Source organism: Numenius arquata, chromosome 17 (assembly GCF_964106895.1).
Source record: "Numenius arquata chromosome 17, bNumArq3.hap1.1, whole genome shotgun sequence".
NCBI lineage: Eukaryota > Metazoa > Chordata > Aves > Charadriiformes > Scolopacidae > Numenius > Numenius arquata.
Window position 1 is genome coordinate 1,617,579 of NC_133592.1, and position 71,549 is coordinate 1,689,127.

A 71,549-nucleotide genomic window follows, 5' to 3' on the forward strand; every position below is an offset into this window, starting at 1 on the left:
ACTCTTTACTATAAACGGGAAAGAAAACTGGTGTTATGGATAGGACCTAGAAAAGCTGAATTGGAGAAAATATCACACAAACGTGTCTAGTGGAAGGTTTTTCCTTCTTTTTATTGACAAGGTCAGTGAGAATACTTCCTCTGACTTCAGTGGATGTTAGATCAAATCACGGTGTCTCTCTAACTCTCCCCCTCTGCTGGCAATTCAGTTCTCGCTGTGCTGTCAGAGCTGCGCAGGATCTCTGAGCTCTGCAAAAAAAACCTTTTAAGAAGTCGTGTAGTAGCATTCCTCATTTGAGTCAAAGGATGAAGCACCTCAGAAAACTCTGAGGTGGTGGAAAGCAGGAAAAGTAATAAATGCTGAGGAAGGACGGGGAGATCCTGCAATCTGAACTGTATCTGTTTGCTTTTTATAGCGCTTGGAAGCCAGCACACAGGCTGGGATTGATAACGCCTGGTCAGAAGATAGTGGTTCTGCTTCAAACATGAGGAGCAAGCATTCAGTAAGGGCACCTTAGGCTTGTACCGTGCTTCATTTGATAACCCAAATCAAATTCCACCACTAAGCCAACAAAGCATTATATTATTCTTGTATTTTGAAATACAAAATAAATAACATATGAACCAGGGGCTGCAGATAAGATTATTTCACAGGCTTTGGAAAGTCCCTGCAAATTACAGAACATACAGCACCGGAGCAGTCCATGCTCTGCAGAACCGTACGTTACAGATCCTCACAGTTACTCTTTTTAATGGGCTGGAAGATTGGATGGTTTTATCCAAAACACTTAGTTTGTGTGTGTACCTGATGTGAGAGTGGTTTCTCTGACAAGAATATTTTCCTACTCCTGTTTCCCAGCCCTTCTTGATGCAGATTTTTTTTTAATTCTTAATCTGCTCTGCACAATTCTTTGCTTGTGTTCAGCACAAAGGCATGAAAGTTGCCAAATGTAAATGACAAACTCTATTGGAGGAAGAGAAATCCAGTCCTCTAAGTAAACTTTTCCACCAGTGTTTAGAAATTTCCTCTCTCAATAGCAGCAGAAGCATTTCTTTTCGAAGTGTCTTCTGGCCAGTTAGGAATATGTTTTAAATATATAACACAGAAAACTGGGATACTGTGGAGGTCCTGATTTTGAACAGAAAGTTGCATTTCTCTGTCTTTGATGGAAAAATCCTGCCTGAAAATAAGCGTACCAAATATTTTGGGTGTCATAGGAGGCTATTAAATTCCCAGGTATTTGCTCAGTTCCAGAGACAGCTGTTTCCTCCCTCCATACCCAACGTGAAGCAATGAACAAATGTGCAATGAACTAAGTTTATTTAGTTCGTAGGCAGATTATTTTGCAACACTGGAGTGTGAAACAGCCTCAGCCGAAAATGAAATTACTAATGTTCAAGAGAATGGCAGAGGTGTATGTCTTAGACAAATGAAGTTCTAACCTTCATTAACCCAAATGATAGTTTTATCTAAATGGCTGGATCAGATCCACAGATGGCATGGCTGCTTAGTTTTCTTCTGCCATAATTCTATGTACAGAAACATTTTTTGAGAAGAGGAAAAAGCACAATTGGTATTTTACTGCAAATAGTTCTTAGATAATCTTTTCTGTTAACTCGGGGAAAAAAAACACTTTTTCTTTTAGTGCTCATGAAAGGTCTGAGGAAGACAATGTTCAGGAAAAGGATTTGCTAGTTTTGGACTTTGGCACATTTTCAAAATTCAGACACTTTCACCTAGTCTTTTGTTCCCAGCTCAAATTCAGCAAATCCTCTTAGGTTAATTTGTTTTCCAGTACAAAAGTCATATGAAACCTAAAACGACAGAACGGCATTTTCTTCTTTTCTTTCCCCTCCACCGCGGAAGAAGGAGCTAATCCCGCTCAGGATGAGCGGCGTTCGGCAGCTCCCGGCTTCAGGGAGCGCTCTCCACTGGAAGGTTTGAGATTTTAGGGCCGGTAACTAACACTGTGCAGGAGGCCGGGAGGCTTCCTCAGTGCCCCGCCCGGTAGTTTCCCATCCGACCGGTTCAAGGCTCCGCTCTTCCCGGTTGGAGGGAGACCCCCCCCGCCCCGCCGCGGGGTGCCGGTGCTCGGCCGCCGCCGCCGTGGTGCTGAAGGGATAGCGCCCGCCCCCGGCCCCGGCCCCGGCCCCGCTCCCCTGTCCGGGCTCTCCCTTCCCTCCCGGGACCGCTCCTCACGTTCTCAAGTCATTTTGCAAAAAGGAGCCGGTGTCAAAGTGCTTCTGCAGCACCCTCTGGAAGAAAAGTTGTTCTAAACAGTGTTTCTGCCCCAAAGCTTGCTTTGCTATAGAATCATACGTCATCGAGTCCAACCGTAAAGCTAACTCTGACAGGTCCACCACTAAACCATGTCACTCAGCACCACATCTACATGTCTTTTAAATTCTTCCGGGGATGGTGACTCAACCACTTCCCTGGGAAGCCTGTGCCAATGCTTGGTAACCCTTTCAGTGAAGAAGTTTTTTCTGATATCCAATTTAAATCTCTCCTGGTGCAACTTCAGACTGTTTCCTCTCATCCTGTCACTGAGAGACCAACCCCCACCTTGCTGCAACCTACTTTCGGGTAGTTCTAGAGTGCAGTAAGGTCTCCTGTCAGCTTTCTTTTCTCCAAGCTAAACAACCCCAGTTCCGTCAGCCGCTCCTCATAAGATTTGTGCTCTAGACTCTTTGCCAGCTTCATTGCTCTTCTTTGGCCAGGCTCCAGCACCTCAGTGTCTATGGACAATGTCCACTATGCTCTGTGGAAGTTAATTCCTCCTCCCCAGTAACTATTACTGAGATTTTAAATATTACAGTAGTACTTAATGCCCCCAGTAATGGTCTGTTGTGCTGCTTTACCAACACAGAGCAAAGAATTGGTCTCCAGCCTGAATTGCCTACAGCTTAATTAGGTATGACACACATTACTTCTTGTGCTAAACTGCTGCAGGGGGATGTTGTATGTCGTTAAACAGCTGCTGGATTCTGCCCGAGAGGGAAATCTATTTATGGGTTGTATTTTGGTTTGTAAAGTTTGCAACTATGCTTAGGAAACAGCAAAGCTATAGAACCATGCTGAATTATTAAGAATGTTCAGTCACACAGAACAATAACCATAAAACAAGGGGTCAGACACTGGCTGGCCCCATGTGAGTGGTGTACAGGGACAGAAAGCATAGGTCATCCCGAGTGCAAGGGCTACTGCTGAGTAGCAATACCTAAGTGGTCAGAGACCATTAACAATTACCCTCTGGCCTGTGGAACTGGCTGGATCCAGACAGTTCAAAAGTAATGTAACCCTACTGGAGAGACTGTACTTATGCAATGGGAAGTTCTGGGGGAGATTTCCTGACTCACTAAGGAATCTGGAACCTGGAACTACAAATGTTAGTGAAAATTAAGAATTTTTCTTCTTCAAGTACTTTGGAAAAAAATTACTTCCTGATTCTCAGTAACATCTTAAGACCAAGGGGTTATCTATGTGGTTCGCAAGGGCTGGGCTATTTCTATTTATCAAGTATCCCATTTGAATTTTGCTACCAAGAACTGAATATTTAGGATTTCCATGGCAACATATTTCTGAACCCACATTACAGTCAGACTGACGCGTGTCAACTGATACAGGGATGCAGGAGGTAGTGGCTGAATTTATTCAAGCAATCACATTCTCTTTTCCAAGGCTAATGCACATGAATACAGAGTTAGCAAACTGAATTGACAGGGATTCCATCTCAATGAACATGTATAATGTTCCGGCCCTGGAGAGTAGCATTTAATTGATGAGTGGGATTATATTTACATAGCAATTATAACAAAGTCAAGGTTGGCTTTATGTGAAAGACTGTTTGCTGTAATATCTTGCTGCTTGGTTGTCCAGGAAAGTTGTTCCTTATGGGCAAGAAAAAAAAACATCCAGCCAGAACAGATGCACTCAGCTTTTACATGTGCTTCTTTTCATACTCTGCAAATACTCACTTCATGAAGCCAACTCAGTAGTCACATTGTGGTTGCCTTAGATACGTACATTAATTTACTCCATTATAACTTAGATGCTGATTGTTTAACTGCACAAGTATTAATAGTTATTCACTGTTATCCTCAGATGGCTGTTCGGTGGCTAATGTAAAATGAATAAGGGCTCATTCTAAATCCCATATAAGTCAATGGGCATCTTTCTCCTCATTTCATTCAGAGCTGGAATTAGCTATCCCCATTGCAGTGCCCCCAAATATTAATTTTTTGTCCTCAAGACACCTTTGCAAGGTAAGGTAACGCTGCTGACTCAGTTTCACAGATGGGAAGCTGGGGCCAGAAAGGTTACCTCAGCATCATCCAGCAAATGCACAGAAGTCCTGGCCCTCATCATCCCTTCAGTCTGGATTTGTTTCCATGGATGGTGGGATGTGGAGAGAGGAAAGCTGCATGCCTGAGTTTTACTCCAACATGGAGTTGGATTCAGGGGGGAGGGAAGCAGCTGGACCTCCTCAAAGCTAGGAGGCAGTTTCACATCTTGGAGTTCTGTGTAGTCAGAGAGACCAACGGCTGTGTTCAGACGTCTTCTTACGGGGCCTAGCATGGAGTGAAATTCTACTGATGGCTCTGGAAACCAGAGGGTGGTGAGGAGCTCAAACCATCTATTGTCTGTGGCATAGCAAGGAGAATGATGCATGTGTTGAGTGCCTCTAGACACTGAGAAGGGCGGGCTGTACTCAGAAGCCAAACCACAAATGCCACACTCGTCTGTCTTCATTGACTCATATGGGGAGCCAGGTCCTGTCATCCCTGAATTCCCAAAGGGTCAGAAGTTGCTGTCCTTCTCTTTAACTTTGATAACAGACAGCGTGGTTTAGGTCCGTCTTTGTTCCTGCACTAGAAGGATATCCCTAAGTGGCTTATCTAAGGGTATACTGTGCTAGAGACAGGGAAATAAACTTAGGTCTCTTGAGTCTTTTACCACAAAAAAGGTTTTCTTCTCTTGATCTAAGCTTTCGCTGCTCTCAGTCTTATTGCCATGGAAATTGTCTCTGTAGCTGGTATTAGACTTGCCTTGTTGACATCATTATTAAAGCATATAATAGATAACTGAACTGCTCTGATATTTATCTTTAGGTCAACAGCTATTGAGACTCCAGAGGCAAATTAGAAAAAAAAATAGACTCTTTATTAGTAGAACTTAATTTAACTGTATTTAAACTTCATTAAGGAGTAAAAAAAAATGACCTTTCTTAATGCACTCTTTCTTTATAAAGTATGAAATAAGGATATTAGATTAGTTTGATCCTGGTTCTTATTATGCACACACAGTAGATGAGAATGCAAAAATTCCCTCATTCAGTTAGGTACTCTTGGATGTCAAATCAAAGACCAGGTGCTCCACAAGCCATTTCCTTTCTTCAGTGTTTTATGTTTCCTAGCCCTGTAATTCCCCCCAGGAAACCAGGAGAAATCTTAATTTCTTACCCCATCCCCCCCATTAAAGTAACAGCTCTGGTCATTTAAACAATCAAGCACATGTTCTTACACTGTCTGCACCTCATGCTATCCATAAATGGTGATGTGGTAAGAAAAACCATTGAGGAAAGGAAAGGAAATGACATTAACCTTTTCCATCTGATAAATAAGGGCTCTATTCAGCTGCAATAATCCACATCCTTCCCTAGAGATGCAGTTAATGTAATACCTAAGGGCTCAGTTCATTTAAAATTATTTCCACACTGGCCAGCTGATTTCTTGGTGAATTATTCAGTCCCCAGACTGAAATATTCTCCCTGCACAATAGCACATGTAGAAGGGCTAGAGCCCTTCTGTAGCTGCCAATAGTCTGAATGTCCTCTTAGAGTGGCCAGAGGGTCTGTGACACCCACAGGGTTTATTTGTGCCTTTTAAGTTAACAGGAACTTTTGTGCTGCTTTTCATGGGACCACCAATCTGTAAGCACTGAAGATAGCATACCTTGTCCCATTTGCTGCTCTTCTCTGCAGGGGGCTTCTCCCTTCCCTATCAAACTTTAAGCACCTGCAGTTTATAGGTAGTAAAAAGAGAGTTTGAACTGTAAATGGGTGGAAATTTAGAGCAACAGTCTCAGACAGTTCAAAAAAGTCAGCCTGGATTATGTACGTTGTTGCTGGGGTTTGAGGCAATGGATGTGGATCAGTGACCACTGCCAGGGTGCTGGAGCGATCCACACTCCCAAAAGCTAAAAGCTGGGAATTGAAATGTGGGGTTTTTTCCCCCTTTCCCACTTTGCAATACATGGATGGCTCCAGCATGGGTGGCATCTGCTCAGATATACCTGCCCTTGCAAAGACAAGGGACTGTTTGATGCATTGGGGAGATGTTTTCAAAGCAGGACGGGGAGCAGGAAATACAGAATCCAATTGTACGTCAATGAGAAACACTTGCCTAACATCAGTAGCAATACATGAAAATCCCAGATCATGTTAGTTGTATTGATCCATAGTCGATTGAAAGCCATGGGAATTTTGTCATTGGCATCAAGGCATTTTGGATGAAGTTCCTACATCATGAGACATGTTCCTTCCTCTTTTTTTTTCTTAAAGGGAGTGTTACTAATTGGCTATAATAAACTGAAGTTGTATGCAATTTTGCAACCTTTCTGATGCTGTAATAAGCTGTGCTCTGAGGGTTCGTTATTAGATGATCTTGAAACTTGCTAGTTAAACAGGAAAAACAAGAAATCTGACCTCACTGTAGTGCTTAATTGAAGTGCATTTATTGACTGATTTTAAGCTCTTATGGCAACTCTGTTTGCTAAGAACTTTGGGCCAGCTCTTGGCTTGTATGGACCCTTAGCTCCTGGGGTGGACACAGCCTCACCTCAGAAACATGTCACACTCCAGGCTTGCATCAGACGCTTGGACTGGGACTGAGCAGGAAGCTATAGCTGGAGACTGGCCCATCCTTCCTTGTTGCAAGGTGGCTCAGCTTCTCTCCTCCTCCAGGAGCCCACAGGCTGGCCAGCCCTGCTGAGGCCAAGATGCCAGAGGTAAAGCAGGAGTGTTGTACTGGGCATGGCTTCGTTCCTGACTCTTTGGTGCTGGGCCAGTAGAGAGAATAAACCCCTTTGGATCTACCCTGACTCCTTAAGGATTCTGCAAATTGCAAATTTTGGAAGGATCTGGATCTGCAGCCTCCTAATGCTGAGGAGGGAGGACTGAGAAGACTGTTATATATCAGTGCCAAAGCAAGCTTCAGCTGGATCTCTCTGCTAGTAAATATACCCTTGATACTGTGATACTGAGACTGGCATGCACTTAATGCTAATACATTCTTATCCCCATCCCATCTGTATTAGAAATTAAGGCAGAAACATGAAGACTGTTACCACGCTGTAACCTTAAGAACAGTTTCTCACTTCATAGAGGCACTCAGCAGGCACTGGTGCATCCAGCCATGATTCATTATCGCTGGACTTTGGTGCCGGCCTTGGCCAGTTCTGTCTGGAACTTAGTTCAGTTAACTTCTTCCATTGGCAAGAAAGCTTTCTGAGCATTTGTGTTATCTCGCTGGAAATCTTAAGTAGGGAGCTGAACACGATTGAGAACAGTTGCCTGATAGAAGAGACAGAAAGAAAATGCATTTTGCAGGAGACCAGGGAGGAGTGGAAGTGGGTCCTGGAGCAGACAGACAGGGCCCTCCCCTGGTATAAGAGAAAAAGAGGGAGCAAGAGGTGGAACTGGACGTTATTGTACACGATGTCACACTGACTTTGTGTGATACCCATTGAATTCACCATAATGTTAAATCAAACTGGCTGGGTTTTTTCCAGAAGTTTTGGAACGGTTCTGGCTTTGCAGAGCTGCTGCTTATCAGCATACTGAACGCTGTCACGCCAGCTGTAGTGACGCAGGTAAATGAAGTCTCTGAAACTTCATTGTTATAAACCAGCTGCAAATCTGACCCAGAAGAGATATGGATTCTATTCGAGGAGTCTGCGATGCAAATTTATGCAGATGACTGTCATTAGTCTACTGTATGTTTGCTTGAAACAGCGGGGTAAGGAAGAGACAGCAACTCTGCAGAGAACAGACCATAGAAATTGCAGGTTTGTGCCCAAACTGCCATCTGAGGAAAAGCATTAGAGCACAAAAGAGACTTGCCTCTCAATTCTTATGATAGATTGCAGGAAAGAAGGAGTGTTGAAGCTGTTTAATCACCAGCCACCAACCTGGCTCTTCTTTCTTGACATTTCTTGACAAATATTGTGCCCATGAGTCTCCAGAAGCAAAGCTCTGTGGGCAGAGGCAGGAGCAGCAGCAGTGCACAGAAGCAGGAGCAGGCAGAGTTCATTTGACACAGCCCTAATCTGAAGACCCTTTTGATAGGCTGAGGGTAAGATCACTGTCTGCATCTTGTGTGTAACGCACTCTAATGGGCTGAGCTGGGAAACTTTGTAGTAGCAGGAGTTTCCAGGAATGTACTTCGTCTAGATGATACAGAACACCTGGGAGGGTGTGTGGAAGCACACAACTGATAGCATTGCTCTGTACTGCATACGCCTCTTTTTACACTGACCTTATTTTTGTGGCCGTTGTGGCCTGCTAAGGATTTCTCCCAGCTCTCTGGGATTACTGTCACATTTCAGGTGACAGTGACAAAAGGTGAGTTGGTCTCTATGCAACCAAGTCAGAGGATGGAGCAGAAGAGTAGTTGAAAATAACCTGCTTTCTGCTGCGAGTGCAGGCAGGTTAGCAGCAGCAGAGGGTTCTGGGGGAAAAAATGAGGACTTCAGACATCTACTGGTGACTTTTATTATACATAGTGGTGGTGGGATGCAGGGATAAAATCCAAGGCCCAAAGATATTTGTGCTGCATGCAAAAAGCCCTTTCCACTTCTACAAAGATCCTCTTGCCAAGGCTGCCTTAAAGGGGCTATAATTATCTCTTGGATCAGTTATCAGAGAAATGGGAAAGGTTTGGGGTCAAATTAGTTCCTGGTGTAAATCCTCTGGTTACTTCATACTTACTGCAAAGTAGACCTTGAGGCTGTCTGAGAAAAAAAATCAGAAAACTGCTGGGCTCCCAAATGTAGCATATTTCTCGTCAGTTCTAATGTGCTGAAAGGATGGGATTTTCTGTGAACTTTTCCCAAACGGTCTTGCATTTTTTTCTCTCTTTGAGAGGGGGAGGAGTTGTGCCTAAAAAAACAAACCCAACCTGTCGTTCTCAGCTCTGCCAACCTGTCAGTCCAGCCATGCAAGAGAGAGGGAGAGAGACAGAGAAAAAGAAAGGAGGGAGTGAAGCAGAGATTCTTTCAGATCTCAGCAGACATTAAGGTAAAAGCCCATTTCTCACTTCCTTAATTACGTTTTTGTCTGTGTGTGTACATGTAAACAGAAATCCTGTTACCTTAGAGAGTTTTAAACGAACTAAACAACCTGTGTGGGAATAAACTGTTTATCTTGTTCAACTGAAAGTGTGTTTTGCATGTAACCTGGCAGCTTGTTAGTTGTTGTTTGGAAACACAGTTTCTCTCTCTGAAATTCAGAAGGAGAGTTCGTGTTCATTTGAATATTAAAAGAGGCAGAGCTTTAGTGCTTGTGTGAGTACATGTTTGGGAGGGATATTAAGCTGTGTAATTTCAGGGCTGAAGCCAGCCTCTAATTACTGAAGATCAGGATGAGAACTTGTTAGAGGAGGGAAATTCTTCCGAAGCTGCCTGTTGCAGAGCTCTTACACCTTCTCCTGGAGCATTCGGTATTAGCTACTGGTGGAGACAGGATACGAGGCCAGACAGACTGTGGGTCTGATCCAGTTTGGCAGTTCCTCCACTCCTCTGTTCCTGTCTGTCCATTTCTGGTGGGGTTTATCCAACTTGTCATTACCAGAGGAGGAACAAAGCTAAGGTGTAGCAAAACTGCCCGCATGAATTCTTGAGTTAGGAGGGCAGACCAGCAGAGGCACTTTCAGCTCATACCAGAGGAAACTGAAGGTTACAGACTGTGAGAAAAGTTGGCTGAAATGAGTGTGAGTCAGAAGAATCGTTCTGCCCCAGAGCTTGTCTTATGAGTCTGGGCAACCAGGTTTTGGAATGATTGTAGTAGAGGGGGTCTAGTACTGAAGGCCTGAAATACAAGAATGGAGACAATTTTGTTAGATCTGAGTGTCTGTGCATGAGGACCTGTGTGAATGTGTACTTGTGCACAAATGTATATGTGTAAGGAGTCTGTTTAGAGATTCTGCCCCCTAGTATGCCATGAAAATCCACCAGCAAAGGTAAGAAAGGAAGAATTATGTTCATCCACCTTGGGCGTACCCCTATTTCTATATTTCTAAATCATGAAAAAACATTTTAAACTGTACTGCAAACTCTGTAATATCCCTCTAAGAGGTCGAGGCCCTGGGAAGGTCATCTAGAAGGCAAACTGGTGGACCGGATTTCCTTTCCCTGCTGTGTATTTAGGGTTTTCACTCCTACTGCCAAGGTGTGCCTGTTGAAGATAACCTGTCAAGTAATACTGACCTGGCAGACAGAACAGGTTGAAAGATGGCAGAGAAAGACAATACAGTTGTCATGTTGCTCACTGCATGGGTTCCAATGCCCTGGCCAGGGGTTTGGCTGCATAATACTGGCTGCTGCGTCTTCCTTGTTGTTAAACATCCTCAAATACTTGCTCCTGTGCCGTAGTTTGGGATTGAAGCTCTCTTCCCGTGGCAGTGGCCGCAGCAGAGCTGTTAACCTGGGAAGAAGACAGAGGTGATGTGGATTAGAGAGGGGTGGTGGCTGAGGTGCTCTGTCCGTATGGCCATTCCTATGGAATAGCTTGCAATATCCTTGTGTTACATCACTTTCCTCTCTTCTGGTAGTGTGGTCTCCTGGGAACTTCGCTGGTGTTTCTTATTACCCCTGACTCATTCCCTGTGGGGATGGTGATACAGAGTGAGACTATTAGCTTTTAATACACAAAAGAAATTCTTTTATAGATAGTGTTTTTTGTAGTATTATTATAAGCTTTCCTGCCAGACTTAGAATGGAGAGGGAAGTGCTTTTTCAAGTGACTGAAGGAGATGGAAAGAGGAAACAAATGCTTCAGTTTTGGTGTGGATAAACATTCCTACTGCTAGTTACAGTAACAGAAATTAGTCACTGAAAGAGGGAAAGGAGGAAAATTCTTTAGCTTTCACAATCTGCAAAGACTTCATTAACTAGCCTCACAGCACTTCATCTTCTTTTTGCTCTTCTCTTCTCTTCTCTTCTCTTCTCTTCTCTTCTCTTCTCTTCTCTTCTCTTCTCTTCTCTTCTCTTCTTCTCTCTTCTCGTTTCCTTATGTTTACGTGGTTTAATGCAATACAAAGAAGGCTTGGGACATCTACATAACGCATTCTACAATGCTAACGGGCATTTTGGAAATGGGGACAAACATTCCTACGCATTTCATTACTGCTTTTGAAAGGGTGTGAATGTACTGATGTAACAAGATTGGTGCTACTAAGTCAGCCAAGCTCCCCAGCGATCAGGCAATTAATTAATCTGTGGACTGTCAAACACAAGATTATAGCACATGCTGATAAATGGTTTAGCAGCACTTAGCAAATGTCAGTTGATCAATCAGAGTTAACCAGCTGCAAACTTGCTAAATTCAGGCAAGGTCCAGGCAATCCATATTTTAGGTGGGCTTCATTAGTGTAACTGTAACAACTCAGCACTGCAACAGAAGGAAAGAAATGTCAGAAATACAACTCAAGTCCTTACCAAGACTTCTCTATCTGTCACTCTGGAGGCAGAAAGAGCAGGGACTGATGCATCGGTCATTTGTTCACGAAACTGTTTCTAAAGAAATGAACTTTGGCAAAGGCAGTGTTACCAGACAAAAAGGTTGAAATCCGAGAAACCTTTCTGCCAGAAGAGGTTCTGAATAACTCTTGGAAGGATCAGCTGGAAAACACTTCATGCTGAGAAGGTTTCTGCCTTTCAACAGGACACTGCTCATTGACCTCACTCAGTATTCACCGGCCTGACAAAGATTTTCTAGATTGGCTGATACCTTGCCCTTCTTTTATTAGTTACCTTTCTTGCCCAATAGTCTCACTATGAATTTTTGGTGAGAATTTTTGGTGACAGAACATCTGTTTCCAGTAACTTATTGTGCAATTAAAATACCATATGATAAATACAAACAAACCAACCAAACAAAAACAACCTCAGATTTCTCTTCTGTTTGCTTTTTAAATGGGGATAAGAGCTTGATTTGATTCTTCATCTTTTCATCTTACATAGTAAAAGCAGACTAGTTGTCTGTCCTGTCTGGCAGGAAGCAGTGCTGTAACCCAAGGAGCCATTGTGTTGCTTTTCACAAGGAACTGTTCATTTTTTGTAGTTTGCAGTCATGATAATAGCACTGATTCCTCTTTTTAAAGCAGTTAAATTCGTGTTTTGAGAGTGCAGACAGGGCAGAATATGCTTCAACTACTCCAATGTTATTTGTGGTGACACGCTGGATTGGAGAATTGGAAGAGTGGAGAGCGTTTCAGCCTTTAATTTCCTGTTGAAGGATTCAGCTGAGGAAGCGTTGAATTTTTGGTTTCTCTTTGCTGTCAACATGGTAGGAGATGATAGTCGGGCAATACCAGCCTGAGAAGATCTAAGAATTGACATTTGATAAAAATCAACAGTCTGGGAAACAAACTGAATAGAGGCAATTTCAGTGAACAACCATTTTTCAGACAAGTTTTCCTGCATCCCAAAGAAAAACCAAGACAGGGATTCACTGGGTGGTGTGAAGTGAAAACTCATCTGGATAAAAGAGTAAAACGAGCTGGAAATTTTCCATGTATAACAACTAAAGGCATCTCCATTCCTGAGCCAACTTCAAACACAAAGGATCTCCAGTTCTTTTTAAAATGTTCTCTCTCAAACAGTTTTCAAATTGGCACCTAATTTTGTGGACATCAATGTCAAGGCATTGCTTCTGTGTTGCAAACCGGCATCACCTTGATGTTTCTTTGCACGCCCGCATCCTGGCGGTGGTCAGACCTGAACTAACTTTACCGACCCGATTTCTGACACGGCCAGATGGTCCATTTTGCTCTCCAAGAAAAGCTGATCCTTAGCAGCTATGGGAGAACACGCACATTTTCTAACTGGCATTCTCCCACTAAAAGATAGCTCGAATGAAGACAAATCTGAACAACTGAGATATTCACTTAATACATATAAAAGTAGATGCCGTAAAACACAGCTCACTTTCCACCAGAAATCTCACTGGGGAAATTCAAACATTTCTATTTCCACTCACAAGCCTTAACCAGCTGTTTCACTATTAGTGAAAATCCTTTTAGTTTTCCAAAATTGAGTGAGAACTCTTTCCAGGAGCAGCCTGTGTTGAGATATCTAGTGCATTTTTGCTTTGGATAGACTAAGAATATTAATCTTTTCATGGCATTTTGTCACCACAGCAAGCTATTCCCCGAAGAAATGAGGCAATTGGTGCCTCATGCAAAAAAACCACCAGTAACCCTCAAATAAATTCTGTAAGTTTCTGTTATTCAGGTCTCAAAAAGATTTGATTTCAACTTTTTCAATGGGGATAAGTAATTAGTGCTGTGATTTATCTACAGGATTCTGTTCAAATCGAGTTAAATGATTGGTGCGGCAGAGTTTTGGATTGAGGTGCAGTTTCCCTGGTAACAATCGAGAGTGAAATCAGAACCTTTTGAACAGCCAGTGGAATGTGGTTCTACTTGGATGACAGTAGGTCAAAGCATTTTAATGGGTAAAAACGTAATCCAGTACAATAGGATTTATTGCCACTGTGTCATCAGATTGACACTATTCCTGCAAATTCTTTAGCTTGTGACAGACTTCAACTGAAATCTGTTTAGTGGAAAAACTTGTAAAATGCCATTAATCATTTTGTTTTCCAAATCAACCAAAGAGTCTGTGTGTCTCAGGGGGTTAGAAAGAATATCTTCCAAGTGAGTGAAATTCAACCTTTCTGCACAAAGCCCTAATGAACGGCTGTTCTGGACACAATAAATGGTTCTAGGAACTAAAGGCTCATTTCTGCAGGGTGCTGAGTGCTCTGGTCCAAGTCTCTTGGAGAACTTCCGCACTTGCTTAATTTTACACTAACAGAATAGTTTCCAGTGATTTCTAGGTTGGTTATTCATGCTCTTAAACCTGATTGTATTTGCTGACAGACAGAACCTTGCAGGATTAAATCCTAAACCAACACTGGAAGAAAAGATTCCCTGTTCAGTATGGCAAGGGCATGGGGCAATATTTCATCCCTTCTGCTGACATTTGTCCAACTTCTGCAATAATGATCTTTTTATTCTGAAAGATCTCAGAGTGCTCTCTAAACTAATAAAATGCAGCCACAGCTTGGAGCAACAATGCATGAGCAGGAGAATATGTTGCCTGCAGCTTTAAGGGAATGTCAGGTTAGTGCCAAAGTCTGCCCCTCTGCCCCAAAGCCAAAAGTATAAAAGGCTTGGTTTGTCATCCCTTGGCATGTCAGTAGGGGACCTCTGTCACACATAGAGTCTAGAACCATCTATTTTGGTGATAAGGTAGCAGAAATGTAACATTCATTGTAGGTGGGTACCCCATTGAACCTTCTACCAACTTCCCTTTCAAACAGATGGATGGCATTCTCATTGATTTTCCTTTAATATGAAAAGCAGATTCTCCTCCATCACAGGTCTGGTACTGTGCATATCCTTGCATTGTTGATGTGAGGCCTTTACAACAATAAAACTTCAATCTAGTCAGTATTCCTCTCTTTGGAATTATTATGTAGTTACGAAGAACAATTGAGCCAGACAATGACACAACCTGTTTCTTGTCTTCCTCAATGGGAAATGGGCTTTGAGTTCTGCGAGGATGTTCATAAACAGCCAAGGGTGTGTAAGGCGAAGAATGACCTCAAAGCTGAGTTTTACACAGGAGAACAAAGAGATCTCGAGTCCTGATTTGAAAAACACCCGAAGACCAAATCAATGGCATAATATCATAATTATCAACACGCGTCATAATGTTGCTGGAACCCACTCGCCGCTTCTGCCTTTAAACACAAGTAAACACAAGCTCCTCTCCTAATTGCTAGGCAGCTGTCAGGCTTCCTAAATGATGTTTGTGCTGGCAGTAGCTGGGAGATAACTTCATCTATCTAGCACTCGGATGGACTGGAGATTCCTCCTTGCTTCTTTCCACGGGATGTTTTGTGACATTATTGTTTTCAGATTGCTTTCCCTTTGTTACAGCGCTGCTGGCTTCCTTCCACAACCTTTTAGGTTACTTTTTAGTCTCCTTAATCTGCACTTTCTCTCCCGAGCGTAATCAGCGTTGCAGTTGCTCCCAGACTGAGACACCCAAGTGGTGTGGCTTGCTTTTTTCTGTGGGAAACACCGCTTTATGTTTTTCACAGACCACATTCCCTGAAGACCTTTTCATTATGAAGTGAATACAGCTTAGCGCTATACAAAATGTTCCTGAGGAAGAATGCCACCAATCCACGCTCATGTGATTTGGAGCTTGTCAGGCCTTGATAGCGATTTGAAGTTTAATTAATCACCTACGGATTTGTGTGACTTTTGAGTGCCTCTGGCTTTGTGGCAAGAGAAAGTGATGCTTTTACTCAGTTTTACTCAGTGAAAACATGAATAAATATGACCCAGGGAGAACATAGGATAAAACATCTCCCACTTAGGCTGGGTATATCAGTCCTGAATTTAATTTTAGAATTACCTCACCAATTTATCTAACTCCTAACTAATTTGGAGTGGATTGGGGGACAGTGAAAATGAATTTCAAACCAGAAATTGAAATTCTCTTTAGGCATGCTGCTGCCTCTGATGACAGCACCCCTGTAAAGTTAATGTGCAATAAAGGAGAGAGACATTTGTTTCACAGGTCCATAGCACCTATGAGGAAAACCAGAAAAGTTGTTTCTCAGAACAATCTTTAGGAATTGCTTTGGCAATAAAATTAACTCTGCTGTACTTCAGATATCTTTTTTTCGTGAGTGTTGACATTTGTAATATAACAGATTTTTATTGGATGTATTTTTGTTAACATCGTCTTGATAAGATCTGCTCGCTTGTTCACAGTGTTTGCCTTTGAGAAGTAAAACAGGAAAAACCCACGGCTGACTGAACAGGTTCCTGACAAACATCTTGAAATGAGCCGAACCTCCCAGAAGTAGCTCATTCAGTCACTGGTGCTGCTGCGGGAAAGCCTTCAAGGCAAAGAGCAGCCATAGAGGCCCAGGCCACCGGCACTGAGGAAGGCATAGTCAGCCTCTATGCAAATGATTGGAAAACAAAAATCCTACCAAAAAAGCTCCTAAATTCACTTTTAAAATTATTTTATTTTTTAAATAAGCACTGTCACTTTTGGAAACAATTTTGTATTTTTAACAGAAAATAATGTATTGACTTTCCCTGAGACAGCTGAGGGATTTGCTGATTTGTTATGATGGGACCGAGAAGCCAGTTTGTTGCATTCCTCCAGCGGTTCCTTGTAAAGCCTTCAACAAGTATTTTGTCTCTCTGGCTCCAGTCTCAGGAAGATTTGAAGCAGGTTTACGTTCATTCTTATAGTGAGCTTATAGTTAAGCTTATGCACGAATGTTTTTCTTAGATTTGAAACCAATGCCTTAGCATCAGGGTGTCACAGGTAATATTGGTGCAAATATTGAAAAGGATCTTAAGCACCAACACTGTCTGCTACACATGGTTTTGGACGCAGTGAAGAGGAGAAACTTTGTATATGGAGTCATAAATGATGAATAAACTTTGCCCCATTAAATATTGGGTGTGGACCACCATTAAAGAGTAGGCAGAAGAGACAAGCTTTAAGAGGAGATTCTGCTTTTCTTCTTATTTCTTAAAATACTAATCACTGTGTCCAGAAACTGACTCAGGTGGTCAGGAGTAAGCTGTGGGATAGCTTCAAGAGACCAAAAAGGAAGTTATGCAACCCACACACTGAGGTAAAAATAAAATTCTTAAATGTACGGTCCAAACACACACACACACGTGATTTTCCAGTTCCACATTATTTTAATTATCTGACTTGAAAAACACCAACATACTGTGAATTCGACCGCTGAACTTGGGAAGAGAATGACAGTTGAAAACAAGGGTGGCCAACATCATGCTGAGTATGAGTTTTGAAAAAACAACTACTGAGTTTCAGAGTAACCTGCCTTTCCAGGTCACACGCAGCCCTGCTGCGATGAGCCTCAGGAGGATGGACACACAGAGGTTCAGCCATCTGCTCTACAAGGTGTTGAAAGTCATCTCTGAAAGAAGCATCCCATTCCCAAATTTCCTACAGACCCCAGTGGAGTTAAGTAACAATATGGAAAGTCAACATTCTGCCAAAATCTGTGAACCAAAGAAAATGAAGATTTAAAAAAGCCCTTGTTCCTTAGAAAGTATTGCTGTAGTTCCAGCAAGCTGAGCCAATTCTGAAGAGCAGCGGTGGATACTGCCTGTGGTGATACTAAGAAACCCAACAGCTACAGCTGATCCAAAAGAAGAAATCAAAGACAACCCCTTTGCTGACTTCGGTAGGATTTGGATCAGGCCTCTGATCTCTGAAACCATTTAATATATTTTACAGGCTTTTAAAAAGCAGTGACATATATAGCCTGACAAATAGAAGCGTGTTTTGGTTTGGATGAAGAACCTGAAACTCAGGATGCCATGTAGGACTCTGGGCCTTGGCTGACCAGCTCCAGTCATAGGAGCTACATGATACCCTCTACCAGACTCCAGAGAAAATCATATTTAGGTGTATCAGAGGTGAAGTTCTGCTGTATCTATATTTACAAATGAAAGGAGAGTCCTACAGAGCTGCTCAGAAAAGCAAATAGTCATTCTTGACCCTAGTAATGATTGATAAATTGACTTCTTGAAGCATAGTATGTGATTGCCTGGTTTATCCGACTGCATGTGTCAATGTCGGTCACAGAAACTTCTGGTGCTTTTCCTAAAAAAAAAGAAGCACTGATACATTTTTTTGACTTGATCCTTACCTACTACTTATCTCAGCCTCTTTGATTTGGGAATCAGTCTGGAAAGCTGAGACAACTATAACTTGTTTTTTGGTGGTATTTCCTAAAAAATTAGGTCATAGTGGATGTGATTAATTTTATTTACATGTTTTATTTTGATTTTTTTTCCTTCTCCCTTCCATTTCCTTAAAGAATTAACAGAAAATGATATTTTCACTGTTAGACTCTACTTTAGTTTTGAAAAGGTAAAGGCATTGGCGATTTAATTGGCATTTCAGGTATTAGGTGGGATGAGACAGCTTCTAGTATTACATAGTGGAATTCCTGCTGAGGTCAGTAGCCCAACGTTGAGATCAGTAGAAACTTGCAGTGTTCCTGTCTGCCACCGAGAGCCCTTAGAAGTTAATAACTGGTGTCAAGCTACATCTTAGGGAACTTTCTACTAGGGCTTGGGGAAGAAAAGATATATTCAGAGATTCTTATGCTTCCTACTCATATCTTCTCTCATCTGCTGAACAGAGCTCACCCATGCTGTTAACTTGAGATTCTGTTTTATTCTGTTCTGTTCCTTATATGAAATACAACAGCAAAGCCTCTGATCCAAACTCCAGTGACACCAGCACAAGGCTTTCCATTGTCAAAGCTGCAGCCTTTTGAATAGGTGGGATGGAAACTTGCACAGGCGATATAAGGGGGTCCTCTGATTGTCACACAGCCCTCTGGATAAAGCCACATAACCTTTTTCTCTCTCGGGAAAGGACCAGGGAGCTTGAAGTACATAGGACGGCAGAAGCTGACTCTAGTGCCACCAGAAGTACAGCCCTGTGTCTCCTTACCTTTCTTATTCTACAGACATACACGAATAAAGAGCACAACTGGAAAGACAGTCACTCCGCGTTCTTATGTCACAGTGCCCTTCCCTGGATATTTGGTTTACAGTTTACTCCAGAAAACAGGAAAAAAAGGAGTACGCTCTCTGCCTCAGGAAGCAGAACCGCACAATGTGACGTAAAGGAAACGGCCTCCGAGACTGGAGGAACTCTTTTAGAATATCGGCTCTTGCCCGCCCCCCAAGTCCTACATTATTAATAACCTGTTGTGTTTTGAGAAGAGATATAACAGCATTGAATTGCGGCAAATAACAGAGCCGAGGGTGTTGGCTCCGTTAAACGAAAGTGGTCAGCATTATCTAATCTGATTCTATCACTGTTCATGGCCTGCCACTTACCTATTGTTGAATACATTATTATATTACGTCATGTCTATTAAGAGCTGCAACAAACTGTTCTACTGTTCCCTGCCAACAAGATCTGGTGGAACAGTTCCTCGAAGAATTTTTCTCTGCCTCTAGGCTGAATGTAATCCATAAGGTTCAATGTGTGGAGAAATACCACTGCTCACATCTGCACAACTATTGAAATTAACCTTCGCTGTGCATCGGTGCAGACGTCAGGGTGTCAGGGGAGGAGGGAGGAGGAAATGCTAATCAGCGCTAATGCTTGTGTTCGGTTGCCTCACAGCCAGCTTGCATTAAAGCCCAGGGGATCCTGCCTGCTGAAGTAAGGAATAGGTTGGCTACTGATTGCCAAAGGAGGAAGACTGGATATAAAATATATCTTTGCCGCTGTTCCATTCTGTGTGTCTGGTGGATTTTCAGGTCTAGGATGTGTACCGGCTATTTCATTTCTAAGAACGGAGTCTATAGGGGCTTGACCAGAAGGAGAGACTCTTTGGTCCTCTCAGCTCAATCCCCAAGTGCAAATCACTCATAGCTGGGTGGGAAGAGAACCAGAAGGAGGAATTTTCAGGCAGGGGGAGATGACAGTGGCCCTGCGTGGATCCAGTGGCTCCCTTGCAGGTGTGGGCTGCACTAGATGCACGGCAGGGTCACCTTGGAGCGGTGGCTCGGGTGCTCCCACGCTTTGTCTCCCTGCTGTGGTCAGGGACGTGGCTCATGGGGGCAGCCCTGGGCCATCCCAGCTCAGCCCCAGCACCGCTGCGGGTGCCCTGGGGCTGCCCCCCGGTGCCCACCCGCATCCACGCTCGGGAAGGATGATGTTGGCATCGTGCTGGTGCATGCTCGCTGTGTCTGGTCACCCTGTACAGGAGCTGCTGAGAACTGAGGGTTAAAAAGAGGAAGAGATTCCCGAGAATCAACAGTTGTAGGTTCCCCCCTGCCAAATTGTCTGAGACAAAGAATGGCAGCGAGGCCCGAAATCAAGAGTTTCAAATTGCCAGCACTTTCCATTTCTCATGGTATTTCAGTGTTTCCACTGCTTGTTCCTGGCTAAAACCATGCAGTGCATACAGCGTGAATAAATTAAAATAGACATTTTCAGCTTTCTACGGATTTTGGGAATTGCTGTGAGTGGTAGCCAGGCGGCTGGTTCGCTTCTAACCTGTCCTGTGGCTCTGAAATGGGCAACCAGCCTTCAGCAAGGGGCTACTTGCAGAGTCTGTCTTCTCACACTTAAGAAGCCAAACATCTTTCCTTTTGGTTTTCTTTTTGTTTGTTTTGTTTTGGTTTTGTTTTTTTTTTGTTTTGTTTTGTTTTGTTTAAGGAGATCTGGTTTCACTTAGATGAATTAAATGTCAATATATCTGTTACTGCGAGTTGTTCCAGTGTAGATTACAGCGCTAGTGCAGGACTATAAAATCTGTGCAAAGGTCTGCTGCTCTGGGCTATTTATGTCTATCTTTTAAAATGTTTAATAAACAAACACTTTTATATTGATATTTTAGGCCTTGTCTCTGTATGGAGGTATCAAATAAGAAGTCTAAGATAAATATCCGTTTTCTCCAGCTCTTAGCTCAGCCTATTCAAAGTTTTCTTTTACTTCTGGATTTGCAATCTTCTTTTCTGCTGCTGAAAGACCTGTAGACAGGAGGTGATGGAGAGGAAAGGTGTTACGTGCAAGGTGGTGCTAGAGAAATGGGGGCTACAATGTGAGGGAGTCCCATGGCCAGTTGGTCAACTGCAGCTTCCAACCTCTGCTGCACTCAGGCATTGAAGCTGAAGGCATCTAAAAAATTAAAACTTTTATTTTAGAGGGAAACCTGACCCATTTAAAAGCTTTGCTCCAGTGGCTTCAAAGACATTACTATGGGTATAAGAAAGTTCTGCGACGGAAGCTCCCGGCCGAGGTGTGCTCTGCTCCTGCACAATCATGGACCGGTCTGAAAGTGCTCTGGGTCCCTCTCTGTGGTGGGGACCCCTATCCTACATCCCTGCTCCCTAGAGCTCTGGCTCGGGGTTCCTTTTAGGGGGTTTTGCGTTCCCCCTCCCCTTGTAGAGATGCCCCTTAGTCATTTCTGGGGATCTGAGCCGGGATGAGGAACATTAAATATAGAAAAAACACTTGCAACATAACTTCGTGCTTATCAGGCTCTCAGGCCTGCCCTGTTCAAGACCAAGAGTATCAGACCCTTTCTGAAACTGTGAACATCACTGAGCTTTTTTGTTCTGCCAGAGGAGGCCAGTGACAGCTTTCACGCCATACAGATAAGTCTGTCTTGCGGGCTGAGGGTAGTCAGATTTAGAAGCCAAGCAGGCAGCAGATTTACAAGCCCAGTCTCACATGTCCTGTAGTAAACGTGGTGGAGACCGCTAGCAAACATCTCCGTGGGGCAGCGGTGGGATGGGCATGGTAGGAGACCCACAAATGGGGAACCATGACGTGTGCCAGCCCCGCTCTGGGGATTGCACATCAAAGCAGAGAGACTGGCTGTAAGCGTGAGGAGAAGTTGGGTCCCTTTGCAGAGAAGAAGAGTGGAAGGAAGGAAGGAAGGAAGGAAGGAAGGAAGGAAGGAAGGAAGGAAGGAAGGAAAAAAAGAAAGAAGGAAGGAAGGGTCTCAGTGCTGTCCTGTAATAGATTTATTTAGGTTTTCTGGGTGGTGTATTTCTTTTTTCCAAAGGAACAAGTATTTGAGTCAATTCCAAAGCAGCTCAAAAGGTTCCTACTTGTCACATTTCTGGTCTCTGAGCTGAAAGTCTTCCAAGGTTACACAACGATGACTAAAACTGGAAACCTTTCAGACCATTTCCAAAATGAAGCAGGAAACTGAGGTGATTGCTAAACCGAGGCTCGAGAGAGAGAGATCCACTTCCATCTGTGTGGGGTTAGAGGGAGAGTACCCAGTTTCATTTGCAGGTTTCAAGTTGTTTTCTTTTTGATTTAATCTCAGCACAGATTTATTCTGGAACCAAGATCTTCACATTGTTTTGCTTAATGTTTTACAAACAGGCTGTTGACTGAAGCTGTCACTGAACAAAAATTCACCCCTACTTGTTTACATAATGGGAAAATATAGTCATAAAATGGGTGTAGCAATAACTCATTAGGTATTAAGGTAAGGTGCAATATAGGGATTATCCTCATAAAACACTGAGCCCTCAACTCGAAGTATCAAGATTAAATTGACAGTTAAATTTAGTGGAAGTCCTTAAAAGGCTAAACTCGATGCTTAAGGCTTTTAAGTTACTGTTCTTCTGAGCAAGTTGATGAAAATCAAGAGTTCAGGTTCTTCTGGTGCTGCTGCTCTATTCAAGAGGAACTAGATGAAGATGATAAATACGATAAAAAAGCTTTCTTCTGCTAGTGTTTGCTTTGTGGTAGCTCTTCGCTGGGTATAAGTAGGTGTTGGGTTTGTTCCTATTTCTGCCACTGCACTGCTTTATGACCTTTGAAATACAGGAATTTACTTACCTTTCTCCCATATCTAATTGGGGTGAATTTTTGAAAGATACCAGTTTGGGGGGTCAATCTGCAGACCCCGTGAACACAGGTCGCTAGAGCAGTTCTGTATCTCCCTGAGCATGTTTCAGTACCCAACACAGTAAGATGCTGGCCTTGGCTTAGATAATTAAGCATATATGCTGATTTTATGAACTCAGTCTGATATACACATGCTTTAGAACAACTTCTAAACCCTCTCTGCCATTTCCCCTAATAAAATCTTTGAGATTTTTCTGTTTCTGTCTTCCCGCCTGGCTTCATTGCTCCGTTTTTATCTCTGGTAAGTTTTGATTTTGGGGGGAAACAGGTTTATAAGAATGATTAGCAAAAGCACTACAAATTTCAGCACACTTCCTCCTCTGAACAGCAGAACAGTATGTGAGAGGAGGCTCATGATGTGTACAAACATGCCCAGAAATAAAAGGAGAAAAAACCCAACAAAAGCAGAGAAAGTAAAAGCAAGACAAAAAGGGGTGCGGGTTTGTGTGCTGGTGTTAGAGGAAGGTGAAAATGCTTCCCGGCAACATCTGAGAATCATTTGCAGCAACCGATCCGTGAGCTTTAGTGAGTAGAGAATGCTTTTAAATCCTCCCCCACCCCCTTTGTTAATCTTTACCAGGTAGTAGGACTTTTAATGTAATTCGTATGGCTTTCCTAGGGATGTGTAAAATATTTCCATTTTGAAAAACACAATTTTTGAAACGGCTCTAAGATTGAAATCCGTAAGTCTGGTTGTAAGTCTGGGGTCTTCTCCCCTTTCAAACTGGGTAATAAAAATAGTCTTCAGACCGTTCTGCAAAAGGCAGCGTGTCTCAGCAGAGTGAGCGACGAACATCTGGCTCCACAGCCTCCCTGCCTCTCGCTTGGAACAGGAAAATCACGTGCCTGGTTAAAAGTGTCCCTATGAATGAAGTACAGAGCGTAAGACAGACTTACATAACTCCGAAACACTGAAGGAGGGTTTTTTTAAGACTTAAACGTTCTGAGCAACATCAGACAATGTAAAAGAGTTATTAATTATGATGCATGATTATTACTGCACTCAAGAGACTTTAAGAGGTAGCCTGGAAAACTTCAGCTTTGGCTTACCTTTAAGCACACCCAAAATACTGGGCAACATTGTTAGATGTTTTTGAGTGACTGAGGAGCCTATTTCCTAAGACTTTCAAGCACATTTGGGATTTTAGGTCATCTGGGGCACGTCTCCACTGTGCAATGCCAAATGGCTCTGAGCAATCCAATTTTCAGCACGACGGAGAAAGATTAACTCAGATCCTGAGAGCAATGTATGTCTGTTAGCGTTGCTCTGCGCTGGTTCTTTTTTACTCCGTCCAGCTTCAGGGCTTGATGATTTGGTTCTGGTTTAGGAAGCTCTGCATCACGTTCCCTTTCTTCTTACAGACATACTTCTGATAGTTTTGCGAAATCCAATCTGGCATCTCGCTACGTGGCTTCATTTGCACCAGGCAAAAACCCATGGCAGACATCCCTCAGCATGTGTCTGTTACTGCAACCTGTACTTAGGAGAGACCCTAATTAGAGTCAGAGCTCCTGATGCAAGGTGCCTCACAATCGGAGCTGTCTCCTGGGTGTGACAGGCCACCATAAAATCAGAGAGGACTTTGCCACATGGTTGCATGGGTGACAGGCCGTGATTCTTGCCAGCACCAACAAAATCTAAAGATGGTGCCAGCAAAACACCATTTTTGAAATCCGATGAGTTGCTGATGGCAATAGCAGAGCGTGGAGTCAGCTCAGCAGTCTTCCATTCATGAACTGTTTAGTCCCTTTTAGAGTCCCAGGATGTTTGTGAGTATTTTCAAGGAACTCTAGTTTGAATCAGTCAATAAGAAAACCCGTATAAGCCTGAGTATGTTTTTTATTTAAGATTATATTGGCTCCTGATTACAATTTGCTTCATTTTCACACCTCATATTATGAGGTTCTTAAAAAAATAACTCAACAGTTTCCAGTTTTTGTTTGTTGTTAAATATGACTTATAAAATGTTAGGTCAAGAGTCTTCAATAGACTCGGCTGCACTGTTTGTTTAAAGCTATGAGTAAAGCAAGTCATATGAATGTTTCCAAAGACTGTATTCCAAGAAGTATTTTTGGAAACATTAATGTTGTGTTTTTTAATGAAGGCCACATTCTGAAGCTACGACACCATATGTCACATTCATTTCTGTACTGAAAAAAAAAAAAAAAAGAAAAAGAAAAAAGAAATGGAAACTATGTTTGGCTTTTAAGTGTTTTTGGAGCAGCATCTCTGCATGCTTGTCATTGTTCCTTGGATGGGAGAAGGCTTCTCGCTCTGTTAATCTAGTCCATCCAATATATATTACACTCTATGGGCCTGACTCTCTTCTGCCTTGAATGTGTGCAGTCATTTAGGCTCAGGGAAAGTGAATGAAGAGCTGAGGAAAAAGAGCTACCGCTAGGAAACTTTTTTTAAATTCATTTTCCATGAATACGTTGGCTTCGTTGTAAACCTACATCTGAACTTCTGTCAGCTGAAACCAGCTTAGAAATGGGAAAAGTACTTGTCATTTTTCCATTGAAAACTTACAATTTTTGGAAGAATAATGACAGCTTTTCCTCAAAAATATTACCTTTCTTTTCTTCAGAAATGTCAGTTAGAAGCATGACAATTGGCAGAAATTGGGAATTGTTCTGAGTGCCCCAGCACTTGTGACGGGTCGGTGGTGTGTGGGTCGGCGGTTGGGATATGGCAGGACGAGCTGGAGACCTGCAGGAAAAGGCATTTGCCTTTTTCAGTGCTGTATCCTACAAGTCATTCATAAGCATCCTGTAACTGATTGCTTCAGCTGAGTCTTTCCTTTTTTTATTGGATTCCAGTTGATGAGGTCTCAGTTTCTAACATAAGTTCTTGTTATTAGTCACTAAACGTATAGCCTAGCACTTCGTACTGCTGGCGTTCATATGGTTGCAATCTGCAAAGACATCCTTTTTTTCTCTGATCTGACAGAGGAATCTCCTAATTCACATCACTTCCTAAATTTGTGTCATCCACAGATTTTATTAACATACTGCATGTTTGTTTCAAACTCATTAATAAAAATGTAAATACTTTTTGACAGCTGGATTTTTTTTTTGTTTTGTTTTAAGGAATGATGTGTGAGGGTTTCCAGGACCTCAGAGAGGTTTCTTTTTCATTTGAAATGTAAATACTTTTCTATAAATTGAACAAATATGTCTCTGTAGCACTAGCCCAGTAAATTTCAGTTCCATGACCAGCTTTTTATGGGCACTACTGAAACACAAATGATGATGAATGATTGTGTTCGATACGTTTTCTGGTTAAAACACATTGGCACTGACCTCGCCTGCCCACGCTACTGAAGTCTTCTCTCTAAAGGAGAGTGTTTTCCCAGGCATTTCTTCTCATGGAGGAAAAAAAAAATTGCAACAAACAAATAATTAAGTACCTCCAATATCTGACTAACTTGAAGAGGGTTCATGCCATTCCTGTGACTGTTCATGAGAGTCCATCCTGATTTGAATGTTACTTCAGCAGAACATTAGAAGAGACATACACAGTGGGGTCACCACAAAGGTATTTGATTTCTGTTTTCATCTACCAAATTCTCGGATTGATACGGACATTTCTAACTAGTTTAGTTTCTCGCTGCCTCATATTTCCAGGCCTAAGTTTTTGAGCTGTGTTGTTTAATGAATGTCAGAGTCTGTAGTCCTCAGAAAATTGCTCATGATGGCCACAGAGTGAATGTATTTAGATTTGGTGTTACACAGTTCTGGCATGGGAAATTAAAACAAAAATAAACTCTTTTCTTTTATTTCATAGATTTCCAATGAGCAAAGAAAACAATAGCCCTTGGGACCACGTGTGTTCTGTAAACTGATGCCACGAGGCAGATATGAGAAAGATGACTGAGCAGAGCGGTTGCTATAGGCCTGTAAACATACAGGGAAATAAGATCAGTTACCAAGGCGCTTGTCAAGAGAGCCCTGAAAAGGGGATGAAAAGATCGCAGAAGCGATTTCTCCACAAGGACGGCAGCTGCAATGTGTACTTCAAGCACATCTTCGGGGAATGGGAGAGCTACGTGGTGGACATATTTACCACGCTGGTGGACATCAAGTGGCGCCATATGTTTGTGATATTCTCATTGTCGTATGTTCTTTCATGGTTGTTCTTCGGACTAGTCTTCTGGCTGATAGCAATCCAACACGGAGATTTATTCAATGACGAAGAAATAACCCCCTGTGTTGCAAATGTGCATAGCTTCACGGGAGCATTCCTGTTCTCCCTTGAAACCCAAACCACCATCGGTTATGGTTACCGCTGTGTTACAGAAGAGTGCTCTGTCGCGATCCTTATGGTTATCCTGCAGTCAGTGTTAAGCTGCATTATTGACACCTTCATCATTGGAGCAGCCTTGGCTAAAATGGCTACGGCTCGAAAAAGAGCTCAAACCATTCGTTTTAGCTACTACGCTGTTGTAGGCTTAAGGGATGATAAATTTTGCCTGATGTGGCGCATTGGCGATTTCCGGCCAAACCACATGGTTGAGGGCTCCGTACGAGCTCAGCTTCTGCGCTACAAGGAAGACAAGGAGGGGAGGATGACGATGGAATATAAGGACTTGAAGTTGCTAAATGACCAGATCATACTTGTTACGCCAGTGACAGTCGTACATGAAATTGATAGCGAGAGCCCCTTGTATGGTCTGGACCGCAAAGCTCTGGCCAAGGACAACTTTGAAATCTTGGTCACCTTTGTCTACACGGGTGATTCAACGGGAACTTCACATCAGTCAAGAAGCTCCTATGTCCCCAGAGAGATTCTTTGGGGCCATAGATTCAATGACGTCTTACATGTAAAGAAAAAATACTACAAGGTGGATTGCTTACAGTTTGAAGAAACCACGGAAGTTTATGCTCCTCACTGCAGTGCCATGCAACTGGATCGGAAGGAGCAGGAGTGGAACCGGACCGAGAAGACACGGAAAAAAGAAGCAGAGACACCAGCACTGGAGATCAAGTCATTTAATACTAACCAAAAGTCCTTTAGTGCAGTTGCCCTCATCACTAGTTGTGAAGATCCAGAAGACCCAGTGCCAGCTGCAAATCAACCTTCTGGAGAAGTTTCTTATCAGAAAGCAGCTGTGACCTTAAGTAGGCTATCAATAGAGTCCCAGATCTAGCCTGGTGCTGCAATTAAAATCACTTCCAACAGATTCTTCCATCATAGCTTTTAGAAGATAAACAATGAACTCATATGCACAAGTATTTATATTATAAACCTCGCTGACAGCATGTAATACGTTGCTCAGCTGCTAGAAGGAGCTTCGTCCTGGTTAGCGTGGGTATCACTAACGGATTAGCATTGGCACAAGACAACAGCTTACATTTGGGTTGACGAGACAGCTACTGTGCTCGAGCAAACGTACTGTCAACTTTATTACCCTGCAGGGACCAATGTTGGACATACCCAGAGACAGATAATGATCTAGGCAGGGAACAAAAACAATGTAGTGTGCCCTCTAGGTCAGATTTTTCAAAGCTGCCTAATTTATTTAGAAAGCCGGTCCCCAGTCTCTCTAGGAGGCTCTGAAGCTCCCCCACCATCACAACAAACGATTCCTCATTTCATTGCACCCCTCGAGCAGTTCAAATGAAGCTCCCAACCTGGGGTTATACTGGTGAACCTACGGGGCTGTTCTTTGTAGGAGGGAGGAAAGAATAACTGAACCCAGTATTATTGGGCAGCTTTGGAAACCTGCTCACACCCTGCCTCGTCCTGTGGGATCCACAGTGGGATCCTGGAGAGCTTTTCTCATTTCCTAGTCGTGAGCCATTCCCACAACTCCCAGTCCCTCCACAGCTCGAGCTGGCCTGGGGCTGCAGGGAGATTTTCTTCCGTGGCTCTCGTGGCTAGGAGAAGGGCTGGCCAAACTGGCTCGTTCGCACTGGTCAGGAATCAAAACGAGACCTCGAGTAGGAAACCGAAATCAGCAAAATCAGGTTGAGCTTCAGAAAGAAGATCATGGGTTTAGAGTGAGCTGTGCAATATTTTACATCAAACTGTCTTTAATTCCAGAATGTCAGCCTTGCTTTTCTTTTTAGTATATTATACTTCCTTAAAAAGATGAAGATCAATCTGGAGACCAGTGTGATTTTGTCAAAATGAAATATTTTTATTCATCTGAAATGACTGTAAAAATGATCTTTCACAGAGAAATTTAACATACTCAGCTGTCAGCTCAATTTGGAAAAAAGGGAAATATGAATATTTTGAATATGTCTGTGACATGAAGTTCCGTGCTCTGCACATCCCTGTAATTATTCAATAACCAATATCTCATCATGCTTTTTGCTTTCTCTGATGATTAAAGTTAATTTGCATTGTGTTTAATTATCACGTTAGCGTAAAAATAATTATCTCTGAATTTGTGGTTGCCTAAAATGGGATTTATCTCACCTGACCTCAGCCATCAGGAAATTGTTTGCCTACTGGTCAAGGCTCTCTGTGGTTACTGGAACTCTTCTCCTCATCCCATCTTACTCTGGCTTTTGAGGGAGTGAAGGCAATAGGATGTGTTTGTCCTGGAAAAGTTCATCCCTCTCCATTTCGTGTTGAAGGAGATGAGATGACTGGTGTGGAAATGCTGGCTAACTTTGGGCTGCTAAAATTAGGTCTGACGAGTCATTCACATCATCCTGACTAATTAAAAGTTTTTTATGAGCTCATCCCATTTAATGAAGAAGAATAGCATGCTGAATCCTTTTTCCTGAAATTACTCTGTATAGCAGTGGTGCTGCATTATTTTAATGTATCTTGCATTTCTCCTTTGCTAGCCCTTGTCTTTGGATAGATGTGATCCCTTTAGGTAAAACCAAGCATATTAACAAGCCTGGAGGGAGGCAGTTATTCTGAAGCTTATTAATTAGCCTATTTTATATGCTGAATCATCATCAGCATCCATCTATAACTGCAGTAGAAAACATCTTATTGTGTCCTGGATTTTAGCACGGGCAGGTATTGGGGAAATAGCCTTAAAAAAATGAAAAGGAACATAGGAAAACGTATGAGGGTCTCAGGACTTGTTTGGTGTTGGAAAACACACCATCAGGGTTGTATAAAATAGAATATAACCTTCAAGACGTGAAGTAATCCTTCCCCACTCCTCTGACTTTGAAAGATCTTGGCTGGGTTATGTTGTTCAATGTTGGGCACCACACTTTGGGAAGGACATGGAACAATTCAAAGAGAATCTGGAGATCTGGAGAAAACATGTCAGTGAGGAAGCAGGGAAATAACTTCAGGTGTTTCAGTCCAGAAAGGGGTTAGGAAACAAAGAAGGAGCTCTCAAAAACTGTGATTTGAGAGAGAGGGATGATCTGTTGCCTGTACCTGGTGGGTAGGACAGGAAAACATGGCCTTAAGCTGAATCCAAAGAGATGGAAGTTAATTAGGAAACACATTGACAAGGAAGGCGAAGCACCACCAGACCTGGGGGGGGGGTGTAACCGCTGTGGTGGGGGCTCTTGGGAGCCTGATACAGAATGGCCAACCTTGCCTTGAACTTTCCAACCCTATTTTTCTGTGATCCTATGATTTTCAGAAAAAAAGGGAATGTCTAACATGAAATCTGCTTAACTGATCACTGAATACTTACACGCGTGTGAGTATTTGCTTAGTAGGTAAAGCTACGCGGAGAGGGGAGATACTACTGAGATACGTAATCAAAATCCCCACGATATCTTCCAAAGGTGCATATTTCAGGTGCTGTTTGTAAAAGTAGTTTCCTTTATCAAGCTGTGACTCTCAGCTGCCTTTCCCTCTCCCGGTTACGTACTGCGTGAGCCTCTTGCGGTGGAGAAAATTCTTTCCTCGGAATGACTTTCCTGTAAGTGGAAGTACCAGCAGTCTGATTTAGCGTTTTGTCACGTGCTTCTTGGTAGAGATAGATATAACTACGTGAGCATGTGTAGTAATGTATGCTTTGGCATGTGAGTCAACCACTAACTGATGAGGGTCAGGAAGAAACTTCTCTCCTGGGCATGTTAATTCGTAACAGGCTACTATACGGTTTCTCCTACTTTTATCTACAGCATCTGATACCAGCCAGTGCTGGAGACAGGATACTGGTTGAACCACTGGTCTCAACCAGTCTGGCTTTTTCTGGGTTTCTCCGTTTGATATTTTAATTTCATTTATCACAGTATAAGAACTATGTATAGTAATGTATAGTAAAGCATGCATTGCATTTTTGTGAATAAAGGCACAGAAATAAAGACCATGCCTCTGCCACACACCTTGTGAGAGCACGTTTTGCTTTTCTTCCCTTCAGCCACAGTTTTAAGCTTCCAGATCTTATGCACTAAGAGGTCTCGGAAAGATTTATAAGGTACAGAGTAATTTTTGGACTTTAAAAGATGCCAAATCACAAGCAAACCCACAAAGTTATAAATACATTCTGTGGAAGCTTCTTAGCATGAGCTCTGTTTGGAGGAAGGAGCCAAACGAAGCCCCGCTCACAGACACGCACACACAGGCTGCGCGTGGGCAGCCACATCCAGAGCCTGGGTACTGGACCTACAACCTCCTCACCTGCTGGAGGAGCTTTGACAGCACCAGGTGGATGGGACAGGATCGGACAGAGGTGTAGAAGGGACACACAACCACACAAAATGTGCAGAATCCTTCTGTAATTGTCGTTTAGGTGGGCCCTGATTGCGCTCTTGGTAGAGCCAGTTCTTACATCCTCCTTACTTAGGAGAGGACCTAGGAAAGACTCTTGTCCTCAAACCAGGACAGCAGTACACTGGTGTACAGCAGCTTTGGGTAAGTAGGAGGGAGAATCCTCTTTACTCATCTGCTCTTTCTGGATGAGAGTATTTCCCAAGGACTTCCATTTGGTGCTTTTTTTATTCATCCCTGTTGCAGACCCAAGAAAGACCCTCAAAAACCCAACCGAAGTAGGAACTCCTGCATCCTTACAGCAGAAACGCAGACCTAACCCTTGAGTCATCCCTGACGGATGGACGAACGTGCCCCCCAGTCCCCCAGTAAGTGTCTGGCTGCATTCTGGGCTGTTCCGAGCTGGGAGCTGAAGTGGAACACAAGAGCCCTCCTGCTCTTCCAGAGCATTTCACGTGCTCCCGGGCTCCTCAGCAGAAAGATCCGTTGGGGTGAGGTTCAGTAGCTTCTTCCCAGCCATCATGAGGCAGCAGTTGGCATCTCTTTCTGCCTCAGCTGGAAGTTGCTCATCCTGTTCCCATCTTTTCCACAAAATTTTCTACAAGATGAAGCGAAATGTTAACAACAAAGAGAAAGTACAAACCACTTTGCGTTGGACTCCTCTGTCGTGATTATAGCTGCATCTCCGTTATTTTCTCTTGGAAAGTAGCACTTTTGTTCTGGGTCAAGATTAGTTTATGTCGAAGGGAATGCAATAAGAGATTATTATATAATTTATTTTTCCAGCTTTGCCTACCACCGTTCATTAAGGCAGCTGGCATTTCCTTCCCCATTATCATCTATCATTTAGCGCATATTTTCTGTGAAGCTGATTTTCAGATGTGGGGCATAATGTATACCCCTTTGTTTAGCCCTTGTTCCCGACCCGCTCTGCTGGAGGTCTGGCTTCAGCTGCCTCCCTGACTTGAAGCCTTATGGTCCCACTCGCTTCAGGAAATAACAGGTACGGGGGTACGGAAAGTGTTTGGTGTGGGAAGGAGAAATTGCTTCTAAGCTTTTTTTTTTTTTTTTTTTTTTTTTTTAAGCTTTTAAATCTTTGCTGATTTTGAGCTGGGAACCTGCAAACAGAAGGAGTTAGGGTCTCTGTGGTGGGCCTGAGAGGCCCATTTAGGGAAGCATCTGACAACAAACTGATGTCCAAGTGGGCCCGGGGAAGGATGACGGGAATGAGCCCCGGGTGACACGAGGAGCAGCCGCGGCTCCAGTCGGGGCTGAAAAACGCGGATCGATGTTTCCATGGGGCGTAACATCGCAGCACAGGAGCTACTTCCAGAAGGTAGAACTTTTCTTGGGGTCAGCGCCCGCGGCTGGGGAGATGGTGGGGGAACGGGATGAACATCAGCCCAAAACGCTGTGAATTCGGGTCACTCCGGGCCGGGCTCCCGTTGCTCCCTGGAAAGGGGGGGATTTTTTCGAAGCGGTGACGTTGCCACCTGCCAGCCGCTGGTCGCTCCGCACCACGGGGTCGCCTGGGGCTCTCAGACCCCCCCCAGGAATTCCCTGCCCAGACGCGTCCCCGCAGCCCCGCACCTTCCCGGCGCCCCCCGGCCCCCCCCCCCGGGGTCCGCCGCCCCCCCCCGACCCCGGCCCCGCCGCGGGCCCTCGGGCGCCACCTGGCGGCGGCCCGTGGAGCAGCCGCGCCCCCTCCCCGCGCTCCCCGCGTCCCCCCGCTCCCGGGAGCGGCCCCGCTCCCCCCGCTCTCCCTCGCTGGGCGGCCTCCCCAGGGCATCTCTTAGGAAAATAGCGCCATAAAGGCCGATAAACGCCCTATGCCAGTCCCCCCCCCCTCCCCGTTTCACGGCCCTTCTGGGGTCAGCTTTGCCGGCTTTCACAATGCCGGTGGTTCGGGAGGCACAGCGTGCTGTCCCCGCCGGGGGGGTTCCCCCACCAGCCTTGAACGGCCCGTAGAAAGGCGCTGTCATAACCACGGCATAAGCGGAGAACCTGTTGTCGGCAAATTCCTGGTGTTGCCTGACCATCCTGGGCAAATCTGGGAGCAGAGGTGAGGGCTTGCTCTGGCTGCCTCCCCCGGCTCCGGGGAATAAATCAAACTCAGAAAGAAAACGATTTTGGTATAAAAGTTGATGTGACATGTGCCCCGTCCAGCTGATTTATTCTATATCATTCCTCTTTATATATAGAAGCAAAAGCTGAGAGGTTGCTTGATTTGCCAGCGTAGGTATATATAGCCAGTCAAAACTGGCCTCGCTCCACCAGGAACTTTTCAAATAGGGCAACGAGCTATTTGTGGCCAAAGATACTGACTTCGAGAGGTATCAGTGACAAGAAGCAAAAAGCTGCTTGTTTGTTTGGACCAGGGAACGTGTGTGCGTGTAGAAAGGCAACGCCGACGTTTATTATGTAAAACTACACACAGAAAGGCTCCAAAATAGAAATGCCTTAATAATTATCTCATATTCAGTGCCATGTCCACTTCTGAACGCACATTTTCCATTGAACAGCTTCGTGCGTTCTCTCACGCATGGGAGTAGCTCCAATTAAACATCTGCTGAACCATCTATATCATCCTCCTCCTTCACATCCTCTCCTCAGCCTCTCCTTCGCCGCCGCGGCTGTAGGAAGCTCCACAACTGTCAGGCAGCTGCTCCGCTGCGACTACCGGGCATTGGATTTGTTCCTCGTGTTTCCCCATCTTTGATCACAGGGTGTCTCTCAGACTCGCCTGACAGGGGAGGGGACTATTTTTGGTCTGATGTTCATTCGGCACGATTCCTGCTCAGTCCAGGTGCCAGAACGATCTGATGGCCTATATGTGACCGTTGTACAAAGCAGCGATAGAGAGGAGACGGTCCCAAAGCCTCCCCGATACCACCGGGGCTCGGGGAAACATCCGTGCGGGGCGTCTCTAACACACTCTCCTGGTAGAGCTGCCTTTTGGGTGTGTCGTAAAGTTTCAACTTTTGACTGATAAATGTTTAATTGTGGTAGGCATGCCCTAAATAGGGCATAAAAAGGGGAATTGCTCATCAATGGGTAGGTCTCAGTTCAGATCACCAGGTGGAGATCAAAAACCAGACCCTGGTGAGCGCAGCCGGGGGGAGAGCTTCCTCGCCCGCCCGGGTCAAGGGCCTTACTCATCTTAAGTAAATGTGACCCCACCAATTTCAATGGGACGGTTCCCAGAGTGACCTGTGGTAGGATGTGAGTCGGGAAACAAACTTTGGTAAGTACTTTATTGCAGTTCTTGGAGTTACTCACTATATATTCCAATTAAAGCTCCTTCTCTTCAGTGGTCACTTTTTCCACAGGCAAAAAATCCACCTTTCTTTTGCCGCTCGTTTCACTCCGTGAGAGGGCCCCTAACGCTTGGCCTCACCGGCTCTTCTTTCTCTTTCCTCCCATTTTATCCTTAGTTTTGGAGAAGTACCATCAAAGCCATCAAATATAATTCTTTGCAATCACACAAAACATCAGCCCTGCACACCTTTACACACCACCAGCCCTTTCCCAACACCCTCCAGCCAACCTGTGGCCACAGACCTCCCTTGGTACCGTCTGTTCCAGAGGTGTGGAGGGGTGATTTGGAAAACCTTACCCTGGCTTTAGCAAGCCTTGGAAATCACGTAATGATATGGGGTTGGAAGGAACCTCTGGAGATCATCTAGTCCAACCCCCTGCCAAAGCAGGTTCACCCAGAGCAGGCTGCACAGGAACGTGTCCAGGTGGGTTTGAATGTCTCCAGAGACGGAGACTCCACCACCTCTCTGGGCAGCCTCTTCCAGGGCTCTGCCACCCTCACAGTGAAGAAGTTCCTCCTCATGTTTAGATGGAACTTCTTATGTTCCAGTTTGTGCCCATTCCCTCTTGTCCTGTCACTGGGCACCACTGAAAAAAGACTGGCCCCATCCTCCTGACACCCACCCTTGAAGTATTTATAGGTGTTGATCAGATCCCCCCTCAGCCTTCTCTTCTCCAGACTAAAAAGACCCAAGTCCCTCAGCCTTTCCTCATAAGAGAGATGCTCCAGGCCCCTCATCATCTCTGTAGCTCTCTGGAGGAAGGTGGGTGCGAAGCTCTGGCAGGGCAAAATCACAGTGGAGGGGAAGTGTCACAGGCGAGCGTGTGTCTGCACATGGGGATCTGGGACTGGAATAGCTCCCATCGCTTCCCTTACCTTCGCCTGAATAAAATAACCGGGGACAGCACCTGCCAATTCCATCTCCAGTTTCACCCCTCTGAAATATGGGCACTTTCACCAGCGGTATATTTGGCCTGGGGTAATTACTATGGTGCTAATTTTACCTGAGATGATGAAAGCGCTGGAACAGCCTAACCATATAAAGGGAGGAGACACACACAGCTGATCCGCTCTTCTGGGTCCTTTCCTCAGCGAAGGAAGTCATGACTTTGACTTGTAGATTTGCCCCTTAGGGAGGCTTCTTCTTACAAGAGTCAGCCCAAACACAACTGAGGCTGGAGAAGAGCGAGTTAAGGATACGTGTGTGCTGGAAAATAAGAGCCCTGAGTCCTGAAGTGTTGCCTTGTAGTAAATTACCTTATACAGATTAAATTACTCAAATAGATCTGCTTCTTTTCTTTTCTCTCCTGTGAGAGAAGCCACTTCCAGACACCAAAAGCACAAAGATGCTTGAAAGTCTTGTGTTTCTCTCTGGACCTTCCAAAAGGATTCAAAGTCAATTGACATTTCTAATGAAGATTCAGAACAGACACTTATTCTCTCCAAACCAGTTCAGCTTGAAAAAATTACAGCGAAGTACGGTCAGAGGAAAAGCAATTTTCCAGAGCTTGAGGAGTGTGATTAATGCAAAGCAAACAGCTCTCTGCAGCACTCGCTTGTGCCTTCAGATACCCTCACCTGAATTGGGCCCCATCCTGCCTTCGCCGGGCGGTTCCGGTGACCAGCATCCCGGGTGGAGATTAAGGGAGGATGAGCTGGTTGGTGATTTCTAATTTTTATAAACTTGGAGGATTTGGTTTGGGTTTTTTTTGGTTTTTTTTTTTTGGTTTTTTTTTTTTTTTTTAACAGAACACCCAGAAATGATTGTTATTGCTGGCACTTGATCCGAAGCGCTGGAGTCACCCCATCGGGAAGGATGAGCAAATCCATCCCGTTGTGCTCTGCTCTGGTCCGTTCCGCAGAGGTTTTTATGTCACCTTTGCTGTCAGAGAGCGCAAGCACCTTCCAGTGCCACAACAAGCGATGTCAGGAGGCTCTGGCCGTTCTCTCTGTCTCTTTGTCTCTCTCACTTTTTACTCTCTGCCACCCGTCACCTCTCCATGTGATCCCTGCCCTTTGTCAAACCAAGGTGGTCAGACCCTGGGTGCTGGCCGGTCCCTCTGCCCGAGCTGGTGGCCTCGCTAGGCATTTGGCTCCCAAGCGAAGTGTGTGCTTAGACTAAAGTGAAATGTGTGTGGAAGTGCTGCTCTGAATAAAGGTAGCTTTCTACTTTGAGGCCTCCGAGGAGGAATGTGGACTTCTTGTAACCAGCCTGTCTTCTTCAGGAGCTGTGGACCGGCGGCGTGGTTCTGCACATGGCTTTATGCCACCAGCAAACTGCAGGGAAATCTAACTGGTGCCAGCCCAGTCTGCGGGCAGGGATCCCTGTCCTCTCCCAGGCATCCTGCTCTCCACAGCACCCATTCCCAGCGTGAGGGGCAAGCACGGCCCTAGGAGACCTCCAGGGTCCTGGGACCTGCGATGCCACCAGCGGGGGCCATGATGTCACCGGGACTCGAGGTCCCCATGGGCTGCAGCAACTTCGACATTTCATGACTTTCCACACTGATTTTTTTTTAATGCTTGATGGGAAATGGCACAATCCTTTCCCCTCCAGTCTCTGTCACAAGGTTGCTTAATAGGGTTTGGGCATTAACTCAAATAATATCAGAGGATCAAAGCCAACTTTTGAAGTATTAGGGAGATTACAAAAAAACACGTGGCTCATGCCTTCTGAGGTGCAACATTTCCTAGTGCAAAACAGGGGAGAGCCTCCTTCTGCGGCTGCCCTTTCCCTCCGTGCAGCTTGGTCAGGCCAAAACAGAGCCCAGGACATGCAGTTTGGCCCAAATTTTAGTGCAGGATGCCCAAGGGTGGGTGAGGAATCCTTCTTCCCCTGGGCGTCTGCAGAGAACTGAAAGGCAGAATTTATCCTGGAGGCACAAAATGGCATCAGAAAAGCAAATAAGCAGCACAAGATCCCGATAGCAGAAGAAAGGAAGCTGTGGCATTCACTTGCTGAAGATTATTTCCTCTCTGACGACAGATTTTTGCGAATGACAGAGGTGTTTTAGCGGGTGGGCCTTGGAGGGCCGGTCCAAATAATCAGTCAAAAACAATATCAGGAAGTTTAACCAACAATTTGAGCTTGGTCTGGTTTTACTCATCTGTTCAATTTTAGTTTTGAGGGAAATTTAGAAAGGTGCCAGCTAATTTAATTTGTTGACCTCCTTCCCAGCCACGCAGGAGTTACCAGCGGGGCTGGACTGCCATTTTGTGCCAACGATCTACTCTTCTGATTGCCCGGGCGACGTGTCTCCTGGCCAGGCTCTCCTTGCTCAGCTTGGCTTCCTGACCAGGGAACTGCAGGCGTGGGGGAGAAGAGATGCTGTGGTGGCTGTGAAAGGTCCCCAGGCTCTCCCAGTCATGGTGGGACTGCTCGCCACCAGCTCCAGGACCCTCTTTTGAGCAGATGGTCCCCAGGCTCTCCCAGTCAAGGTGGGACTGCTCTCCACCAGCTCCAGCAGCTCCAGGACCCTCCTTGGTGCACCTGCAGAGCCGGTACAGGAATTGCTGTGTTCAGTCGGAGCTGACAGTGCTTTGAAACCACCAGCACAAATTCACGTACCATCACCTGGGCTCCGACCAGGGAGTGCTCTGACCCACTGCCATCCAGATGGAAGTCCACAGCTGATGGCAATTGGCACAGCGCTGGCTCCTCAGGAAACTTAAGCTTGTTTTCTGCTGTGTTTTTCCTTCCACAATGGCCAATGATGTAACTCTCTGTTTTTAGCAAAGTTTATTTGCTTTCCAGGAGAGAAAATAAACTCTGATATTGTCCTTTACGTTGTGGCCATGGGCTCCAGGCAAATTCTTAGGTTCTGGTACAAACTGATAGAAAACTGAGAAAACTGAACTGATAGAAAACACCGAGGATGTTTGCATCTAAGCTAATATACTGAAATAAAAAGTGTGAGAAAGTAAGCAGAGCAGTAGTTTGTGTCGTTTTAACGCTTTTGAGTTTATAAAGGTGGTTTTCACTGGAGTGGATGCACTGAGAGGTAATAAAGTACAGTGATAATAAACAATCAGGAGCAGAAATGCAGTATGCACGTTGGAATGCAGTAAAACCACGTAGGGTTTTAACAGAGGTTCTGAGTCCCGCCTGGGTACCGTGTTCTGCTGTTGGAAGCTGGTTTCATCGTGTACCCACGTATTTCACATCATCTTTCAGAAACTACCAAATGCCACCAGAGAAAGTGAAACGGCCCAACTTGACTCCCTTTGGTGAATCACGTTTGTGATGCAGACGGGTCAGAAGGAGACTTGCAGAAAAAGCGTGTACTTTGCATTAATTTTGCTGAGAAAGGGCGAAAGGTTTCTAGCTCTTTCTATCGCATTTGACTTTCTTGCCACTCCCTTTCCCATTGGAAATTTTCCACATTTCCGCCTGGGGTGGCACACACACGGTGACAAAGGCCAAGGCAGATCTCTGCTTCATCCCTCCTCGTAGAGCTGTGGGGGAATTAGAGGAAACACAAGTCCGTCATCATTACCCCATCCTCGTCCCACACAGAACACCGGAAGGTAGGTACCACTTCTTTTTTTGGTAAGCAGAACATCGTTGTGCCGGAAAGGTGGGTGGTGAGATGCTGTGGGGGCAGAGAATCAGACCAGGGACACATCTTGCAGCTCTCCCCACCCTCACGCCTTGGCTAACAACCATTTATGAGGATCAACTCGTTAAACTCTGATAACCCCCAAGGAAGGAGGTTGCGATTTCATCCAGTCTCTGACCACAAACGCTGCAGATGGAAGTTTGAAAGTTGGCTGAGCCCCACGAGGGCTTTTGAGCAAGTAGGTGACCTGTCCGGTGACAGCCCATAGTACTCATTGAAAAACCTGGGAGTATCTGCTCCCTTGAGAGCCCTCCTGCTTACGGGTAATATTTACATAACCCAAAGTTTGCAAGCCAGAGAAATACAAAGATATTCTTACCCTGTTGTGTGCAGCTGAGCGTGAGCCCATCCTGAGTTCAGAAAGCCTGGCAGGCCGGGAACAGAGGCAATGAGGCTGTGAGGAAGGGAATGAAAGTGGAGTCACACAGTTGTGTGTGTGTAAGTTGCTGGCTCTTAACCCTTTTCCTTCCAGGAATTGTCAAGTTCCCTATGTCAGCTCCATGGGCATGTTCTCACCACTCTGGCAAGTTTTATTAACCATTAACTCCCTTTCCCTTGAGATATCCAAAGAATGGGAGCTGTGGAAGATCATTAGATAACTTTGAGACTAATAGAAAAATATTAGCCTTATTAATATGTAATTGCTTGGTCAGTTTTATCGCTTATACTAACGTCCTTCTCATTAATCCAAACATACATTCCCCATTGCTGCCTTTGAGGAGAAACTGCCACAGCTGATTGGGGGCTGGACAAGGGAAAATAAAGAATATTGCCATGTCCCAAACAACGCTAGATGCTGTCCTACTGCATTTCTGAAAGGTTATCCATAATCCTAAACGGTGAAAATAGATCACTAAATGGTAACACAACTGTCTCGCCACAGCTCGGCTTCTAGAAAATAAAGAATGGGCAAAGTGTACATTAAATAACAGATTAACATTTCCTGATCATTCTAAGGCCTCTGACCCTGCAGGGGTGAGAGTCTGCTGAGAGCTGAGAGATCTTTTTCCCAGGAGGTTTTTATCATATTTTGTTGGGTCTGAAAGTTTAGCTGGAAATTAAAGATCCCTTAAATTAGGCAATTTAATTCACTGAGAATCGAGCTGCACGGACTATAGTGTTGGAAATAAGTTTTCATTGGCAGAACTTCCTGGGTTGCTGTTGGATTGCTACTTATATCCAGTTACTGTTAGCTAGGGATTACTGCTTGTAATTCCTTATTTCACAATTTCCTCACCTTGCTTCCCACCCCCCACCCCCCCCCCCCGCAGTAGCAAAGACTGAAGGTATATACTTAATTTTTTTTCAAAATGTAGCTGGTGTTTTGACTTTAGCATAGGACTAAATAAGAGAGTCTGAAATTTTAAGGAAAGATTTTGGACGCAAAGTATCTGGGGAAGAAAGAGAGAGAAAAATGTGAGTGGTGTGTGAGTTCCGCTGTTCTCAGATATATAAACAATTCAATTCCCTATGTCATCCCTTCTATGAACAAACCCATTATTATCCAGTATAACTGTGTCACTGGCGGCACATCTGTACATCCTATTTGCTTGCAAAGCACAAAATATATTTATTTGCTCTCTCAAATCATATCAAACACGCAACCGTCTCTCAGTGGAACTTTCATTGGATTTACCCATTCCTTCTGTTACCGAAATGGCTTCATTTTTCCTTGGAGATCCCAGCATTAGACCTATAAAGATCCAGTTAATGCCTAAACCCCAGGGGTTTACTGTGAATGGGAAAACCACCTTTTCCTGATGAATTTTTTCCAGTTGACTTCATGGTTAGAGAAGAAAGGCCCACTCATGCCAGTTACATGCATGGAAATGGCGAGACCAAAGAAAAAAAGCCCAATGTGTTATTTATGGCGTTTCTTCTCATCTTGTGGAAACCGACTGCTTTGATTCTACCAGACCATGTTTTCTTTGCAAGTACAATACAATTAAGCTATTTTCAGCTGGCAATAAAATCCTTGAGAACCAAAGCAGATTTGGCCACTTTAAGAGATGAAGACTAATGCAATCTGATAATTAGGTCATTTCACCGCCAAGACAGAAAAAGCAATTTAATAACATCTCCCGTGCAGCGAGACAGGGGCTAAAGCCTCTGGTCCCAGCTGGCAGGGACTCTGCCCGCAATACAGCGCTCGGATTTGCTTCCACAGGGCGCCTGCAGATCTCTGCAAGGCTGAGGGACGGGGAGTCTGACGGACAAAGGTGAGGACGATGCTGGAAAACAGAAAATATGGGGAGAAAAAGCCCCTTCTTTCCCTGATAGGGCCTGGCTGGACTTTGTCGGAGAACAGCATCCCGCTTTCTTGCTGGCTCCTTTTCCTGCACCTCCTACACTGCTATGAAATATGAAGGTCCTGCCTTCCCAGAGCCCTTCTTATCCCTTGGTACCGTTTCCTCTGCAAACAGCAGATCTTGTCTTGAGAGCCCCTGGGACTCCGACCCTCTGACAGAACTCTGCCAACGTTTCAGTCGGGGGGCTCTGCAGCGAGACTGCGTCGGATCAGAAACCCACTCACCGAGAGAGGGAAAACGAACCCTGGCACACACTTTGAGGGTTAAGTTTCCAAGCTGCCTCTTCCCCCTCTTTGTCCCGGGTTGTTGCAACAGGAAAGGGTTTTTTAGAAACTTTTCTTGTAACTTCAGCTTCCCCCTTTGGGGGTTTGGAAGTAGTTCTCTTGCCGCAGCCCATGCAGATGGGAGACGGCTCTGTTACCCTGCTCATCTGTGCGATAGATCAGAATCGATATTTCATTCTAAGAAGAGCTTTCTGGGCAGAGCTGCTCTGGCTTTCAGCAAGCTGTGAAACAGTCGTGCTGGTTCTGTTCTACCCTTCTTCAGCACGAAACGCTCAACGCCTTGACCTGCGAGTCTGTGCACTGTGAGCAAGTCTTACTCACAGCAGTGGGTCTGGGATCTCTGGGTCCAGCAGGAGGTCTGTAGTCTTCCTCCCTCGGTCTGAGTGAGTAAAGGCTGAGTAAGAGCCTACGAGGTCAGGCTGAAACCTGAAATATCTGGTGGATATTGTGCAGAGATTTGTCGGACCCACCCCCCAGCAAACGGCGTGTATTCTCAGCGGAGCATCTCCTAGCCATAGCGGATCACAGCTCTACTTTATTTCACTTACATATAAAGGAGCACGTACTTCTTCAAGGTGGATCAAATTGTTGCTATTTTGGTTCTTCATAAGAAGCATATACACTCGGAAGAATGAGGGCTTTTTTTTCCTCCGATACAGGTACATGAACTGTGTAGTATTTGTGCCTACAGCTTTCAAATCCTGTGGGTTTGATGATCTCCGTCTTACTGAACAAATAAAATAATTGCAGTCAGTCCCTCTTACAGATTTTTTTTTCCAGATTCGTCGTTCATGAGAAACTTACCTGCATTATAGGACTTTTCTTCCCCTTAAAAATGAACAGACTCACCGAAGAATAACTGATGAACAGTAGGATTGCCCAACATGCCAGGTTGCTCAACATCCACAAGCACTTGTCTTTTCTTCCCCTCTCCCCATCATGTAGATTTTGCGTATCCTGCGTGCTTAACGCTGGGGACTTTTAAAACCAGCTGCGTTTGGCCATTGTATTTGTTGCTGCAACAATGCGGTGGTTCCTCATTCGGGGTATGGGGAACTGGGCAAATCCTGCAAGTGGCAGCAGTGGCAGCCGGTGGAAACGGTTCAGCAGCACTATGAGGAGCGTGTTCCTAAAGCCTGCGCACACGAGAGAGCATTTGGGCAAAGCATTTTCACCGAGTATTTAAAGACAGCCAATGTCAGAGTTGTAAACGTAGGAAACAAACGAGGAGGAGGAGGAGGAGGAAGAGGAGGAGGAGGAGAGTTTAAGCAGCTGGGAGTGACTGCAGGCACCGGCATTGCTGTGGGAAGTAGGGAATCATATCCCGACACTGTAAGGAAGCTCCCTGGGGGAGAGCGGCCGACTCACTTGGACCAGTCTGTCCCTCAGCAGCTCCAGGCAGAAGACCTGGCTGCTGATTAATGCTGCCCTGCCCCAGAAGCACCCCCAGCACCCCTTCTCCGGCTGCTGCAGAGGTTGCCGTTGCAGCCCTGGCTTGCAATTCAAGGTGTTCGCACCGATTCCTAAAGCCTTGCTGTGGTCTGCAGCCCTTGCCTTCAGCAGCCACCTCGGCTTTTCGTTTTGCGGCGCAGCTCCCTGATGCCTTTCAGCCGTTAGTGCCGGGGAACCGGCCTTTCCGAGGGCAGGAGAAGCTGCCGCAGCGGCCACCTGCCCGGGAAACCAACACCCCGGCACCGGCCATCAGCGCGGGAGCTTGGCAAACCTCGGAGCGTGCTTACGAGGCTGGTTTTGTTCCTGCGAGGCTCCCGGCCAGCCATCTCATCCTTGTTTTCTTTGTCTTAGGCCACGTCCACCGTAAGGAAGGACAAGCGATTAAAAATCGGTTTGATTTCTGTGTGTTCCGGCAGCGGCCGGCCTGGCCACCGAGCTGGCCACCGAGCTGGCCACCGAGCTGGCCACCGAGCTGCCACAGGTGAGCCCTGGGACAGAGAAACGGGTCCCGCCTGCTGCAGCCGGGCAAACGCTTCTCGTGCTTCCAGCCTTGCTCCGAACACAGCTTAGTTCGGGGATCAAAGCTCTTGTTTTGGCAGGAACGCGCGATTTCAGTGAAAGAGGAGGATGTTAAGCCCAAGAGCCGCGGGGCTGACCCGCTCCCGGTGCGCGTTGGGGCCGGGCGTCTGGGAGGGGACACGCAGCATCCCCCCCCCCCCCCCCCCCCCCGCTCCCCCTCACCCAAATAAAGGAACAAAAGGGACAAAACTCTCCTCTCTCAGGCATTTCTCCTCGTGAGACGGGGCCGCTCGCCCCGGAGCAGGGACCCCTCAGGGGACCGCCCCAACTTCCCAGCAAAGTCTTGCAAAAGCCCCTCTCGCCGTGGGGCGGGGGGGTGACACACACACGCGCACACACACACACACACACGGGGGGTGACACACACACACCCACCCACTCACACACACACACACACACGGGGCGGGGGGGTGACACCCACCCCCCCCCCACACCCCCTGGCAGGTGCCGTGTCCCCGCGGTGGCAGCGGGCGGGGACCGTGATGCCACCGGGGGTCGGGGCGGGGGGGTGTATGTGTGTGTGTGTGTGGGGGGGGGGGCCTAGCGCCGCCTCCCCGCTCCGCGGCACCGCGGCCACCCCCGGGGCATCGCGGCTTCCCCCGGGACCCCCCGCACCGGGCACCCGCCGCCGCCGCCCCCCCGCCCTCCGCCGGCGGCGCGGCCCGGCCTCCCGCCCGCCATTGGTGCGGGGCGGCGGGGGGGCGGGGCCGGCGGGGCCGCTATTAACCATCCCATGGCAGCCCGCAAAAAAAAGGGGCCGCGGCTCATTGAGTGGCTCAGTTGCAAGCGGTGCGGCGGCGGCCGGCGGGCACCCCGGGATTGGCCTCCCGCCTCCCCCCCCAGCTGCTGGATCTTACAGCCCTTTAACTCTATAAGCACCTCCTTTTAAGGCCGACCTTTAAGGTAAGGAGCGCCTTCTTTCTACGTCTTACTCGAGACGCCCGCCCCGGTCCCACCGCCCCGGTGGCCCCCGGGGGTCGGGGCGATGCGCCGGGGGCCGGCTCGCCGTGTTCCCCCCGCGATAGTCCCGACATAAAGGCTTTCCGCGTCGCCGGGTGCCGTGCGGGCTTGGGCACGGCCGTTCGGAGGGGGAACTCCCGCATTTCTCATGCACCGTCCACGAGCTATTCTCAGTGCCTAAAATAATTAGATAGGTATGCCGGGAACACTCGAGCATCTGCTTGCAGCATCTGTTTATGTTCATAACTTTCCATGCACCAGCTGCTCCCCCCCCCCCCCCCCCCCCCCCTCCTCCCGCCACCCCCCGAGATATTTTATCCCGGGGAAGGGCTGGAAGTTCGCATGACAACTCCGTGTGGCAGGAGCAGCGCCGCTCCATCCCTCTCCCTTCTTCTCGCCTGTTGTTTCCTGTACAAGAGAGGTCAAAAGTACCAAGCCCTAGAGATGGGATGTGTGCTGCCCAAAGGAGCGTCGGAAATGTTTGAGAGGGGCGTGAAAAGAACCTGTAGCTTCATTCATTGCCGTTATGGAAACGGGGGTGTGTGTGTGTGGGGGGTGTGTGTGTTATCTATATTTTTAATCACCCTGCCAAAAAACTAGGAAGAAAATAACCCAAACAAACACCGCAGCTGGGCAGCCCGTGAAGAGGCTGTATTGTTTCAACTTAGCTCATGACAGTTAAAGGAAAAAATACTGATAAGGACCGGCAGATTTATTTGCGGGGGTTCAGGGGGTGCTTTGTCCCGGGGCCGGGGACCCGCAGGTGGCGGGGCCGGGGCTGAGCCGGGAGGCGCATCTCCCTCCTGCCCCCGCCCGCTGCCGCCTCCCGCAGCCGGCACTTGTTCCCCCGGTTCAGCCTCACCTTTCCACTTGTTTGCGTTTCCATCCTCCCAGCCGGTGCACCAAGTACACCCCCTGGTGATGGCTGTTGCACTTGGAGATGTTTTGTCATCGGCTAGAAATATCCTGCACCCGTCTCCCTTGCAGGACAGCAGATGCAAACGCCACTTGTCCTTTCCTTTCTCCTATTTCTTCACACCCTTTTCCCTACATCATCGGGTTTTTGGGGTGTTTTTAATTTCTTCCCTCCTCTTCCCGCCCCCGCTTTCCCCACTGCCTGGTGGCAAAGGACAGATCCTTCTCCTGCGGGCAGCTCACCGCTTTGTGTCACTTGGGTCCTGCCCGCAGCAGTGGGGAAGCCCCGGGGAATGACTTTTGAGTTACGGGGGGGGTGTCCGGAGGAAGGTTACGGGGGTGGCCGTGCCCCGCGGAGGGGGAGCGGGGGCTGCGGGAAGGGGCTTCTCTGGGCGAGCGGCTCCTTTGTTCCCTTCGGCCGGGGCAGCGCTGGTGCCGCCGCTCTCGTAGCAACGTGTGCCCCGCTCGCTGCGCGGGGCTGCCTGGCCTCCGCCTGGGAATAACCGCTCCGAGAGCTCATTAGTCCTCCTCTCGCTACCCCCCCCCCCCACGCTCTTCTTGCGCTTCGGAGTTATTGCTCCGTGTTAAACCTTCCGCACAAATTCCCTGCGAACCGGTCGCCGGGGAGCTGAGGCGTGAGACGTGAAGGTCTTTCCCGGGGGGAGATCTGGAGGGGGATGCTCGCTAAGGGGGAAGGGAGGGTTGGAGCTCCTCATCGCGGCGTTTCCACAAACGGGGGTTCAGAAATGCTGCAGCTGCAGCACAGCCCCGTTTTCCCTCTGCTCCCCCAAGCATCCCCCCGCAGCAGAGCAAGCCCGGGGCTCTCCCATCCCATCCCAGTAACGCTGCGTCGGTGCCAGCGCTGGTAATTACAACCTGCATTGCTCTAGTCTTGGATTCTCTTCCAGGAGGAAAGGTAGCCTGAATTAATAATAATAACACACCTCGTGATGATTGAATTCACAGCTGCGTGTGTGTGTGTCTCTGGCTGCAGTGCGTTGGGCCCAATTCTGCAAAGACTTGGGTTGGTTTGTGGGTTCTGGGTTGGCTTCTTTGTCTGGTGAGGATTGCAGGGCTGGTCCCACACTAGCTTGGCATCTTCGGTGCCACCACCAACTGGTAACGGGGTGGGGTGGAGGCAGCAAACTTGTTTTGCCTCTGAGCAGCAGGTGGATTAGCAAAATCAGAAGTACCATTAGGTTTTCATGATAGTTTGATTGTTTCCGGGAGGTTTTTTTTGGAACCTTTACTGAAACTAGTGGTGAAAGTCAGGGTGATCGCCGATGGGGTGTGTGACCAGTCAGCCAGTGGATCTACTGGGCATCTGACAGGGCCTGCGCTGCCACGAGTGGGAAGAAGGTCAGAGCTGCTGCGTGGCACCGGCCGGTCCCCACGCACGGCGCTGGTCACGCTCCCGTCCCGGCATCCCCCCCTCTCCAAGGGAAAGAGGCAAGTTGTGCTGTAAAAGAAAGAAGACAACTGTGCCGCGGTGGAGCGGGCCAGAGCTTTGTCGCAGAAGCTTCACGCAGCCTCTAAAGGTAGCCCAGGGTGTCCCCAAGCACACCCCGAGTCTGGCTCCTGAGAGCCAAGTTGGTGCAGGTCCTCCCCCCCCGGGGAGAGCACCGACAGCGTGGGGCTGGGAGGGGAGACGCTGGGCAAGGTGCAGCGGGTAGAAGGTGCTCAGCCATTCAGAGTCTGGAATACAACAATATTCCATATCTGATTCGGGTCCCAAACTTCCAACCACAGCCAGCTCACCGCAGGGGGCCGGCGTTACGATTTCAGTGATTTGTGGAATTCAAACAAATGTCCTTGGGTCACGACTTTTGTAGGGGGAGCTGCATATTCAGACACTCGAGACTTTACAGCTTATCTTTCCCTCCACCACAAGTTTTCCTCTAAAATCCAAGAGACAATGCAGGGGGAAGAAAAAAAAAAAAGAAAATAAAGGGTTTCCCAGGCTGTGTATTTCCATCAGCTTGGAACAAAACAGACTTTGAGGGTGGAAGTTGAAGATGACTGTGATTATAGGATGTGGTTTATAAAAGTGATCGATTTGCAGACCAGTGCAATGGTTTTTCAAGAAGTTTCTTGTGTGGAATGTATTAACAGTAATTTCACTTCCCCCCCTTTGTTCAGGTTTCTAATAAAAGTATTTTTCCGCAAAAAAAAAATAAAAAAATTAAGTGAACATTAAAACAATTCCTTTGTATTTTAGAGAATGATATCCTGAGGGGATGATCAAAAAGGTGTGTGTGGGGGGAAGTGAATCCTCACAGAGTGTAGGCAGGAGAGTCAGGTAAGGCAGAGGGTACCGTCCCGTGAGCCCGCGTTGCTGAGAGCCGAACTCAAACCCCGGCGTTACCGAACCCACCAAAAGCTGCCAAAATGTCTTGTTCGCCGCTGAAGTCACAGATGACTAATCTTGGCAAGTAGGCGTTGGGACCCGTTCTTGCACAACAGACAGAAGGGAGGGGAAAAAAAGAGAAGGTAAAAGTGAACCCTGAGGAGATTCTAGAAGGAAACCCAGCCCAGATGCCACTGCGAGCGCGACGTTGTTCTCTGTCTGTCACCTGCTCTTTTCCTAACAAGTGTTTGCTGACCTAAAGCCCTTGTAACGTGGCTGAGGGATGTGGGAGGGCTGAGAAACTCTTTGAAATCCCTCAAGTTTTGGCAACACCTCTGCAGGGCTTTAGGGGCTGCTCTGGGGAAAGGAGCTGGACTCTTATCCGTGGCTATTGTCGGATGGGAACCAGAGGGAGAGCCACAGAGTAGTGAAGCTGCTTCGTGGGCAGAGGTCGTGCTCCCTGGAGGCTGCAGTTTTGTTGGGTTTTGGACAAACTCAAACGGGTTTTGATCATACTGATTTACAAAGAGCATCGTGGTTTAATCTCTCACGCTGCAAACAGCACTGAAGCCTCCTCTCCTGTGACAAAGGGGCAGCAGACATCCCTCACCACTGGGTTTTAGTTTTATTTCCTCCGTGGGGCGCGTGTGTGGACGGAGCCGTTGCATTGATGCATCTCTTCTCCTCTGCAGTATTTCAATTACATTTCCTGATATACAGTACATGACTTAATGGATGACGCACTTGTTAAAAGCTAAGCCTGGGTCTAAGCCAGACCTCCCTGGAACAAGTTTGGTGGCTTCTACCCTCAGGAAGAAGGTTTTGTAGCCTCTCTGCTGAGTCTTAATTGCTGACATTTAGGACCCATGGGATGCTCAGAACCGTTACCCGTCGGAGGTGGAACTGGCTGCCCCGGGCTCCCGAGGGGAAGGTGCTGGTACTCGTTACCAAAGGTGTTGGGAAGACACTCAGCTGGTTCTACTCCATCGTGGCCTTTTGCTGGTCGCGTGAGCAGGAGCAGAGGAGGGTGGTGGCAAGGTTTGCTTTGCTTCCCACAACTTGAGCCTGACGTGAGTGTAAAAACCGTGCCGATCCCAATGAGTTTATGGAGCTAAAGAGGAAATAATGCAGCCCTTGTTCTTGCGGTTTGCAGAGAATACACAGCTCCTTTTCTTAGATTCTTTTTTAAAACAAAAATTACACGTGATATAATTTCATGGAAGCCACTGACATTTGCATTTTCCAAGTTTATTGCTTTTCTCAGTGCACGTCACCTTCCCTCTTGCACACTCCCTTGTTTGTCGTAGGTGAAACAGCCCAGGCGTTGTATGTCACTAAAACCTGCTGCAGTACTTACATTTGAACAGATGGATGTTAAGGCTAATCGTTTGTTTCAAAATAAACAGAAAGCACGCTTGTAAATAGTAGATAGATTCTGTGCATGTCCAGCTTTGAGGCGAGTACGGCTTCCAGACTTGTGTGACATGATCAGCGCCTTCCCTCAGGAAGAGCGATGCCTTCTGTGTAGCAATGACGTCACTTCTGCCCACACACAACCGCGCACCTTGGGCGGCCCAGGAAACGCCGTCGTTAAGGATAAGGAAACTTCCTGCAGGTCCACAGGAGTGATTTTACCTGATGCTTTCAGGTGTGATTCCTTATCCTTTTCCTCCCAGATCTAATATGACGTTTCTCTTTCTCTTGCAGACCATGCCCTCTCTATGACGGTTACTTGTTAAGCTAACTCTGCATGCCAGAAGACTGTCCTTGGTTGATCCAAGGGCTCTTGGGGACTCCGGCCTCTCCCCAGTTTTTCTGTGTGTGTGTGTTCCTCTAGAACTTTCAAAACTGTTTCTCCAAAGGGTTTTGCAGAAACTTAGACTGTTTTCTAAAGCAGAAGCACCTGAGTCCACAGCAGTAGTGATGGGCAGCGTGCGAACCAACCGCTACAGCATCGTGTCTTCAGAAGAGGACGGCATGAAGCTGGCAACCATGGCCGTTGCCAACGGCTTTGGGAATGGAAAGAGTAAGGTACACACCAGACAGCAGTGCAGGAGCCGCTTTGTCAAAAAAGATGGCCACTGCAACGTCCAGTTTATTAACGTGGGCGAGAAGGGACAGCGATACCTAGCAGACATCTTCACCACTTGCGTGGACATCCGCTGGAGGTGGATGCTAGTTATCTTCTGCCTGACTTTCATCCTCTCCTGGCTTTTTTTTGGCTGTGTGTTTTGGTTGATTGCACTGTTGCACGGGGATCTGGAGAATCAAGAAAACGGCAAACCTTGCGTCTCTCAAGTGAGCAGCTTCACCGCAGCCTTTCTGTTCTCCATTGAGACCCAGACCACGATCGGCTATGGCTTCAGGTGTGTCACAGACGAGTGCCCCATCGCAGTTTTCATGGTGGTTTTCCAGTCTATCGTAGGCTGCATCATTGATGCCTTCATCATTGGTGCTGTCATGGCAAAGATGGCTAAGCCAAAAAAGAGAAATGAAACTCTAGTCTTCAGCCACAATGCCGTGGTGGCCATGAGAGACGGGAAACTCTGCCTGATGTGGCGTGTTGGGAACCTGAGGAAAAGCCACTTGGTGGAGGCACACGTCCGAGCGCAGCTCCTCAAATCCCGGATCACGTCGGAAGGGGAGTACATCCCCTTGGATCAAATAGACATCAACGTAGGGTTTGACAGTGGGATAGACCGCATATTCCTGGTCTCCCCAATCACGATAGTACATGAAATAGATGAAGACAGTCCTTTGTATGACTTGAGCAAACAAGACATGGACAATGCTGACTTTGAAATTGTAGTAATATTAGAGGGCATGGTGGAAGCTACCGCCATGACTACCCAGTGCCGTAGCTCATATCTGGCAAACGAAATCCTCTGGGGCCACCGCTACGAGCCCGTTCTCTTCGAAGAGAAAAACTACTACAAAGTGGACTACTCGAGGTTCCACAAAACATACGAAGTGCCCAACACACCCATCTGCAGTGCCAGAGACTTAGCAGAAAAGAAATACATCCTCTCTAACGCAAACTCCTTTTGCTACGAGAACGAAGTGGCCCTCACCAGCAAAGAGGAGGACGAGATTGACACTGGGGTGCCTGAGAGCATGAGCACAGACACCCACCCGGACATGGACCACCACAACCAAGCAGGGGTGCCTCTAGAGCCACGGCCGCTACGGCGGGAGTCGGAAATATGACTGACAAACTCTTCCTCTCTCTTTTGGTTGAAAGGAAAAAAAAAAAACCAAACCAAACACATCTATCGGTCAAAGGCACGTTGACCTGAGAAGTTGGCCCAGAACAGTTTTCAGACAACGGTACTGTTGAAGAGCGGGGTGAAGGCGAGCAGACCTGAGAAACCCGGGCTGGTTTTAGGGCTGTCCTCAGAGGAGGGACGACAGAAAATGAACTCTAAACACAAAGCACTAAACATGTCTAAGTATGAACAGAAGGCACATATGTTGTAGAATAAATTATGTATATATTTTTTTACAAAACTTGAACTTGCAGGCAAGCTTTGGTTGGGTTATTATTATTTTTTTTTCAACTTTTTCCAGAATGCTTCTCTCTAGGGAACAAGAATGTTTTTAATGGCATAACAAAGGCAAGATTCTGCCTTATTATTATTATTATAATTATTTTTTAAAAAGCTGCTGCTAACTACATGAACACAAATGGTTATTTTTGTTGCAGTGTAGTTTTTATTTTCTCTTGTGTAATTTAAAAAAAAAAAAAAAAAAAAAAGAAAAAAGTCAGTGTTGAACTTTTTGGGTTGAAAAAGCTCGAGATCACTTCAGAGAGGCCGATATTGCCAGAAAGTCTAAACTCCTTTTGAGGCCAGTAGTTCGATAGCAAGAATCAATTTCTCTCTTTCCAATTACGTAAGGGGCATTATGTAATATCAGGCCAATCCGTAGCCTCCAGCAAAATTATGATTTTTGGGGGGAGAATTTAATTCTCTGTCTAAAGGAAAAATGAGATTAAAAAAAATTAAAATATATACATAGAAAAAGTACTAAGTTAAAACTACCTAAATGGATACCAAAGAAAATGCACAGTTTTGCACAGTGGAGTTTATTTAAAAAAAAAAAAAAAAAAAAAGGAAAAAAAAAAAAAAGGAACAGGCTGCTTTAAACAAAAAAATTTCAAACCTCAGACACTTTTTTTGGTTTTGACTTTTTTTTTCTTTTCTTTTCAAGACCTTTATTTTGCACCTTATTCTAAAAGCTTAAGACTCGGATCTAAGGTGAGCTAGGAGGACTCCTCCCCTTTCCCCCCTGCTCTTCTGTGGGGAAATAAATTCCCTTCCTTTATTATAAGGAGAAACGCAGCTGGGGGAAGGCAAAGAAGCCAACGTCTGTCTGAGCCGGGCTCAGCAGAAGGTTCCAGTGTTAGAGGGGACATTCCCATTCTCCTGGAAACTGAGCCACCCTCTGCCCGCTTGGCTGCCCTTGTGTTACCAGTTAAACCACACCAGAGACTGGTGAAGCCACTGGGTGATGGTCGAGGCTATTGCTGCTGGAGTTCAGGCACAGATGGGCCGAGCGATAGATAAATCCCCCGGGAAGAGGTTTGTTTTTTGTTTTTTGTTTTTTTTTTTTTGTGGAGGAAGGGAGAGGGAAGGAAAAAAGAACTTTTCCAACACAGCACTTGGGCATTGTGGCATTTTGTGAAAAATGCTTCTCTCCAGCAGGGTGAGGGTGCTAGAAAAAGTGTATTTTCCAGCTCATTTGGGCAGGAGGAGGCTGCGAAGCGAGGTCCATCTCCTGCCTCCTCTCCCCAGCACACACCACCTGAGCGGTCAGGGGATGAGAGATGTCACCGAGCTCCGAGCGGGTTTTGTGACCTTCTGCGGAGCTCTGGCTCGGGCGGTATTTTGGCTCCTTCACCCCGAAAGGCGTTAAATTCTCTGTGCCTCTGAGATCAAGGAGATGGCGAACCTGCAGGTGGAAAGGGGTGGTGGGGGGGGGAGGATAATCCTAGTCAACTCTTGCAGTATTGGATCACTGTATGCCATTAAAAAACAGCTTGTTCTAGGTCTAATGTCTTCTGCAAACGGATATCTGTGAAGGCCTCTGGCCCCTTCCAGCCCTGCCTGAGAGAAATGCCTGCAATGAACTGGTTTCTGCTAAGATGGTATCTGCAGCGGGTGGGTTCCAAACTGTGGAAATTCGACATTGTAAACGTAGATTTGGCTCCTAGAGAGGGCAGATGATTGCGCGCAAGTACTGAGGCTGTTACTGGGGTGGGGGGACGTAAAAGAAAAGGGAAGGCTGAACATAGAAAGGCGATTTGATTGCAGTTTCTGGGTCAACAGTAGTGGAGACAACTGAGTGCTGCTAGTGCTGCTATTGTGATATTCTTGTACAAGGCAAATAACTAAACCAAAGAGTATTCGGTGGAACGGAGGGTGCGTGGAAACACGACGGGGAAGGGGTGGAGAAGGGAAGCTGATGGGGAGAAAGGGGACCTTTTCTCTGGGTCAGCATCCCCCAGGTGCACAGTGCTCCCACTAAATGATACTTGAGGTCTTTGAGGGAGGGTTGAGAGACAGGGGACAGGGAAATGCAGGATTCAGTCTGTTTCTTTAAAGCAAAAGAAAATCAGAGAAAAAAAAAAAAAAATCCCCTCCCCCCCCTTAACATTTCTGGTGCAGAGGTTTTGGGGTTTTTTTTGTTTTGTTTTGTTTTTCAAGTCAGTTTTTCAGAAATATTTTTAAAATGTACATTTTATAAAGTTTATCAAGTATTTTCATATTTAAAGCCAAATGTAAATAGAAGTCTGTAAAGAAGTACAAGGAGAAGAAGAAAAGGAAAGGCCACAAAAAGTATAAATTCTGCTCGGCAGTCTCGGCTAGCTAGTACCTAGATGCTACCGGTTAGCATGATTTTTAGCAACTACTTGCAAGCCTTATAGGATTCCTAATGCTATGAACTTCTCTTTATTTATTTTTAAGCATGGACTTTTAATTTGAAAACATGTTCTAGTTACTGGCATTTTTTTAAAAGTTACCAGCTTTCCGAGTGCTAGTCTCGTCAAGGGTGTGCATTGAGGTAATCCATTACACTCTCTGCCGCATTCTTTTTTTCTTTTCTTTTCTTTTTTTTTTTAATAACCCTTTGTCTTTGCCGATTGACTCTTACATTGCAGAATTGCACTCGGCCTCTGGCTCCGGGAAGCTGCTAGAAAGAGACCTGCAATGTACAATCCATGGTACCCTTCCCCCTTGTCCATCATTTCTGTATTTCTCACCTCGCCCTGGTAAGCCCGGGTGCAGGACAGACTATTGTAGCACACTTCTACAGCAGCAAATTGGGTTAGTCATTTTAAAAAAAAATGTTATTTTTAAGGACGACACAGTGACTGACAGCGTTTCTTCAGTTCCTGATGATCCTGGGCCAAGCTGATGCTTAATTAGGGGCCCCTTAAACTGACTGAGCTCTACCTGCAGACTCCACCAGGCGTTGGTTCCGCCTCTTTATCAAGGATAAAGTTGGCTCAACTGGCTCGCACAGAAGGTTTATACTGTATTTCGCTTAGGGTCTGGGGGGGAATATGTTATTTCTTCCCTTCCCTGAAAAATACTTGAATGAGACACATTGTCTGAAACAATACTGCGTACAGTGACAAAAAAAGCATTTCCGAGGCAGGTGGGGATGGATGGCTTCTTCCCTCTGTCTCTTCCGTGCGAGTTGTCCTTGGTTAAGTAGCAAGGGTAGAAATCATTACTTATTAGCCCTGTTTAATGATACTCTCTCCCAGCCAGGATAAACTTCTGTGGTGTTAGTTTAGCACTCGCTCTTCTCGGAAAAGACAAAGGGTCCAGATGTTTTATTTGTTCTCTTAGGTCTTCTTTTTTCCTAATGGATTACAAGGTAAAACTGAGAAGTACTGTAATGTCTTTAAATTATGGCTGCTCACGATCATTGTAACGTAGAAGGGTGCTGCGTAGTTGCCATCCCACAGCCAACCAGAAACTGATTTTTGTAATGACTTTTGGCCTGCAGCTGTTGTAAGGTGAACAATCCAGGCATCTGACAGTTGTCCATTACTATTTTCCTGTTTGCAGCCTTTTTGTATCAAAGTCTTCCTAATGTACTGCACAAATTGTGGACTGTACAGATTTTTATATATTATGTCTTATTTTATTATTTCTAAATAAATAAAAAAAAAAAAATTGAGAATGAAGTGGTGTGTGCAGCATGTGTGTAAGTGAGCTGGGGAGAGGGGTCTGGAGGTGGTTGTAGGGCTGTGTTTGGGGCTGTCTGAGCACAGTCATTGCCCGAAGCACTTCGGAAAGAGGCAGGTCCTTCTCTCCCTCCACAAAAGGCAGGAGGAAAGGTGAGCCCATCATTATTTCCCGGAGGAGAACACAAACACCGTGTAAGGCAACTTGAACCCAAGGGAGATCTGCCCCAGCGAGACTGAGGGACTTGCTTAAGGTCACACCTGGAACTGCAGAGCTCCAGGTCATCAGCTGCGAGTTGTATGAAATGGAAAAAAAAAAGCCCAAAGTCTGCATAAACTGCAAAGCAGGGGAAGGGGGCGGAGGGAGGGGGATGAAAACACAGAGCACAAGCAAGCACATGGGAAGATTTGGAAAGGGATTAAGAATTGAAGCAGGAAACATCTTCAAATCCCTGTGTTTCATGTCTGCCTGGAACAGCCCCATATTGAAGCGACGCTCCTCAGCTCCATCCCAAACCCCCTCCCTGTAATCTCCATCCACGCTTCCTTTGTCCAGAGCCCTGAGCCCTGTGTTGGGAGCTGGGGTTTCGTGTAAGAGGATGGGGAAGGGTAAATGGGAACAGGCTCCCATAACCCAAAAGAGACTCCATGCCCTTATTTGTCTGGGTTGGGAAGCTCCTTTCCCGCTGTTTGCGTGTGGCCTCCAGGGCAGATACTGAGGCTGCAGGGCTGTGACTCAGCTGGAAACTGCTGAGCTCACCGGAATCACAGGGGCTGGCAGGGCTGAGGGCGGCCGTGCAGCATTTCAACGCAGCTTTCACCCCTCTGCTGATTTCTTCCAACTGTTTATCAGGCTGTAATGCTATTAAGCGATGCCTCGGATGAAGCCCTGACCCTGTCTAGAAGGACTCCATTTATAAATTCAAATTTACTTTTCAAATCTAATGGTCTCTTGGAAAGCTTATAATAATAATTACCGGGCTGGATTTAGAGATACAGATTAGCTGTCACAGCCTGGATCTGCTTATTCTCCCTCCTGAAAAGCATCCTCTGCGAGAGCCGCTTGCCGATCCGACCCTGGCTTTGATGTTTGCTGCAGGGGCAAGCGGGCGGGGGGGGCACTGGCTGTGTATTCTGCCTGGGTCCCTCCCGTTCCCTAAATCGTTAGCACCCTCTCCTGTCAGTGCCTTTCCCTCCTCTTGCTGGCCACTCGGCCGGTCAGGTGGACTGGGCATAAATATAGCAACAAAACACAGACGGCGCATTTTGGTAGCCGGCAAGGTCATAGCGAAACTCTTCTCCTTCCCACGCCAGCGGGGTGCATCCCGCACGCACCGCCGGACGCGGGCGCACGCCACCTGAAGCGGGACAGAACGAGGCAAGTGACACCAAAAATGCGATGGCACGAGCGTGGGACACCGGAGGCAGCAGCAGGAGACGGGCAAGGCTGGCGCCGGGGGTGCGTGTCCTCAGCATCAACCAACCGTTTCCCCTTTTTTCCCCAGTTTTCTCATCGCACTAGCAGCGCTTGCTGAGCCTTTTCCCGTGCCAAGCTCACGCCGAAGGCTGCAGGTTTTGTTGCTGTGCAAAAACGTATAATAACGTTTAAAGAAATCTCCGTTCTTTCAAAATACTTAAACGGAACTCGTGACCTCAGGGGAGGCTGTTCCATGGGTTTGGGGCCATGGGGTGGAGATTCCCGTGCAGGGCAGGTTTGGGATGAGACCCGCACTCTGGGATTCAGCACCCACCTTGTCTGGATTAGCTCGTTTGTCCTGGTGTGATGGGTTTGGCAGCAATTAGAGGATGGGGCTGTTGGCTTCGGAGGGGGTTCAGCACACATACAGGGTCCCCACGGCTTCCTCTACCCCTCAGGGCAGCAGCGTAAGGAGTCCTGCTTCGGTAAACCCGTGTGAGACAGACTGGGGGGAAAGTTTGCACATTTTTCCAACTGATTTTTGCTTCTCTCTCCATCTGTGCTACCATCTGTATTCAGGCTACTCATCTGTTTCATCTGTATTCAGATAACACATCCCCTGCTGGCTTCCAGACAGGTAGGATCTAAAAGCACTTGCAAACTTTTTTCTAAATTCAACAAAGTGGCAAATCTTAGAACTGTTTGCAGCCCAGAAGCCGTGGTGGAAGGCAGAACAGGACGGCTGATGCTGCAAACACGAAAGCCATGAGCCCTCACTGGGGAAGCCGCAGAGCAGTAGGAGTCCTGCAGCCCCCAGGCAAAGCCAAACTCTGATCACCACCTGCAATGGCATTTCATGGCGATTAGGGGATGAGTTAAATCAGCTGAATGATTGTGGAGTCCCTTGGTGGAGTCTGAGATGGAAATTTCAGGTTTCCAGTGAGGGAGCAGGTTTCTGTGAGTTGAGCAGCTACATGGGACCAGCGGCCACCGAGAGATGGGGAGTGAGAGCAGCACGCCCCCGCTCACAGCAATCCTCCGGTTTTTCTCCCAGGAGAAAGGGAAGGAACGCTGTCCTGGGAGCACATGCTGCTGGGGGAAAAAAAGAGAGAGCAGGAAGAAGCTACTGCATCACTCTGGTTGGGAAGTTGTGCAAAAGGGAGTCAGGAGCCAGAGCATCGATCTCCTGTCCTTGTTGGGTACCCCCCCCTTCGCACCTCCCAGCTGTAGCAGGTTTCAGGGTGACTCAGGAACCTGGGTCAAACCCAAGTGTTAGGTCAAGAGGCACCTCAGCTCCTGGGGGAGACCTTCCCTGCTGCAGCAGGTAGGGAGCCATCGGCTCTTGCTTTCCAGGATTGATATTTTACTAACTTGTTTTTTATTTTTTATTTTTTATTTTTTTTTAGAGGCAAAATGTCTCACTGTGCATAAACTGTATTTGACATGCAAAGTAACTCATTAATTATTTTGCATGACGTGGCACGCAGGGTGCCTCCTGGCTCTGCCTGGGGTCAGCGAGCGCAGGGACGCAGCCCTGGTGCTGCCCGAGCTCCCCCCACCGCCTGCAGCACCCACGCTCAGCTGGGAATGGAGAACAAACCGAACCAGAGCTCCTCGAGGTCACCACCTAAGAAATTTCTTGATTATTTCGCGTTGAGGAAAATCTGGCTGCTAGTGTTGCAGCCAGAGACTAATAAACTCGAAGATACTGCTTCCACCCAAATCATTATCGGAGTTTCATAATTTAATTGATGTACAATAGGCTGTTAACAGGAAAGGATAGATTTCTATGGTTTAATGACGCGGGATCTTTATGAACAGGGATGAATCTCACCCTGGGGCAGAGAGATTACCCAGAGAAATAATACCACTTTAGCTCTATTTTTGAAGTCTTTTGATAGTCTTAAATGGTGCGGTGGCTGTTGGCTCCCAGGAAGGATGAACGCTTACCTTTAACCAAAACATTTCCGTCTCTACCCCTGTATTTACATGGGAGTCCTTTGCCTGCACACACAGAATTCAAAACAGACCAGCAAACTTTTTTTTTTTTTTTTTCTTCCCATGTTGATACTTGCACTGACTTCACTTTTGCTGGAAATGTACAAACAGATCAAAAGTTGGTATTTTCTCTGCACCTTAGGCAAGAGAGCTTTGGCTGCCTGCGGTTGAGTCACGGTACCTCTGTGATCTACAGATGGAAACAAAGGGAATTCCATTCTTCCTTCTGCAAGAGAGTTTGGCAAGAGATGTCTGCCCTCTAATAAGAAGCCCAGCAGCTAATTGAAGAAGGAAAAAAAAGGTTTTAAAGGAAAACAAAGTGAGAAGAGGTATGGAGCAGCCCAAAAGCACACCTTGCAAAAATGCTCAACCTCCTCTTTATGGCAAGCTCAGTAGCTCCACCCGAAGGACATTTATTTGCAGGGGTTTGAGGTGACTGTAACAGCAAGATCTGGAGAAGGAAAGCAATTCATGCAATCCAGGAAGGCGCAATGTCAGCTGCACCTTGCTTTGCAAAAGCTGTGCTGATGGAGACAGGTTCTTCTGCAGATCCCGGTGGCCTCGGCCTCCCCCCGCCCAGCCCACAAATCCGATCCCGTGTGGAGAATTCCCTCCGGGACCCCCAGTGGGGTCCGGGGGCTGTGGATGACCTCCAGATCTCCAGCACAGTGCCCCCCTTCACCCCCGGTGCGTGGTCACTCCTGCTTCCATAGAAGCCAAGGGGATTAAAAGCAATTAGGGAAACCCTGATTTATCCTAATTAGAGCCAGTGCTGGAACTGTATTAGAGTCGTTATCTCAAGTTTTCCAAAGCTCTCTCCCAGCAGGCTCGGGAGTTTATTTCTGCCCTTCTGGTGCTTTTCCCCCTTCTTTTCCCTCTCCTCCCAGTGACACTCTTCGCCAGGCTTTGATCTCAAGGACCCTTGCCGTTTTGGTATTTACCTTTATAGTTGCAACGTTTTAATCTAGATGGAGTGTCTTGGAATTTTCAATATTTATAGCTCATTAACTCCTGCGATGAAATCCTTCTGCAGTTCTTTACGCTGGGTGTCTAATGAGGAGGGGCTGCCAGAATCATTGTGCCTGTCCCTTGGCGTATTTTCTGACAGTTTTTCTATTGAATTAACTCAAGGTATGCATTGACTAAACATCTTTAGAACCATTGGACAAACAGACTATGTAATATTCATAAATTAATGCAAATCAGCTTCAAGTATGTCAGACTAGCTCCCCGAGGAATCTCTGGACCTCAGCATGTTGTGACAGTTCTTGTTTAAGCAAATCTGGATCTTTCAGTGCGAATAATGAGAGTGCTTTCATCCTGAGCGGTATTACCAGTGAGACTAATGTGCCATTCTCCTTCTTAAAACTGTAGTCTCATCAGATATAAATTAAACCACTGGGAGAGGAGGAAAAGAAAATGTGAGTAGCATTTGCATGTATTGTCCCTCCTTTTCATCTGCTGCAAGAATCGCATCGTGGTGCCTTTTTAATGACAATGCTGCTATTACAGTAAATGATTAAACAGTTGCAATCTTTCATATTCTGGGTTTTTTTTTTTCAGACTTGGAGATTTTGTTACACGTGTAAATTATTTGCATGTATTTGAGATACAATTAATTATGTATTGCTTGAAAGCCTCACGCCACACACTTAAATCTTGCAGGTTTCCTTCCACGGGTATTTCCACGTTCCTGGAAAGATCGCATCAGATGGTGGTTGTTGCTGATGCCTGTTCAGAGGGAAGCTTCCCAACACCTTTACAGGTAACTTTATCTACTCTAAAGGCTCGTGGAGTTTTCCTGTCGCTCAGCGCGTCATCCCCGGGAGCACGTGAACCCTGGGAGCTCCTGTGGCAGAGCTGGTCGGGTTCTGCTTTGCTGCTGACCTCTCCCGGCTCTGCTGGGGCACAGGGCTCATTCCTCTGCCAGGGCACAGAAGTGCTATTTGTTATTTCCACCAGCTCTGTAAGAGTCCATCCTGGGACTGTTACTCACAAGGGCAGCACCGCGCTGTACTATTTGGGCTGAAACCACTCAAATATATCACTACCCCGGCACATCTTCCCAACGAAACACCTTCAGCCCGTTCCAACATGGTAGATTCTGTTTCAGATAGGAGATGACCACATTCCTTCCTTGAAGTTTGTCTCCTCCGCATATCAAAAAATGTTAACAAATAGGCATAATATATGCCCTGGGGAGCAGAGAAAGCTGCTTTTCTTTTTCTTGGCTGGCTTAATTCATGCTGGAATTGTGCGACTTTTCATCTCCGCAGTCGGAGGAAAAGGCTAACTCGCCGTGTAAAAGTAGTATGATAGATTGTGGAAAAATAACTTGCTGGCTTTCCTACGAAACTCTCCTCTGCAGCTCCTCCTCTCGCTGTACTCCTTCCAGCGCCCCAGAATTCATTGCATCAGTGCATGTTATGGCACCTTGGGGATGCGTTAGTCATGAGAATGGAGCTACTGGTGCTTTGCAGGCATATTTTAACTTTGGCTCTCACATGAGTGCTCTGACACATCCGTGCTGTCTGCACGTCTGGGTAGCCTTTGCTTGCAGGTGCCTCCTGAGATTCCAGGCAGCTCAAAAAAAAAAAAAAAAAAAAGGAAACATCTAATTTATATTTGCTAAGGTATGCGGGAGGTCCTTTTGTTATGCTTTGTTGGTGGTGAGGGCTGTTTGGTACAGGGTTAACGTGGGAGGAAGGCAGGAGTGATGGCTCAGATGGGAACTCCGGGTTCGTGCTGTAATGTCCGGCTCCAGTTCTGTCCTGGGGAGACTGGGTTTGCTCGGCCAGTCCTGCTCGTGTGCCCCTGTGGTTTATTTTCTATATTAGGAAAATCCCGGTGTAGTTTCTCAGGCCGGGGCCGCCTCCCGGCTGCTTTGCCCTGGCCCCTTGGCACCCTGCTCCTCGCACGGTGCTCCCTGGGGTGCTCCCTTCCCTGCCACCCACAGGCATCAAGGGACCCAAAAAAATACATCCCCCGGGGGTTTGCACTGGCACCAGGAGGACTCCCGCTCCTGCCTGACCGATACCACCACCAACCAAACCGCCTGCGTAATCCTGCCCTTTGTGCAGCAGTCGTGAAACGGGCTGGATCTCACGCTGAGCTTTCCTCCTGTGAATTCATTCGGATCTCAGAATTCACCTGTAATTGCGTATAATTAACGTCTCCTCACAGGGTGCTTTGGAGATGAGAACTGATGAGCGAGTGCTGTGCATCACCCGTTACAGACATTTTCTTCTGGAGGCAGCCCGGCCAGGTCCTTTGCTCTCCAACGGTGTGATATCTGGACTAACTTCAGTGATTTCAGGTTTATATGCAAAAACATGACATCAGAACTGACTCTGACCATTTGCCTTTATGTATAATTGTAGAAGAATTCCCTGTAGGGTTAGTACCTGCTCTGGTTTGGAAAATTTGTGCTTTTCAGTCCTAATCTGATGTAACCAGGACAGAGTGGTTAAATATCAAGGTTTATATCAAGCAGCATATTTTCTATCAGCAAAGCTACCAAGGTCAGTAAGACTTACAACACCAAGGTGTTTTAAATTTAAATACTCAGACGTTACATGTGTATTCGGGCCTTTCATGCTGAGTCATTTGCTAATGTTTTGCACATAACCACGATCGTTCTATGGAAAAGAAGGGACGAGCATGGTCTGAAGGCAAACTGTTCTGGCCTGTCCACGTTAAACCTTCTCAGGTTTAAGAAGCTGGAGGTCAGAGAACAACCTTTTTTAATTTTTCTCTCCCTCAAAATGAATGGCCAGATAGAGATCTGACGCGCAAGCCGGGGAACAAAAATACATTAAACCAGTGAAGTATTGTGGTTCGTCAAGGTTTTGTCAAATGAAATGCCGTTTTTGTTTTTCCCCTTAGGGAACAATAAGAAAACTTCTCTTTGTACATATCTCTTTCTGAAACAAGCTCCATGACTGGTCGCAACCTGTAATAAAAATGCCATATGTAGGAGAATATATTTAATATTGGGAAGGCAAAATAGAACGATATGATCTGTTTGGGGTTTGAAGGTAAATGTTTAGACATTTTTTCCTTTAAAATAATCTGTGATAGATGCTGGTTAGCTGACTGGGAAATGAAATCACAGAGGATTTATGCCATTAATGACAGGCTATGATGTCAAAGACATTTGGCTTGTAGCCATAACCTTTTGTGTGGCTCGGGTTGATTCTTATAAATAAACAGGGCTGCTCAGCTGCTGCCGGGATAGGAGTCCCCATCACTTGGGAGCACTGGAAACTGGGCTAAGGAGAGCGCTTAAAAATATCAAGCAAAAAATTGAGGGGAAGGGATGTCCTGCAAGAAGTGCTTTCTGTCTTTAGCGTCTCTGGTTTTATGCAGCAGGGCTTGGTTAATGTTTAAAGAAGGACCAGATCACTGATATAACACAGAAACCAACCTCACTTTCTGAAACTCCGCTGTGCCGTGTTGATTTGCAATTAGTCAAAAGCCCAGACACATTGTCAATAGCGTACATCACCACCATTTTTGTTCCTCTCATGCCATTTGTAGTATAAAAGAGCAGCCTGGATGGACTTTGACAGTCGTGCCAGTCTGACACCCAACCTTAGCATCGGGTGGGATGCGACGGTACCACTGACCCTGCAGCACCTGGCCAGGAGAGGGGGCACACCCTGGGACACCCCATTCCAGTAACCTATGAAAGAAAGCTACAAATCTGACTGCAGAGAGACAGAGAAACCCTGAAGTATGTATAACTTTCATATGTACCGTATCTGTCCCCTTAAGGAACTTTACAGGCATAATTTTAATCATATTTTGCCAGTTAATGCCCAGGATTTTCTTGCAGCCATTTCAGCCATTTGACACGTGGGAGGGCTTCGTTATGTTGTTATTGGTGGTATTTTTCTTTTCACACAGAGCTATTTTCCTTTGTATTTTACTCTCTGGGGACTATGTTGTTAATGGCTTGCCGGGTGCCAGACCCTCAGTGGGGCAAGGCAGTGTAGCTGCGTTACTTCGGGTTGACTGTCACCCATTTAAACCCTCTAAGGATCCTCCAAGGAACCCTTTTATTGACATAATTACACTGGTAAGTGTTGTAGAGGGTCTTTCAAAGTCTGAGCTATGTAAGCTCTGTGTCCCGCAGGTGTTTGGTTCTGAAGCCCTGGTGATTTCGGCAGACCCTGGAGGTTACATGCTGTGCAGCATCATCCCACCTTGGGATCCGGATGTGGACCTGGCAGGACCAAGCAGCACAAGGGGATGGAGACTCTTCGTGAAATCTGGCTTGTGACTATAGAAAGAGATCTTCAGAAACCCAGGTAGCCAGGAGCTCAGTATCAGCCTATAGGTTGTTCTGACTTATGCCAAGGCTGAGCAGCCTGCCAACGGCCACCAGGCTTTAGACCACGCTCGGTTTCCCTTCTCCCCTCTTCTTGTGCTGAATGAAGCAAAGAAAAATCATCAAGAACACAGGAAGTGTTTTATGGCAACAGCAATTAGATCCAGCCTGCGATTCAGAGGAGACGTGTGTATGCAGGGGCACCCAGAAGTCAACCCCTTCTTCTAACCACCAGCTGAACCCCACCCAGGGAAACCTGTGTTACTGCAGGGGGTGTCAATGTTGGTTATGGACCTCGCTAAGGGCTGATTCAGCAGCACCCGCAGTTTCAGAGGGGGCCAGGACCATCTCTGCCAGGCTAGAGGAGCTCTCTACAAGAAAGACATTGAGGTGCTGGAGCGTGTCCAGAGAAGGGCAACAGAGCTGGTGAGGGGTCTGGAGAAAAAGTCTTATGAGGAGAGGCTGAGGGACCTGGAGGTGTTCAGCCTGGAGATAAGGAGGCTGAGGGGAAACCTTCTCGCTCTCTACAACTCCCTGAAAGGAGGGGGTAGCCGGGGGTGTGTGGGGTGTGTCGGTCTCTTCTCCCAAGGGACAAGAGGAGATGGCCTCAAGTTGTGCCGGGAGAGGTTTAGGTTGGATATTGGGAAAAATTTTTTCACCAAAAGGGTTGTCAAGCCTTGGAAGAGGCTGCCCAGGGCAGTGGTGGAGTCACCATCCCTGGAGGTATTTAAAAAACAGGTAGATGCGGTGCTGAGGGACAAGGATTAGTGGTAGTTTTGGCAGTGTGAGGATGATGGTTGGACTTGATGATCTTAAATGTCCCTTCCAACCTTGATAATTCTATGATTCTGTGGTAGATCAGTGTGAACTTGCCCTGTCCAGCCACCAGCGCAGCACTGCCCCGGCTCCCCGTCCCGCGCCTGGAACTCACTCCAGATGTCAGAGCAGCTCTACCGTTTGCTGATTGTATTTCACTATTAACATATTTGTTTTATGACAGAGTGGGATCATTACAATTGTCACGTTATTATTATCTTCCTTCTTTCCTCTTTCCAATTAGGAGAGACGCTTATTATCATTTTAATAAGGAGAAACAAATTCCCTATGTCCTTTTCCATTCCTAAAAATACAAGACTATATTTTCCAGAGGAGCTTATGATTGTAGATGTAAATGTTCAACTGGAATACATTAAAATGCCCTAGACATTAAGGAGAAAAAGGGAGTGCTGATACCCAGAGGAAGGTGGGGTGCTTAAGCTGAATTACAGCAGTGTATTGTCAGATCTTACAATCTGCAACGTTATTTTCAGGCACCCATCCAATTCATAAAAATGTCTCTCAAATAATTTCAAAAGAACTTCAGTTGAAGACTGTTTGTTTTGGAAAAATATAAATAATTTTTTCCATCTAAACATATTTCAGCTGAGAGAGCAATAATACTTTTTTGTGTCGTGAAAGAAGTCAGGGACATAGTAAATATTAATATGCGGTGTACAGCATGGGTTAAAGTTCCTCTCTTAATATATACTATAACTTTGCCCAAGAGACTTCATTTCTGAGAGAATATAAGTTCTTTATTTTTTGAATCCCTTAATCAGAAAAAAATACATTCACAAAGTATAAAAAATGCCAATATATGGGATGCTTTCTGTTCAAAATTCTGCTACCTTTTGAACGTTAGTGATAATTAATGGCATGAGCTAATTAATAACAGTACCTGACACCCAGCGCAGTGCTTTGCTGAGCACAGGTAGCATGGTACATTTTGAACACTAGTGATAATTGATGGCATAAGTTAATTAATGACAGTATATAATTATGACACCTGGCGCGGCGCTTTGCTGAGCACAGGTAGCACGCTCGTGTCCGGGCCAAAAGGACCCCACGCGTTTTGGTACCAGGCGCTTACTTTTCAGCCCCCTGAGACAGAGACAGACACTTGCAGTTGTGCCAAGGTCAGACTGCGACATTAGTGACTGAAACTCCAACCATCTGTGGTCGGAGAAAGGACAGAGGTGCAAAATGCCAAGGGGTCGGCACCGGGAGAGGAAGATGTAGAGAAAAGGGAAAAAGCAGATCCCAAATCAGGGTAGGCGATGTGCAGAAGGGAGTTCTGAAGAAAGGTGAGGGAGAATTGTGTCTTTCCATCAAAGCCTCTGGAAACCAACCATAAATTATGAAAATGCAATGGGATTTCAGCTTTTAAATCATGCAGGGATTTTTGGCAACTGTAACGCAAAAGTCTTTGAATCCACAGAGATGAGGGAAAAGCTTCAGGAGGTTTTTTTCAAAGGCTCGACAGGGAGGTTGGTGTTTATTGAATACTTATCAAGGCTTTTGATAGCACAATGACCACTTCTGTGCCATCAGCCACCCCTGGGCAGTGTGACCCCCACGGTGGATGGCAGTGGTCCCCAGGTTAGGTTGCCCTCGGTTTGGGCCGTGGTGACCATGAGCATCCCTCCCTGCCAGCGGCGAGAGGCAATCCCTGGGCTGCGGTACCTGGGAAGCGTCAGAGGAGCCAAGGCTGTTTGCTGCACCTTTGGTTGCAGTGCAGTATCGCTCCAGAACAAAGTAAGATGTAATAGTTGGGTGTTTCATTAATTTTTTGGGGTGCTTTGAGCCTTATCTAATTAGAGGCTGTGAGACAGCCTGAGACAGAAGAGAACACTCATTTGTGAATGGAAAGGAACATCCTATTACTTCCACTGCTTTATACCACAGATTTGAAGGAAAAAAAATTAAATCTCCTTGAAGATGACATAATCCTGGTGGAACAATCCTGTAATATCTGCAGAAAACTGCGTGCAAGACTGAATCGTGAACTTTCAAATGGGAACGTTTCAGACGTGAGCAGTGTGTTGCCTCTAATTTAAATTCCCCTAATTCTATCCTTGAAGTATTTGGTCCTTTAGACTTAAAAGGCAGAACTGCTTATTCTTTGTGCTTGGGAAAGGAGACAAGACCTTTATATTCTCAAAATGGGCTTTTTTTTTTTTTTTTCCTTAAGGAAAAATGTAATTGCATACAAACTGCGAACCCCTCTAAACAATTCTCATCAGTTGCCTGAAGAGTCCCTTGGCTGAATTGTAAATCACTATAAAGTGCATCAAAAAAAAAAAAAAAAAGATCGGGGCATAAATGAGTTTTGGAGCTGTCTAGTCTGGGGTTCTGTAAGGTAATTAAATCAAGGAGACTTTCTGATCTATAGAAGGGTCAATGTAACAGGGCAGTGCTTTGAACCATGGTCTCATTAAGACACAATTGCCTCCTTCGCTTCCCAGATTGTTTATAACAGAGGGCTTATTCCTAAGCAGTCAATAACTGGAGAACATAAATCACAGCACAGAAAGAGTTATTCCCAGTTTACGGGCCAGATCCTCAGCTGGTATAAATCACGGTTGCCCCAATGATGTCACCTGAGCCATGCGTTATTTATACAATCCAAAGGTCTGTCTCATACTGTTCTCATTTTATTGGCTTTTATTGACTCATTCTGTAGGCACAGATTTTCATATATGAAATGAAGGTGGAGATAATTGAGGTATGTGAAAAGTAATTTTGTAAAATTTTCAAGGGAAAATCTGAATCGTTCTGTTCCTTCCCCCTTCATTTTATTAAAAAATAGTTACCATGTGAATTTTTGTCAGCTCGTAACCATTTCCCTAAATACCACCATGGCCACTTCGCACAATCTACAAAAATGTTCCCGTGGTCTTTGTATGATTTAATGGTGCTGATTCTTAATTTTAATTAAATTCAGAGAGGTCGTCCCCAGGCTCAGCACCGACAGAGGCAGCGATGGCAGCAGCCCCCAGGTCCGTTACTCTGCAGGGGGATGCGCTTGGTGCCTTGGGCACGTCCAAGCCTGATTTGCCTTGTGTGCAGCAGCGGGGTGCAAACATGCTGTTTGGGACCCTTTCTATCAGCCTGTGCTTAGCCTGGGGCTATAGCGGATGATGGAAAGATCTCCAAAATTCCCCTCCAAAGCTGAAGGTGAGCTGAAGATCAGCTTTGGTCCATTGGCTGAGCTGTGGGGTGGCCCAGGGCAGGGCCAGCAGACCTTGTCCCACAGCCAGGGAGCCGAGACGAGCACAAGATTTACTTTAAATGCCTGCAACACCAATTTCAAATATCCCCTTACCCCAGCCACTGAGGTGCTTCTCTGCTCTGCTCCTCTCAGTCCCACCTCAGCATCACTCCTGAACACCCCAGCAGAGACAGCTGGAGAGCAAGCAATATCCTCCAGCCCACAGAGCTCCTCTAGCAAAACTTTAGCACTAATAACTAATTAAACTTACAAAAGATCCTTTCTGGTTTTGTTCCAGTGGTCGCTGTGAGCAATTCTGGCACTATGAAGTCATTTTTATATGTCCTGGTTGTATTTCATCATGCTGATGTCAGGACTGATGTCACCAGTGTCAATATGGTGTTTGTGAAGCTGGAGATCAATATTAAATACTGGATTTAGGATCCATTGACAAAGTGGTAGCTCTGACTGCGTTCGACCTTCTCTGGCTGACAGGGAGCCAGAGGGGTTTTTCCATGTCATTCAGTTACAGGAGTTTCCACTGCCCGGGTTTCTTCTCTTGCTACACCATAGCACGGTGGCAACTTTCATTTGGGGAAAAAAAGAAAAAAAAAAGAAAATAAAGATGTTTCTGAGGAAATAGTAAAAATTAATGACAGAAATCTCCAGAGAACAAAACATCAAACCAGCAAAGAGACTGAACGTGAGAAAACAGCCGAGGAACAATGTGAAAAATTGATGAGTAGAGCTGCAGATACTTGAAAACAATAAACAAGCAGAATCTACTTAATTAGGGATGATTGTAACATTACTGCTCTGGGTTAAAAACTCTAACTTTTATATCCATCTGGGATTTGGGCACTCAGATAACGGTGTGTCCAGGCATTTCAGTTCTCTGCTGTTCTATTTGCAACACACAGAAATTATGTCCACTATTTTTTCTGTGAAAAATTACCAGCATTTTCATTCCAAGCTGTTTCACAAATCAAAGCTGTCACTACAGCGAGGGTGAAATATTTATCGGATATCCACGCTGCCCTCCTCCTACCGCTCTCAGAGGGGATGAACGTAGGTATTTAAGAACAAATAATAATATGTTGTATTTAAATACCTTTATGTGGCAGAATAGGGGTGTGCCTGTGAAGAAAATACCAAAGGAGATACGATCGGCATGAACAGGGTACTAGATAATGAGGCAAACATCTCAGCCCTGCAAGCTTCACACCCTTCCCTCTGCCTTTCCCTCCCCCAGCCCTCTGTCCGTCTTCCTTCGCTCTTGAACTGGGAAAGACAGACTTTATTCCCCTCTGTATTTAAGATGACACCTATAACTGCACCTCATGGGATGCTCCTGCTTGCTGCCATGTAATAAAACCTCCGAACCACTGACTTGTCTCTCGAAGCAGACTGAAGCTTGTAAATTTTCCTGGTGATGTTTTATATATATTTGTATAGTACACATGCACACACACATATAGGCTGTCTTCAGGCTCACCATCTGCAAGTTCATCACCTCCACTAATCCATCCTTTTCTCATCAACTTTCTCCAACTCTCTGGAGTGATTTGGAAGACTCAGACCCTCACAGGTGGCAGCATTTCTTCCTGAACTCGTGATGGCACTTTCCCTTAACTTCCTCTTAGCCTGGAGATCTTTCTTATGCTCCTAATCTTTCTGAAACCATCATTTCTTATCCAAAGCTGCTTAAGCACTTGGAGAGTAACGTTCATTTCCAGGCAATATGTGCGCAAACTTGGATGAGGGCTGGTTTGCAAACGGAGCTGCCTATAATCTGGAATAAAATTAAACCTTAATCACTGTGTTCCGAAGGAAAGACTTGTCACTGCCCAGCAAACACGTATCTTAATAAAGACATTCATTCTTGCGGAGCACAAATCCATTCATATCCACTGGCTTAAAAGGATGCGCATCTGCGCACGGGGACTTTGGATTTTCCCCATCTGAAGCAGTATGTTGCTGTTAAGAGAGGCTTATATATAAGTGCTGGGGATCCTTAAAGCAGGATACGTCATTATCGCTGGCCGAATTATATTAGCACCAGCAGGGCCATGAGGGGCTGGCTGGGGAAGGCACCGCAGCGTAAGGAGTGTAAGGCACCGGGCAGGCACACAGCAGCTCCATCCCGGCCATAGGAAAGGAGCCAAACTGCAGATGAATTAAAGGCTCTTTTTCTCGTGTGACACTGGACCGTGACAGAGGTTAGAAATCAACCTAGGTCTCCTGAGCCACCGCCCTGTGCACTAACCACAAGGCTTTTTTTCATCCTCTCCGTTTCTCAACTGCTAGTAATTACACTTAGAAATGCTCTGGAAGCCAAAACAAACAAGCGAGAGATTTCCAGTGAGCTTTCAGTTTGTTATTAATCCTTCAAAGATGGTTTTGTCCACAAGGCAATACAGAAAGTTATCATGTTGCTAAGCCCGCTCCTCTGCTTTGCGTGTTTGCGGCATCATTTCTCTCCGATGAGCAAATTTGCGTACGAGCTGACATCTCCCTTTTTGGACTGGACGTTTTCTCTCTCACATGATGGGAAAAACAAATTCCACGCTGAATCAGAACACAGCCTGCACAACTAATATGATCTGGGTTCATTTCAAAGGACAGGGATTTTGGTCACTCAGGACCCACCTCAGAACTGACTGGAAGTAATTTTGTGCATGTTTTTTTTCCCACCATACTATGAAGTATTACCTCATGAGCAGAGCATCCTGGGATGACAGTAAATATCTACAATGGGTATTTTTTTTCTGCCTGAGATTTTCTATTGCTTATCTCTAATTTTAAATATAATCTGTGGGGAAAAAAATAGGCATTTACTGGATTTTTCTATACTACATCATTTTTACATGGATGTGAAAATTCCAGCACCTACTCATCCTGCACTGAGTCACTGGAATGTGCTTATCACAGGTGAATCTATTGAAGAAAGTCATCCTTATTGACACTTAGCCTTTTTCCTTGGAGCCTATTCATGCATGACCTCATGGAGCTTCATAAGAGTTGGCTGCAGACTGGGCGCAATGTCCCTCTAATTAGCAATATTATCTCACCTAGCATCATATTTTACGATCAGCAGACGTTATCTGGAAGATCTAATTCAAGAGAAACCGATAGGAATATTTCAATTCTGTTATTGACGTTTCTTCTCATGCTTTGTAATTAATTCCCACTGCCTCAGGCGGGCAGTAGTAGCGGAGACAGACGAGCTGTGCTCCATCACAAGCACAAGCCAAAGGCCAACCCACCGTGTCCAACCGGGCATCCTGTCCCACCACTGTTGGTGGCTCTGCCTCTGGTGCCTATGATACAACCGTGGCAATGAAAAGGCAACACATGGTGGTATTTTTCCCAATGAGTA

At 46.0% G+C, this 71,549-nt stretch overlaps 2 protein-coding genes across 2 annotated transcripts; both read left to right on the plus strand.

The window, feature by feature from the left end:
* The first annotated feature begins 26,621 nt into the window (after positions 1 to 26,621).
* On the plus strand, positions 26,622 to 27,911 carry KCNJ16 (potassium inwardly rectifying channel subfamily J member 16). Its single transcript, XM_074160090.1, has one exon. The coding sequence runs from the start codon at positions 26,622 to 26,624 to the stop codon at positions 27,909 to 27,911; it is 1,290 nt and encodes a 429-aa protein (XP_074016191.1).
* A 16,840-nt stretch (positions 27,912 to 44,751) lies between these two features.
* Positions 44,752 to 55,355, plus strand: KCNJ2 (potassium inwardly rectifying channel subfamily J member 2). Its single transcript, XM_074160375.1, has 2 exons — positions 44,752 to 44,876; positions 49,903 to 55,355. Exon 2 carries the CDS (start codon positions 50,119 to 50,121, stop codon positions 51,400 to 51,402), a length of 1,284 nt encoding a protein of 427 aa, XP_074016476.1. The 5' UTR covers positions 44,752 to 44,876; positions 49,903 to 50,118; the 3' UTR covers positions 51,403 to 55,355.
* The last annotated feature ends 16,194 nt before the right edge of the window (positions 55,356 to 71,549 follow it).

Bases quoted from the DNA above. Each gene is read 5' to 3' on its own strand.
- KCNJ16 (XM_074160090.1), top strand. From the start codon at position 26,622: ATGAGAAAGATGACTGAGCAGAGCGGTTGCTATAGGCCTGTAAACATA.
- KCNJ2 (XM_074160375.1), top strand. From the start codon at position 50,119: ATGGGCAGCGTGCGAACCAACCGCTACAGCATCGTGTCTTCAGAAGAG.